The sequence below is a fragment of the Olea europaea genome, chromosome 18 (assembly GCF_002742605.1).
Source record: "Olea europaea var. sylvestris chromosome 18, O_europaea_v1, whole genome shotgun sequence".
Taxonomy (NCBI): Eukaryota; Viridiplantae; Streptophyta; class Magnoliopsida; order Lamiales; family Oleaceae; genus Olea; species Olea europaea.
In genome coordinates, this window is record NC_036254.1 from 6,681,128 (window position 1) to 6,753,216 (window position 72,089).

Consider the following 72,089-nt stretch of genomic DNA (forward strand, 5'->3'; position numbering starts at 1 on the left):
AACAGTTAAACATGGATGGCAGGATTAATCATTAATGGATGAATTTCAGAATTTCATTCACCAAAAACATGAATTCCGTGATACGCTTCAAAGTTCAAGTCTTCAAGAATCAAGATATTGCAACAAATAGACAAAGAACCCAATTTGAATCTCATCCAAAACAAGAAAACGAATTAATAACAGAAGCAGCATGCCAGCTCGTCGCCGGCGGATTTTAGGGAAAATAAATTACTTACCAATAATTCCGAAAATAGACCGGAATGTGCGTGGCTGCGGAATCTCTCCTCGCCCGTAGCAGGTCGGATTTTGGAGAAATTGAGTTTGCAGAGTAGCAGCCGCCAACCGAGAGATTCTGCAGTGTCGTGGTGGAGGAGAATGTATATGATGAAGATGACGTTGAATACGTGAAGTTGGGTTTAAAATAAAAGGGATACAACTAATTATTGGGCTCCCAATATGCTGGGCTGAGGCAGAGGGGCCTCTCTTCAGGTCCGGCTTGCACAAGGGCAGGGCATCCGTGGTCTACGTACATAATATCATTTGGTAGCAATTTTTTACCTTAAAAAATAAATTTTTTAACCTTTATTTTTTTATTACAGCAGTCTTTTTTTTACTTCTTCACTTACCAGTTAAATCCACTTTTCTTTCTAACAATCAAAAAATTAATTTTTATAATAACTACCGAACAGGCCCAAAGAATAATAGTAGTGCCCATATAAATTTTTTCATCTAAGAGGGGTACCGCAAGTTTGAAACTTTGAACAGTTAAAGTAAAAGGCCAAAAAAACAAAAAAATCAAAAAATAAAAATAAAAAGAAGAAAAAAAAAATCAAAGGGCGGAGAGAGAGCCTATATATGCATGGGGCGAATCTAAAGATGTCAATTGGCTCATCGGCTCGAGCCGCCCGTAGTTCGTCCTGAAAAAAGCTCGAGCCGACCCGTGAGCATTTATTAATATAAAATAATAATAATAAAAATAGGGCAGTAAAATGCTGCATTGAAAGGCAGCAAACACTATCTTGAACGGAAGCAAAGATTGCCTTTAAAAAATAATAAATAATAAATAAATAAATAGAGAGAAAGAGAAAAACGAGCTAGTCCAGCTCAGCTCAGAAAGGCCCAAGCCGAAAGCTTGGATCGAGCCTAAAATTTTTGGACGAACTTTTACTTGGCCCGACTTGGGCTCCAAAAAAAGCTCGACAATTTTAATCGAGCCAAACTCGAGCCTCAAGTTTTGACTCGTTAACCAATTCGGCTGGACTTATTGACATCCCTATGAACATCTAATAGAAATTGATTAACATTTATCGAATTGAAGAATTTTACCAACTATCCAACCTCGCAACCGCAGCTGAGGAAAAATCAGAAGTGCCGGTCAGGGAAAAAGAAACACGTTGCACTGCCGCCGCCGCTAACGGGAAGAGGTTTGCACCCTAAAAGGAAACTTGCATAACCTGTTTCTCAAGGGATTCTACATTCAATTTGTAATTAAAATTGAAGTATATTATTTGTTGTTTATTTTTATTTTATTTTTTATCAAAAAATAATAAAATTTATATAATATTTTTTATTGATTATTTATTTAACTAATGTAACTTAAATATTTTTATTATTTCAAAAATATTTTTTATTGCATAGGAAGGATAAATGAAATTGTGGCCACCACATCCTATGGAAGAACTTTTCTTCATTGTACAAAACCCACGCAAGTTTTATTTTAAATGAAAGTATTTAAAAATCCTATGAATTCCTTAAAAGTCTAGTAAAGTTTTAAGATGAAAGTCTATATAAGTTTATAATATACTTCCATTAATTCCATACAAATTAGAACATGAATTTCACAAAAGTACATTACTTAAAAAATTATATTGAAGTTTTTAAAAATCTTAGAACCTGTTTGGGAGTGATTTTGAGAATTGATTTTTTGACCGTTGGGAGAAAAGTGGGGTTCATCTGTGAGAGAAGAAGTCAAATATGACGGTTGGAATAGTGAAATAACGATCAAAAAATCAATTTTTTTAGAAGAAAAATCGCTTCCAAACAGACCCTTAATTAAGCCCCTGTTTGATGGTCAATATTGATAAAATAAAATAAAAATGATATTGTAAACAATACTTTTTTTAAGAATATGTCTTTAAAAAAAAGAAAATTTTTGAATTTATGTGCAAGATATTTTATCGAGTGAAAGTATAGTTTAAAGTGAGTATGATAATTAAAGAATTTTATTTTTTTTAAAAAGACAAACAACGGCTAATTACCCCCAAGACTCATAGCTCCTGTTTGATAGTGCTTTTTCATATCAAAAAATTGAATTTTTTTTTATCGTTATTTCACTATTTCAGCCGTCATTTTTTTACTTCTTCACTCGTAGGTGGCCACCACTTTTCTTCCTAACGATCAAAAAATCAATTCTCACAATTACCACCGAACGAGCCCATAAAGTTTTTATCTCAGTTAAATCAATTTTGTTGAGTTTATAAAACATTCTTCTTACAAATTCATTGAAAGTCATTATGAATATTTATTTTTGGAAAAATCTTATATAATTAATTACTCATATTTTTAAACCATTGCTTGTATGATAAAATGATCCACAACACGTAGTGAAAAAAATTTAATTTTCGTATTAGTAAAATATTTTTAAAAAAATATAAGTCATTTGCATTAGAAAATTAACAACCAAAATTACAATATGACCTTTCTCTAAAATTGGATAGAACCACGAAAAAAAAAAGACTGAAAATAAATTTTTATTTACAAATTGATAGTTTTTTCCATAGAAAAATAGGAGAAAATGATGGGAAAAAAAAGAAAAAAGGAATAAAAATATTAAGAAGAGAATGATAGTAATAATAGGTTGAAGAGAGAGAAATATATTTCTTTATTTTGTTATGGCTCTAGGCTTGTTGAAAGAAAGCAGAAAGAAAAATATTACTCATAAAAAGACATTTTTATGTGAAAATCTTTCAAAATCTCGGGGATGAAAAAGAAAATTTAATGATATTTTTTGTTTACTTTTTACTTAAAAATCAGTACATGAAGGATTTTGAAAAGGTCACTAAAATCATTAACATTTTCAATAACACGTGAAGTTTTAAGACTTCTGAAAAAGTGTTGATTTAGTCCCCATTCGAGTCTCATATCGTAAAAATGATTTTTTTTTTCAAATTCATTTTTAATTATGCATTCTCCTCATAAAATAATTTTACACATATACCAACAATTTTTCTCTACTTTTTAGTCCAAAAGAAATAAAATACTAAATACTATTATAAATATATTTCTCCAACAAACTGGACTCAAACAAATTCTTAATATTTAATGACTTTATAGAACTTTTAATCTATAAAAAATTACATTGAATCCTCCAAAACTTATATGAAGTTATAAAAAGTTTCGTTCGAATACACTTAAACAATTTAAGTCTCTATAATCTTTAGAAATCTAGAATGACTGCATCACCTTAAAGGTCTCATATAGAGACATCTTTTTTACATCCCTTGTACATTTTCAATACAAAAAGTGATATTAGTGCACCGTGGCAAACAACTAGAATTTAAAATATAAAGAAATTGTAGGTCCAGAATCGAGTTTAAACCAAAATACTCAATGCATAAAATCAAAATTTCTCAAACACAGAACAAGAAAATAAGGAACACGAGATTTTTCGGCCAAAGGCCCCAGAGATTCAGCCACCGCTTCAAACGCTTAGTCCCCCATTGATCATCCGTAAAGGATTAAACTCGAATTCACTATACCAGCCAAAATAGGCAAAAATCAACTTACAGAACATAGAGTTTTCAAACCACGAATACAACACAATCTTCCCACAGAGCAAACTCACAAAAGAGTTTCTCTACAATTTTCTCTCAAAACAATGCAAAGTATTTTTAGAAAAGATACAAGATCAAACAAAGTAGATGAAAGGCATGCAGCCAAGAAACCCTCAAAATGATACCAACCGTAACCCTAAAGTCTCAAGACCCGTATTTATATGAGAGTGAAAGATCCAAAGGTATAAGTCCTGCCACTTGTCATCAATCCAACGAGACCACCTTTTAAATTGAAGACGCGTTTGTTGAAAACACGGTTTTAACAATTCTAGATTCTTCCATTTGTGGGTCATCAAGCTGGACCATTTATTTGGGCTTAAAATAAACCAGCTTTGAGATAATTAGGTTGGACTCACAAAATTCAACAACCCAACACTTACAATCTCCACCTTTGTTGTATTTTGTGTCTGCACTTACGTAGATTCCAACTTAATCTCTTACATCATTTGCTCTTATTACTTGTTTACAAAAGCAGAAAAAATAGCAAGTTTTGAGATTCAACAATCTTAAACAATCTAAGAACTTACTAAGTAGCATTACCTTTGTTCCAACATCAGCAGGATTTACCTTGGTAGGTATTTTTACCAATTTAATATCATCCCTATCAATTATATCTCTAATGAAATGAAACTTAACATCAATGTGCTTTGATCTATGAATAAAAATTGGGTTTTTACTTAAGAAAATGGCACTTCGATTGTCAAAACATAACTCCACCTGATTTTCTACAAGACCTAATTCATTTAACAAAACTTTCAGCCATAGTCTCTCTTTTCTAGTTTCAGTAGTAGCAATGTATTCTGCCTCAGTATAGGATAAAGCAACTAACTTCTGAAGTTGAGATTTCCAGCTAATGCGCGCATTGTTTATGACGTAAAAATATGCAGAAGTAGATTTCCTACTATCCAGATATGCAGTAAAGTCAGAATCAACATAGCCTTTAAGTTTAAAACCATCTTTACTTATTTTAAACATGAGTCCTAAATTACATGTACCTTTCAAGTATTTAATCAGGTTTTTCATACATTCCCGATGAGACTGACTTGGATTACTCATGAATCTACTTAATGCACTTACTGCATAAGCTATATCAGGTCTTGAACACACCATTACATACATTACAAACCCAACAACATTAGCATATGACACATTCAACATCCCTTTAAGTTCCTCTTCTGTTTTAGGTGATTGATCAACATATAATTTCATGCAAGAGGACAAAGGTAAGCTGACAAATTTAGCATTTTCAAGAAAAAATCTTTTTACCGCTTTTCCAATGTAAGATTTCTGAGTTAAGAACAATTTTCCATTAATTCTGTATCTTATTATTTCCATTCTCAAAATCTTCCTAGTAGGGCCTAAATCCTTCATTTTAAATTCTAATTTCAACCTTTCTTTTATGGAATTAAGTATAATAGAATTATGACCAGCCACCAGCATATCATCAACATACAAAAGAAGGTAAAAGAATTCAGAATCACTATTCTTTTAAAAGTAAAAATAAGGATCAAAATCTGATTTCTTAAACTCTAGGCCTTGTATAAAAGAATCAAACCTCTTATACCATTGTTTAGGAGCCTGTTTTAGTTCATATAGTGATTTGTTTAGCAAACACACCAAGTTTTCTTTATTCTTTACTTCAAAACCTTTAGACTGTGTCATGTATATGGTTTCATCTAGGGATCCATACAAGAATGCAATCTTCACATCAAGTTGTTCCAATTCTAGATCAAACCGAGTCACAATGGCAAGCAGAATTCTAATGGACGTATATTTCACTACAAGTGAGAAAATTTCAGTGTAGTCTACCCTTTCTCTTTGTGTGAAATCTTTTGCTACAAACTTTGCCTTATATCTTTTATTGGTTATTTTTTAATCTCCCTCTTTAATCTTATACATCCGTTTACAATCAATTACCTTACAATCTTTAGGTTTCTCAACCAAATTTCAAGTTTCATTTTTGTACAGAGAGTTCATTTCATCTTCCATAGCCTCAATCCATTTGGAAGATTTCTTACAAGAAACAGCTTTCTTATAAGAGGTGGGTTCAAGATCAGAGGGTTCAAACTCAGTTTGAGCATACACATAGTCCGCGTATTGGTATTTGGAAGGATGTCTTGTTTCCCTCCTTTTCCTGTCCATAGCAAGCTGGTAATTTTGCAACTCACGGGCAGGACTTAATTCCTGATTACCATTCAGAACTTCAACATCTGGACTGTCGTGAAGTTTTGTTTGAGGCTGCTCCACCTCAAACTGAGCACGCTCAACTGTATTTTCCCTATTTAGTTCAATTTTAGTGATAATAAAGTCATCTTCTCTTATCTTTTCATTGGTCTTGTCACAAAGGCATGGAAAATAATCCTCATTTAAGATCACAGACCTACTTCTTATCACCTTATAGCCTCTAATATCCTTTCACCAAAGTCTATAGCCTTTAACTCCTTCTCTTTATCCTAAGAAGACATACTTTTGTAACTTATGATCCAATTTTGAGTCATTATAATGTGCATATGTAGCACACCCAAAAGTCATGAGATTGCAGTAATCATGCATAGAACCAAATCACATCTGTTCAAGGATTTTGTTGTTAATGAACTAGAAAGACATCTATTTATTAAGTAACATGCTATTTTTACTACTTCTCCCCAAAATAATATAGGCATTCCAAAACTAATCAGCATGCATCTTGTCCTCTCAAGAATAGTTTTATTTAATCTCTCAGCAACTCCATTTTTTTGAGGTGTGTAGGTGACAGTTTTATGCCTCATTATACCTTGTTCACTGTAGTACTGATTAAATTCTATACTACAAAATTCCAGCCCATTGTTAGTTCTAAGGATTTTAATCTTCTTGCCAGTTTGATTTTCAATTAATACACATCATTGCTTAAAGATTGCAAACGTATCAGATTTAGATTTCAGCAAGAAAATCTATGCCTTCCTGTAATAATCATCTATAGTAAGTAGGTAATATCTAAAATCAGACACAGTAGACACTGGTGCAAGTCCCCACAGATCATTGTGTATGTATTCCAAGACATTTTGGGACTTGTGAATACATCCCTAAAAGGCAACCTTACTTACTTCCCCAAGATACAATGTTCACAAAAAGTTAATTTCTAAAAATTGTCTTTTCCAAATGTTCCTTGATGCAAGAGGGATTTTAAACCCTTTTCACCAAGATGGTCAAGCTTCTTGTGCCAAAGTTCTGACTTATCAGAACGTGCAACAAGATTCACAAAGTTATTATTGAGGATAGTTCAATGTTTATAACAAAGATTCCATTGGTTTTTGGTATACTAATAATGAGCTTTTGGTTTCTGATTATATTTGTAAACTCCTTCTTGATTTCAACATGATATTTCTCGTCATCTAGAATACCTAGTGAAATCAGATTTCTACTTAGTGTTGGTATATATCTAGTATGTTTCAGCATTAAGTAATGACCAGTCTTCAATTTCAAAAGAATATTACCTATGCCTCTAATGTGACAAGATTCATTATTTTCAAGTTTTAAAAAACCTCCCTCAAGGTCAGAGAAGTCAAAAAACCAACTTTTATTAGGGCTCATGCGAAAGGAACAACCTGAACCCAGAATCCAATTCTGATTAGTCATTTCAGTTGAAGATACATAAACAACTACAATATTGGTCCCTGCTTTCTTACAAGAGGCAGCCATAGATGAGGAACCAATCTCAAAATTGGGATTATTTTTCTGGTCATTGGCTTTCTTGAAGCTGTCTTTAATAAAATGACCTGACTTTCCACAATAGTACATTTTTTATTCTTTGCCTTTACTTCATTAAACTTCTTATCTTTTCCTTTATTGTTCTTGTTCCATTTCTTTTTAACAAGATTTCTATCCATGTAATGATTAGATTGGCTGAAATTGCTCACACCTTTAATTTGAGGTTTTTAATTTGCTGAGGCATTTTCAACATGAAATACCTCATTGTATTTCAGGTTTCAATTCTAGCTCTTTACTTAGAAGTGAGCTATGAATTATTTCAACAGTTAAATCACTCCTGCCATAGTCCAAGGCATTTCTTATGTCCTTATATTTGTCTCCTAGAGCATTAAACAGACCAATCTTTTGCTCACTAGAGATCTTTCCATCACAATTTATGAGATCTTGAGTGATCCTATTAAATCTATCCATGCTTTCTTCTGTATGAAGATTAGGATCAAACTTAAAGCTAAAGAATTGCCCCCACAGAAAACATTGATTTGGTAATGTCGTAGTGAGGTACTATTTTTCTAAAGTTGTCCACAGTTTTGCAGTAGTTTCTAGTTTCTCCTACTTATCTAATCAGAGAATCAGGTAAACGAAGAAACATAGTACTCCAGGCTAACTAATCTTGTTCAATTTTCCTATTATTCTGGCCAAGATTCATCAATGGCCTAAGTACATTTTAACTATAACAATAAGGCTTTAATTTTCTGGTGCTAGAGACTAAAGTCTCCTTTGCCATCCCAACTCTGAATATCTACTTTAGAATTCATGGCATACGACAGTATGGTAGTTGTGCACAAGTGTGATGTGTACTTATGTCATACAGATCAATACAAGATATGATAATCACAAAATAAGGAAGTCAAACACCAAAGATTCTAGATAATAAGTAATACAGTAAAATATTATGGGCAGTTATATTTACACTCAATAAGTAGAAAAGAAAAGAAATCTCAGTATGTATACCTTCGTAGGATTATATACATGCAATGAGGCATTCTCCCTAAATGGAACACAAACTTATAAATAGTATCATAGGTTTATATCATTTAGCAGTTTAATTACAAAATGTAAATTCCAGATTATAGGCATACACACGATATCAATAACAAGAAATAAAACGACGAAATAATTCATGATTTCTTAAACCAGTAATCCCTAGATTCCCTCAGATTTTAGGGTTCTCTAAGGGACCCCTAGACAAAGGCAAGAATAGGGTAGTTCAGAAACCGGATTTCAAAAGACAAAAGCGCCTATTTATTTCCAAGATCTGATACCACTGTAGGTCCAGAATCGAGTTTAAACAAAAATACTCAACGCATTAAATCAATATTTCTCAAACACAGAACAAGAAAATAAGGAACACGAGAGATTTTTCTGCCAAAGGCCCCGAAGGGTCAACGACCGCTTCTAATACTTAGTCCCTCGTTGAACATCCGTAAAGGATTAAGCTCGATTTACTATACCGACCAAAATAGGTAAAAATCGAGTTACAAAATACAGAGTTCTCAAACCACGAATGCAACACAATCTTCCCACAAAGCAAACTCACACAAGAGTTTCTCTACAATTTTCTCTGGAATACAAAAAAATACAAGATCAAACAGAGAAGACTAAAGGCATGCAATCAAGAAAACCCTCAAAATGATATCGATCGTAACCTTAAAGTCTCAAGACCCATATTTATATGAGAGTGAAATATCCAACGATACCAATCCTGCCACTTGTCATCAATCCAAGGAGACCGCCTTTTGAACTGAATACGCGTTTGTTGAAACACGGTTTTAACAATTCCGGATTCTTCCATTTGCGGGTCATCAAACTGGACCATTTATTTGGGCTTAAAATAAACCAGCTTTGAGATAATCGGGCTGGACTCACAAAATTCAGCAACCCAACACTTGCAGATACACACTACATAGAATCATGGGGCGGAACCATGTACTGTCCAGTGCAGGCAAATGCCCGCACTGGACTTTTGGCCCAGGCCCATGGTCAATCCAATTTTTTTTTTTTTTTGGAAGTATGTTTTTCATTTATTTATAGTCTAGTCCATACACTAATTTATCCCAACTCCAAGTGCACAGCGACATTTTCTGACTCTTTCCCTTTAGCAAGAAATTAAAAAATTTCTTTAAATCTCCCTTCGTTTTGAAATATTTTCAAAGTTCATTTATTTCCTAAAACCCACATTTTCTTGGGTCCTTAAATTTGTAGCAAATTTTTTTTTTTATCTTGTGATTTTTTTTGTTTAATATTAACGATTTTGATTATGTGAATGTTGAATATTGGTCATATTTGTGATGGATTCTTGAAATTTTGATTTTTGTCAATTAGTGATGATTTTATGGTGTTCTACCAATTTGTAAAAATTAGTAGTTCTTTTCTTATCAATTAGTACTTAATTGTCACTTGTGGTTTATTTTAGTGTGAAATATCAATGTAAAGATTCTTTAAAAGAAATATTTCATAGAAAATGTTGATGCGGAGATATCGAATAAAATGAATTTTGATATTGCACAACTTACTTCAGATCCTAGAATAAGGAAGAAGATAATTATCTTATTAGTGTTGTCACTAAGTTATTTTTAGTATTGACGTAATATCATATAATCCATAACCGAAAAGTTTCACCTTGATTAAATTTTGCCCGCACTGACAAAATTCCTAGCTCCGCCCCTGCGTAGAATGTAAACATATAAACATAAAACAAAAATATATAAGAACGACGATATTTAAAGTAGATAAAAACACAAACTTAAATACTGGCGAGTATATGAGACAAAATTGAATTGGTTCAAATATAAAAAATACACACTACGTAAACATAAACAAAAACGTATGAGAACAACGATATTTAAAAGTAGAAAAAATATAAATTTAAATACTGACAAGGATATGAGACAAAATTGAATTAATTTCTCTATCTGTGAATGGCGTGCATGTTGTTTTTCTTTCATTTGAACCATCTGAGAGCGATTTTGGTAGAATTGTATGGGACTTTCGGAGCATTCTAAAAGCCTCAAGAAGGTTATGGTAATTTTTTAATTATTATTTACCGTCACTATGTAAAAGTTCAATATAGTTATTGAACTTTAACTAGCTTCAATTAGATCATTGAACTTCTATTTAATTTCAGTTCGATCGATGAATTTCAATTCCAGTTTCAAATTTGACCACAATATTATTATTTGTTGTATATTTGCTCAATTGCCAGTCATATTGTAATGTATATTTCACTCAATTGCATTATTACTTGCCAGCTTACCATTACACAACATCATAAAAGTTTTTAGATAACAAATACACATTTTAACTTTTGATCTAAAGACACTGTCATGACTTTTATTTCACTATTTTTGTTTCGTGATGTTGAAGATCAATTATGTTATGGCTATTAATTAAACTCCTGTTTGGTTTAGATTAAAAAAAAAATGTAACTCAAAGTTAACAATTAATTTTAATTATACATTTCGTGAGATTCATAATTTTTATCAACTTTTTAACTACACATTTCATCAACGTTTATCTAGATGTACTAATCTCCTGCTTGAGCTCTATTCTAATGAGAATTTGGGCAAACATGTATTTGGAAATAGTGATCTTTTAGAGAATGTGTAGTTTAAAAATAAGAAAAAGTTTTGGATTTACGTTTAATGTTATTTTATGAAAAAATGTGTGGCTGAAAATATATTTTGTGAAGCTAAATCGAAGTTTCATAAAAAAAAAATTTGAGTTAAATTAAAATTAAATGACTAAATTGATCATCAATAAAAGTTCAGTGACCGCATATGGAAATTTATCCAACATCTTCCGAGTGGAGAGGCGCAATCAGCGCTGGGGGATTCACTTAAACATGCAAGACAGTGTGATCCCAATCATAATCACATTTTATCATTACCTTATTTTTTGAAGAAAAAAAAAACACAAATATTTTTAATTGTAAAAAAAATATTTTCTAATTTGGTCATTCTTGGAACTATATCGAAATAATAGAAATAAATATTTACATCTCGACTTGATTCAAACACATAGTTAGCAATATGAAACTTCAATACTTATATATTCTACGGTCCGTGATTCTTTGCACAAAGGGTGATATTCGATTTCACTGAAAATATTTAAAACAACATATGGTTTGATTTTTTAGTCTCGTGGTCATCTATTTGAAGAAAAAGAAGTTTGAATCATAACTTAGATGAGAAATGCATTCATCTTGAACACTAAGCCCTTATTTGGCCCTTATTTCTTAGAAATGAAAATGGGTAGAATAATTTTTTTTTAAAATGAGTGGTTATAAAAATGAAAATTTTCGATTTTCGTGTAATATTATTTTATGGGAGATTGTATAATTAAAAATAGGAGACAGAAAAATGAAATGAAATGTAATGAAATTCAGACGGAGTTTAACAAGTAACAGAATATCCATTCATAAATATTTTTTTGCGAATTTTATATATTTGAAAGACGTGGGGACGGTGTGTTGTTCACATTGCCAAATGGTTATTTACGACAACTATATCCGCGTAAATGGTATTTAATGGAAGCCCGATATTAAGGGTACAACTACAGTAGCCCACTGTACCATCGCTTTCAGTTATTAATTGGACTAAGTACTCTTGTGTGTAGTATAATTAATCTCCAAAGAGCAGGTCAAACTAAATAATTACGTCAGAGACGTGTGGGGCTAGAGATTAAAAAAATAATAATAATAAAAAATAAAATTGTATTGTCAAATTGAAAACAATAGATATCGCCTTTTATTACTAATGCCATAGATTCTAATTGTATCAAGCTGTTTTTACTCGTTAAAGTAACTAAGTAAGGATCGAGCAATCGACAACGACCGAGCAGAGAATTATTAAAGAGTGGCATTCTCTTTGATTGCACAAAAGATATTCATTTAAATATCTTTTTTTTTTCTTAGGTGGCATATTTTTTATTAGTAACAAAAATAAAACATTATAGAAAAATTTAACCCGTTTGAAGACAGTAATATAATGAAATGAAATGTTAACCGAACTAGTAACTACTCTTGACGTTCCTTTCAACTCATTGTCATCATTCTTAACCGAAATATTTCTCGGGCTCTTGGTCACTTTCGAACCTTCTACTTAATGAAGACAGTATGGTAGTTTGTGACTGTATCCAAAATTTGGGAAATCTAAAATTTCTTCAAAGTCGTCATGAGCGAACAAATGCGTACCTGGCATATTCTTTTGACTTCAAGTAGAAAGGTATGAATCTATCCAAGAACGACCATGTTTCATCAAATTCATAAAACTATCTTACACATGTCATCATTCTTATTAAATTATTAATCCTTGCTCGATCGACTCGATATAACTCATGGATCAACCGCTCCCTTGATCAAGCAATCTCAAAGTTCCACACAATCCAATCCATATTCTTTCACTTTATATTTTCTCTTGCTAAGAGTGTCAATATTTAATAAGTTGCTCGAGTCTTTCCTATACATCTTCTCCTAATGTGGAGATCCCAACAAAATGCCACACACTGTTCTAAATACCCGATTTACGTGTGAGAGTAATGAAAGTAAAATCAAAATGTAATATAAAGTACTAAAGTTAATAGGCAAAGAAAGAAGAAGGAATACAAGGTTAGAATACAAAAGCGCGTTTCTTGTTTTAATAATATTGTGAAAGCTATCAACTTCTAAACAATGAACAAACGTGATACCACCAATTTCCCCCAAACCCTACTCCTCCCTTGCCCTACTGTACTATAAAGTGCCGTGCCACCACCGAATAAAGACACACGACAAGGCCCAAAACTCTAAATCCACCGATTTCTTTATCAAAAATTCCCCATTTCCAAGGCATACTGAAAATCTAGTTTTGTGAGTTGGTTTGTTCCAATGGACACGATCAAGTCGTTCAAGGGCTATGGAAAAGTCGATCCACAGGAAGAACTTGCATTCAGAAGGAAAACCCGTAAGCGTCTGATTATTCTCGGCATTTCATTAATTGTTTTGGTTGTTTTGATTATTGGAGTAGTAGTTGGAACTCTTGTTCATAGCAAGAACAAAAATGATTCCAATGAAGTGCCTTCAACTCCAACTTCATCGGCAGCTGCAATCAAAGCTGTTTGCAGTGTGACCCAGTATAAAGAATCGTGTTTAACGAGCTTGTCATCAATGGATTCGTCAAATTCCACTGACCCGGAAAATATTTTTCAGTTTTCTTTAAAATTAGTTATGGATTCTCTTGGGAAATTGTCTACGTTCCCAGAGGAATGGATGAACAGAACCAATGATCCCCGGGTTAAAGAGGCGCTGAAAGTCTGTAATGTCGTGTTGGATGAAGCTGTGGATTATCTTAACGATTCTATTTCCTCCATGAATGTGGATAATGGAGAGAAGTTGATTTCATTACCCAAGATCGCCGATCTAAAAACATGGCTAAGCACGATTATCACAGATCAAGAAACGTGCCTAGATGCTCTCGATGAAGTGAATGCGACTATAGTTGAAGATGTGAAGCTTCTGATGAAGAATTCAACTGAATACGCTAGCAATAGTTTGGCCATTGTGTCGAAACTGCTCGGAATTCTTCGAGATTTTGGTTTTCCGATTCATAGAAAGCTTTTGGGTAGTATGGATCCTGGGTTTCCCAGTTGGGTTCCGGCCGGTGACCGGAGGCTCCTCCAGGAGGCGATGCCGAGGCCAGATGTGACTGTGGCAAAAAACGGCGGCGATGTGAAGACTATTAAAGAGGCGGTGGCAAAGATTCCAAAGAAGAGCAAAACAAGATTTGTTATATATATTAAGGCTGGCGAGTATGTAGAGAATGTGATTTTGGATAAATCTCTGTGGAATGTTATGATCTACGGCGATGGAAAGACGGCCACCATTATTTCCGGCAGCTTGAATTTCGTCGATGGTACCCCAACTTTCTCCACAGCCACATTTGGTAAATTTTCTTTCACACTTCTTTTAATCTACTTTTTTGTTATTGATTTTCTTATTTTTTTGTCCATAAAAAAAAGAAGAAAAAGTAAAAGGAAAAAGAAAATTGGCCTTTTAAGTTAAAATTTTAGGTGTTAACCCATTTGGTGAGAATTAAAATTAAACTTTTAATAGATTTTCATAGAAATTATATGGTCGAAAAATTGTAGGTCCAATTAAATATGTGTTTAAAATTAATTATTGAAATTTAGACTTAATATAGTACTAGGGCAAACAAAGGTTTTAAGTTCGAGTCTCGTAGTCGCTTATTTATTAAAGTTTTAATAAAAAAAATCATGCCTACACATGATAAAACGTGTTGAAGATAAGATTTAAATGATGTACACGTGACTTTGTCTAAAATTTATTCTTTTATATCAAACTTGGAAAATTTTAATTGGGGTTATAACATAAAATGTGAAAATTCCGGGGCCCTAAGTAGATGGTGATGGCCTTAAGAAACAGAATTTAGGAAACACTTCACCTAAAAAAACCACATGGCTTTGATCTGATGCTGCCATGTGACATGATGCGTTAATCTCTCCAACTACACACTGGTTGTTTGCCCCAAAATCCAGACCCCACCATGTGCAATTTAGGCTTGCATAATTATTTCTTCCGGCTCCAACAGATAATTATGTAGTAGTGCTTACTTGAGATCACTTAGCCATTTTTATGTAATTTCATTTTTCTTTCATTTATATGTATCTTTCTGATAGTCCTTAATTTATTTGTCCAAGTAACAAGTCGGTCTCTGATCTTTGAAAATGAGTTTTGCTTCTCAACTTTTCATAATAGTTTCAAATCGTCACGTGGTCTTCATGGAAACATTCTTTTTTCAATTTTTTCGAACTTAAATCCAAGATGGGAAACTAACCCTAGTTTTATAAAGTTGGACATGTAACGGTTTAGTGAAATTTTTGAAGATTTTTCTAAAGAATTGAATGTGCAACTATAAAAAAATATTGATAAGTTGGACTCTATAAAGATTGTACTGGGCAGTACGCGGCCTGCTGTGCCACTACCTTGATTGGAAGATTGGTCCCAACGTGAATAATTTAGTTTAATGTTTTTAATTTTCTTTGTTCCTTTGACACATTCTCATTCTTTTGATATTAGTAATGTAATTAAAAAAACATTTTGATGAACTTGTCAAAGCTAAACAAGGTAACTTGGGGCAATCATCTTTTAGATACAAGTATAACACTTAATTTTATTTTATTTTTCTGATTTCTAGTTGCTGGAAATTTGATGAATGTTATATTTTATCATTACCAGCTGTTGCGGGCAAAGGATTCATCGCAAGAGATATCGGGTTCAAAAACACGGCCGGAGCAATAAAGCATCAGGCAGTTGCCCTAAGGTCCGGTTCTGATATGTCCGTGTTCTACCAATGCTCATTCGACGGTTTCCAAGACACCCTCTACGCACACTCAAACCGCCAATTTTACCGCGAGTGTGATATCACCGGTACCATCGACTTCATCTTCGGCAACTCGGCTGTGGTGCTACAAAAATGCAACATTATGCCCAGACAGCCATTGCCTAATCAGTTTGTGACCATAACTGCCCAGGGCAAGAAGGACCCTAATCAAAACAGTGGCATGTCTATTCAAAGATGTACCATGAGCCCATTGGACAACCTTACGGCCCCGACGTATTTGGGCCGGCCCTGGAAGGATTTCTCTACGACAGTTATTATGGAGACTGAAATTGGTGGGTTCTTGAGACCACAAGGCTGGATTTCATGGGTCAGTAATGTGGATCCTCCGAGTAGCATTTTCTATGCCGAGTATCGGAATACTGGGCCGGGATCGAGTGTAGCCAATAGGGTTAAATGGGCTGGATTTAAGCCCACTCTTACGCTGACGGAGGCCTCAAAATATACTGTACAGTCCCTCATTGATGGTGCTTCCTGGTTGCCTAATGCAAATGTGGTATTTGAGTCAACCTAATGAAAAGGAAACTGATCGATGCACCTTGTAACACTTTTACTTAGTTTACGGTTTGTGTTATGTAACATTAATTTGTCTACACAGTTATGGTTTTGATATAAAAATTTTAATAATTATATGTAATTCAATATTTATAGATTATCTTTATGAGACGAGTCATAATATTGTAATTTATTTTGTTTTATTATTTTTTTCATTATAAAATGAACCGATTAGAGTGACAAAAATGATTCTCGTAGTTGATTTGAAATTGTAGACAACATATTTCTTCAATTGAAAAGAGAGGAATGATTGGCCATCAGAAATTCTGTTAAAACTCAGGAAGAAAGAATAGTTAAAGAATCTTAGGGGACACTGGCGTCGTGCGGATAATAGAACATTCGATGGTCAAAATAGTGATTGTTCAGTCTAGGAAGAATATGAGCTTTTTTTGTAGGGATTTTGAGAATTAATTTTTTTACCGTTAGAGATAAATTGGGTTCTACCCGTGAGAAAAAAAATTAAAAAATGACGACTGAAATAATAAAATAATGATCAAAAAATTGATCTTAATTGACTTAAAATCGTCACCAAACAATCACTATATGTATACTAAGGGAAAAAAATATGTTGAAAGAGATTGGACATACTTGTCCTTTGTGGAATGGTGCTATTTATAGGCAAAAGGTTGAAATTGTTTGTCTGATGGTAATAGTTGACCTAACATAAGAGACATCGTTTTTAATGCCTGCAGTGAAATTTTTTCTGTCAGAATTTTGGCAGATGTGGAATTTTTTTGTTAGTTTTGGGGTGAACTTTTTGTTGGAAGGAAAAAAGAAGAAGTCTTCGAAGGATTTCCAATTGGGAATGGCACTTTAATTGGAGAATGGTAAAATTTTCAAGAGCGTCGACTCTAATTTTTGTTTTGATTCGAGGCATATTTTAGAGTAGAAGAATGTATTTCTAAGCTTTTTCTTCCTTTAACGTTTTAATCCTGTGATTTTCAACCTTTTTATGTTACGTTAACAGCTCTTTTCTAGATTATTTGTAGGGATTTTTATTCATTTTTGTAAGAGGAAACACTCATCATTTTGCTCAAATCATAATTAAGTCCAAGTTTTAATATTTTGGTTGAGTTTTGTGTTTTCATGACACTAATTATACTATTTGTTATGGACATACACGGGTTTGCATGCAAGATATACTTATTTGATTGCGTCAAACTGCACGCAAAAGATGGCATATATGTCCAAGAACAAGTCGAGTATTTTATTTTCGTCGTTTCAAATGATGTTTCTAAGTGTTCCTCAATTCAAGTGCTAGGGTCAGGCGTGTCTTGCTAGATGGTGCTTTGGGGGTCGATGTGTTTTATGCTTTCGTAGGTCATTGACGTGCTTGATGCAAATAATAGTGGACACGCTGCCATATAATGAGGCTCTTTTAGAGCTGGCTTGGTACCTTTGTGGGCAAGTAATGGGGTTCTCTGGGGCTGATGTGGAGCCATCTTGGACAACAATTATAGCGACGCGTAACATTAGCCCTCTGAAGTTCAAGTTTCATATTCATTTCAAACGAAGTAGTTTGATGCTTTTGCTGCTGCTAATGCTGAAATTTCAAATTTTTACTTACCTCATGGATTTTCCTAGTTGGCATTATGATGTGCTTGTCGATAACGAGACATTTGTGCTAAAAAAAAAATTCCTAATATTTTGGCAAGAAATCCGATCCCAAATATTCTGGGCCTAATATAGAGGATTTTTAGTCCAATGAATTCTGATCTCGAATACTTTTTCAATCCACTACGTTTATTAAAATGGGGTGCTCTTCCAATCCTGAGATAGGTTTTTCTCGTATAGTTACAAGGAGTATGTCGATTAAGGGTTCTTATCTCATCTCCCCTACATGTTTCATTTTATTGGGATATATTTTCAATCCCTTAATGATTTGGCTAGTGCAGGACTAAAGAAGATAAGACCATGACGGACTTTGAGCTTATCCTTCTTGTCGAAACTTTATATAAATATCCTATGCGAGTTAATGGAGAGGCATAGACAGGAACTCAACTCCTCTATTTGGGTCTTCAAATATAAAAGAACTCATTAAGAGCTCCTCTATTGGGGTCTTCAAATATAAAAAGAACTGATAATTCTTAATGAGCTAATGGAGAGAAATCTAGATAGGATTTCAACTTCTTCATTGGGTCTCTAGAGAACATCTCCATGGAGATAAAGCCTTTCGAATTGTAAACTAGCTCTACGACATGTCCTTAGATTTTGATTTGATGGTGATGGCCTTATATCGATGCTCATTGGTTGGGCAGTTATCGAGAATCACTATGGAGATGCAGCCATCCCTTCTCATTGTCATCGGATGATCATGAATCAAAGTGTCAAGGCCTTATAGCGGTGGTCTTAGCACACTCATTACTGATGTAAGTTCGCTTTACGAATTTGTTTTTATCAAGATAACCATAGGCTTTTGCTGACATTCAATTGAAAAATATCAAGAGCTTGTTTTTGAAGTGAGCGTGTACATAAAGGTGCCCTATCGACTTCATCTTATGAAAGTCTTGTGATCTTAGGCCTCAAGGACTTACAAACGCATTGAATAAACAAGGATTTACAATTAACCTTTATTTGGCCTTCACTCATGGGATGATTTCAAGCCGCAATTTGTAGTATAACATTTGTCTATGGCTCTTTGAAGCTAAACCCTAGTATTTAAGAATAATAGACGAGGACCTGAACCATCTGTGGACCACATAAGCAACACCAGTGGTCGAAGTCATGCATCGAGGTTCTATAGACGCCTCGAACTGCCGAGGACTTGTAGCCAACCCCTATCTTTGATCATTTGAGAACCATTAGGTGGAGTTCAGAGGACTTTCGTATTGTCAAGGTCTCCTCTACTTTCTTCAAGATACTAGACCCTCCCTAGACTTGACGTAGGGACTTGTATGAATAATGAGTGTACGGTAGCTATTATGATCTAAACAGATAAATCTAGATTGATATGACAGGAATTTCAGAATAATAAATCAATTTGTAATGAATGTTTGAGTTAATTGAATTTGAAACCCATAAATTGAGCCACAATACATCAATTTGAACTCGAGATATGCGTGAGCTGTATCAGTTAAAAAACAAAAATTTGGAAAGTTTAAAGTCAGTAGTTTTGATTAAATATATCCAACTTAAAGTAAATCAAATATAATTATATAAATTACAGTAAAATATGGATTTGTTATTTATTCATATTTAGTTACGAATTTTTCCCTTTAATTAATTGGAATCAAATCAATGTCAAAGTTGTCCATTTCTGACGTGGTCAGTATTGCCTGGCCCAGCAAAAAGAAAAGGCCAAGCCCTCTAAACCTACATAATGATTTTGTAAAAATGTCATGTAAGCTGCAGTTTAAACTTTAAAGAAACCAGTTCAAAAGTTTAAACAAATTGACTTCAGAAATCATCTAGTTATAATATATTTAAGAATTACTTTATAAACAGTTTATCTAGACTATATTTACACTATTCTATAGTATCCTTATTAAATTTTATTCATATTAATTAATAATACATTTCATGCATTCATTGAATCATTTATCAAACTATTCAATTCCATCAGATAAGAAACGTTGTATTTTTCTAGATTCATTAATTAATTGCATATTATTTACTTGATATATTGATGAATTCAATGAGTCACGTGTAATGGAGTAACATGCATGAATGTGGTTTATTGAGGTTTTGTTGAAGGTTCTTATCTGTAAATTGTAATCTACTTCATCACTTTCAATATGAAAGAGAAATAATTATTCCCTCCGTCCCAATTATATAGATTGTGTTTCCTTTTTCTCTTGTCCCAAATATATAGGCTTGTTTCCTAATTTAGAATATTTTGTTTTGTTCTTTTATCAGTATACATTTATTCAATTTTCTTCACTTAATATGCCAACTTCTTAAAATAATCCAAATACACACATTTATCACTTCTTGGAAATATGGAACAACTCTCATTTCTTCTTCTTCAAATTTAATTAGTCAAATTCTTTACTAATTTCAACAATAATTTACTATGACATACTGAAAATTAAATAGGGGTAAATTAGGAAAGATTTTGGTAAAAATTAATTTTTCAATTACATTAAAGAAGATTTCTTAATCCATGTGAAAAACGAAACAAACATATATAATTGGAACAGATGGAGTTGTTGACGTCCAAAAAATCAGCTCGGGCATATTTTAATCTAAGAAGGAAAGCTTATGAATATTCAATAGTCACTTCGAAGATGAAGGGCTAAATGATCACCAGGTCAACTCATGGAGGTCAGCTCTACCAATGAGCTCCACCGAGGCAGGTCGGCTCATCCCGAGGTAAGCTCTACCTATGAGCTCCACCGAGGCAAGTCAACTCATCTCGAGGTCAGCTCTATCGAGGCAGGTTAGCTCATCTTGATGTTAGCTCTACACATGAGTTCTACTAAGTTAGGTCGACATCGAGGTCAGCTCTATGCATGAGCTCCATCATGGCAGCTCAGCTCGACCCATAGTCATGTAAAAATACCATCATTGCAATTCTGGACACGTGTCCCTTAAATGATGTCATTACCACCAGGACAACCATTCCCAAATTGACAAATGGAACCTAAGACATCAACACCTCATTTTCAGCCAAAAAGAAATCAGCAATGATTACTAGGTGTCAGGTAATCATGACCTAGGTCATGATTACTTGTTCAACCGACCTCTATAGCCAATCAGCATCCTTGAATTTAGGATATGACACACACTTCTAGGTCGGTACTGTAACTGATGTGACGTAGGAGAGCCAAGTTGCTTGATTAGAGGCCTATAAATAGAGGCCAATGATATTCCTCAAGGAGAGAGACTTCTAACATCTCTCATTTGCTTCAATCAATGCAAGCATTCTCATTCTCTTACTATCCATACAGCTAAAATTACCCACCAGCTCGACCTCATCATGAGCCGTTCATACCGACCTCAAAGAGCCAATCAATAGTCAATGAAAGCATTGTAGATATCTTATTTTTGGAGGCCGATTGGTTGTTTTGGGAACCTATAAACATGACTAAATAGTTGCCCAATGGGAGGAGGGAATGACATACAATACAGATTCTACAAGCTTTCCATTCAATACAAATTTCTCTATTTTTCTACTATTTCATCATTTACACCTCTATCAAATCACCTACTAAGTTGGCTCAAAATTAGTCTTACAAATTTTGACGTCAACAATTTGGCGCTAGAAGGAGGGCCCGTATTGTGAGTACATCCCATATCTCTCAAAATTTCATATAAATCAGAACTACCTCATCTAAACTGAGTCATGAACCATGGATCAGCTAAGAAAGCCATTCATTTACCTATCACAATGATACAAATTCTATCGAAAACAAAATTCCAGATGTAGAACAATTTCACCCAGGTTGGACATGATGTTTTTCATATGCGAAAGAAATTGGAACCTCTTGTTCGAATTAGTTCACCTCGAGCTCAATGAATCCCCATCCAGGTCGGACCAAGTCCGGACCTACCTCGTTATACCGAAGTGGAATCTCCCATATGAGGAAGAAATGGGTAACCTCTTGCACGAAGGAGTCTACATCAAGTAGAATGAAACTTTAGAAGAACTGGAACATTATTAATGGGCTAGATACACAATGATCACTTCCTCCAAAAAGGTGAACAACCTAGCCCCATTGAAAACACGCTTACTAAAGAAATGGATGATGAGCATAACCTAAGCCACCTAAGGAAACGAACAGCTGTCGATCCATGACAGCTCTCCATGTTAGGAAACGAAGAACAGAGGTGGTTCAAAGAGCTAACACAAGGGTCAGCTCCTAGCTCAACTTGGCCTATCAAAGCTCTCCATGTTAGGAGATGAAGAACAGAGCTGGTTCGAAGAGTTTCCACAAAGGTCGACCAAGCTGACTCGGCCTCTAATCAAGCAACTTGGCCCTCCCACGTCACATCAGCTACAGTACTAACCTAGAAGTGTGTGCCATATCCTAAATTCAAGGATGCTGATTGGCTGTAGAAGTCGGTTGAACAAGTAATCATGACCTGGGTCATGATTACCTGACACCTAGTAATCATTGCTGATTTCTTTTTGGCTGAAAATGAGGTGTTGATGTCTTAGGTTCCATTTGTCAATTTGGGAATGGTTGTCCTGGTGGTAATGACATCATTTAAGGGACACGTGTCCAGAATTGCAATGATGGTATTTTTACATGACTATGGGTCGAGCTGAGCTGCCATGATGGAGCTCATGCATAGAGCTGACCTCGATGTCGACCTAACTTAGTAGAGCTCATGTGTAGAGCTAACATCAAGATGAGCTGACTTGTCTCGATAGAGCTGACCACGGGATGAGCCGACCTGCCTCGGTAGAGCTCATAGGTAGTTGACCTCGGGATGAGCCGACCTACCTTGGTGGAGCTTATGGGTAGAGCTAACCTCCATGAGTCGACCTAGTGACCGTTTAGCCCATTATCTTCGAAGTGACTATTGAATATTCATAAACTTTCCTTTTTAGATTAAAATATGCCCAAGCTAATTTTTTGGATGTCAACAAGATTATTTTGGTCATTTTAAGTTAAAAATTGATAAAAATGACGTTCAACGCAAATAAATGTTGAAATGAGGACAAAAATGTCCAAAAATGAAAGGTGGAGATGTTTTCTACAATGAACTTGAAAGGTAGGAACGTTTTGTACAAATTACCCAATTTTTGAATTTTGAAATTGAAAGTGCTTTCTCTCTCCTCTTAAAAGATATAGATCTAGATTGACCTAACAAACCTAAATTACAGGATTTGATTGATAAATTTTTACTAGAATATTTATCAATATATCTTACTATAAATAAATAATAATCTAATTAATACCTGATTTTTTAATAAAATTTTAAATAATTCGATTTTTGATAAAAAAAAAATGTTAAATCCATGTTTCTGTGTAATTTCCATCTGTAAGTCAATCTGTACAAGTAGTATATTCAAGTTAAAAATGTCATTGCCAAGAAATGTTAGGGACTACTTACACCAAATTTACAAAGTTTTCCCTATTGTATACTATTTTCAGTTATACATTCAACTTTATCAGTCCATTCATTTATTCGTCTATATTAATAAATGTTGCCTTGAATATCGTACTGGTATTTTGGACCTTGACAGTTATATATACCTGTGGGCTTTGGACATCGAAAGTAGCTCTTCACTTGTCGAACCGGCATATTTGGAAATTGTGGGTAAAAGTCTCTATGCTCAGATCTACGAGCCAAAGACTTTATTGCATAATTTGAATTCTAACCTAGAGTCTGTTTAAAAGTGATTTTGAGAATTAATTTTTTGACCGTTAGAAGAAAAGTGGGGCCCACATGTGAGAGAAGAAATCAAATATGATGGCTGAAATGGTGAAATAACGGTCCAAAAATCAAATTTTTGAGCCAAAAATCACTCCCAAACAGGTTACTAGTATTTATCGTCTATGAATTTTGATTGAGCATAACAAAATTATGGATAATACTGCATGTACATAATTTTTTTACTTAATCTTTTATCTACTATTCACAATAGGAAATAAGGACAACATTTGAGGATTTTTATATTCACGTGGATTTTCAATAGATTCCATTCAATACAAATGGAATTGTACTAAAATTACTTTCTTTCAAAAGTAAGTCATAGGTCAGGTAACCATACTTGTATTGACCACATATAAAATGCGAAATAATGTCTAGATTTTAAATTTAGAGACAATTACATCAACGCTCGATGAGAAAAATGATTATCATAGAGATATCACTTTCATTTTCTAAAATTATATAAACGAGTTTTATTATCCATGGTAGATTTTTCTCTTTCATTCAAAAGTAAATTTATAACACATATTTTATCATTTATTTTTTAGTTTTGCCATAAGTACAAAAAAAGTTTGATAGAATTTTTACAAAATGACACTTGACAGTTTTTCATTGGTTTTCGACACAATAAACATGGGAAATGAACGATACAAATGCTGCCAACACAACATGCATAATTTTTTATAATAATTTTATATACATATAGAATTATTCTTATTTTGTAATATAATTAAAAATAACTTTATACTTTCCATTCTTTAAAATATTTAATTAAATGTGAGCACTCTAGTTAGAAGAAATAAATATGTTTACCATAATTCACTCTAGCCAGTTTTCCTTACAAGTATATACCTTCCATTTAAATAAGTAAATTAAACTCACTATTCACTCTTTGCCAAAAATTAAAAATTGCAGAAATCTGGTCTTGCTCGAAGGTGAGCATCAATTCAGCACACAGGACTAATTCCAGGTGTTGGTGTGGGCAACAAGCAAGTCAACAAAATCGCCCACAGTAACGTGCTTTTAAAACCGCGTCTCGCCAAAGCGGTTCAGATTCGCAATGCGGAGATTTTTAGCCGACTTATCAAGAAAGCTGACCCCTGAAAGAAGAAAAAATTTGGTTACTTGCGTGTTGCAGCATCGCACTTGTTCACTTTTTTCCTCATTTCAGTCCCAATCCTCTGTCGTTATTCCTATTCGTTTTTTGAACACTGCTAGTGTTGATCCTTCAATGGCTTCTGATTATTCGGGCTCTCCTGTTACGCTTGATACAATCAATATCAAGGTTTTTAAATCTACCCTTGTTTTATTTTTTTTTTGGGGGGTTTTGTTTTTTTGGGGGGAAAAAAGGGGGGGGGGGGGTGTCAATGCTTCCTTTTCAGTGCTGCTTTTATTTTGTTTTATACTCGATCATTTCTGTGCTTTTATTTTTTCATAGCACTATCTTTCCTTTTTTTTTTCTTGGTTATATGGCTGAAGGAGTGACTTCTAGATTTTCAGCATTCAAAAGTTCTTCCAGAAAATTGTCGGAAATAAATATTACTTTTTTTTTTTTTTTTCCTTCAGGTTTTGAACTGCGAGTATGCTGTCCGTGGAGAAATTGTGACCCTTGCTCAGGTTTGATTATGCTAATGCATCTTTTGTTCATGGACTAGAGCTTTGTTTAGGATTCATTTCTGGGTGACATTGTGTAACATGTTTACTTCTGACAGAAATTAGAACAAGAGTTGAAGGAGAACCCAGGTTCTCGTAGTTTTGATGAGGTACTCGTCATTATACTTAATTACTAGTTAATATCATATCTTGGAAATGCATATTTTCCTTCTGCTCGAACAAGTCTTCTTTTTATGTATGTGCTTAGCTGTTTCGTACTTAGAAAGTTCAGTACGACGAAGAGACTGGAAATGTACTTATGAGCTCTAAATTTTGAAATAATACTGCTTAATAAACTCCTTCGGCGCTTATTAGCTCTTTGAGTGCTTGTGAACTTTTGAAGAGTGTTTGAGCTTGCTTATAAATTCAAGAATGTAGAAACTGTGAGTACTTATAAGCACTTTTCAGAAATGGTGGGGTGCCTTTGTTTTAAAGTGCTGATAAGAACTTGTGAATCATCAAATAGGCTTAAGAAGCTTATAACTTTTAAGAGGGCTTGTACATGTCTTGTGGTTGGATTCACCATTTTAAGAGCATTTTCAAAGGAGCTTCGAATTGTCCAATAATTGGTGTGGGTTCGTCCTCCCCTCCCTTCCCTATTAGTGTTTTCCATATGCGAAAAGAAGGAAATAACCTATGCCCATGTCAGAAATTATTTTTGTTGCTATCTGCTTGGCGATTTCATGAATAGAACATATTTGCATTGGTATATTATGACATTGTAAGTCTATAATCTACACATTAACATAGAGTATAGTTTAACCATGATGGAGAAAGAATAATAGAAAGAGAAAAGATAATATCCTCTGGAGTCTCAATATGGAGTATGGGTGAATTTTTATTCAGCTAAATTCATTGTGGTATATAAACAAAGAGCCCCCGACCCAGGCTATCTTGTTTTGGTCTTTAGTTTGCATATATGGGATTTTACACCCTTTTGGTGCATTTTTAACATCATTTTGGACTAGCTGAAATATAGTTTTGCTGCTTTTCTTATTCTCTCGGTACTACTGCCAGATACTGTACTGCAACATTGGAAATCCTCAATCCCTGGGTCAGCAGCCAATCACCTTTTTTAGAGAGGTGTGTTTGATGATCTTTATCTTCTCTCCAGAAATTACTAATACTATTTTCTCATTCTCTCTGCATATCTAACTTTTTCTGTTCTTAATTTAGGTCCTTGCATTATGTGATCATCCTACCATTTTGGACAGAGCTGAAACACAGGGTTTGTTTAGGTACAAATTAAACTATGACCTAAAAATTCGCATTATGAAATTGTGGATTTGCATTGCAACCCCAATGGATGTTCTAGTTTAGCGTGTGTAAAATCAATGAACTGTTCCCTGTTTCGTAGCTAGTAGTTGATAAAATCACCCAGCTTATAACCGTTTAGTTAGTATTCAGTTGTTTCAAAAGAAAGCATAGAATTTCTACAGGGGCCACATTGTCATCCACGGTGTCTTTGTTGGACGCAAGCATATTTCTGAATATGGGACACATGTTAGACATGTTTGCAAAAGTATATTTATTACTTTCTAATTTCAACCCGCTGGAGGCATCTTAGAGACATGATAGAGTGACACCACTGGAACTTTTAGGATCCAAACTCAATTTTTAAAATTGGATTATAATAAGTTGTTTTTAGTTTCAAAGGAAGGCAAGGTGGAAAAAGGTATCAAAGAAACCAGGAAAAATAAGTAACGAGAGGGAAAATCCAGGACTTTTGTACCGACTACCCATCCCCTTCCTTTTCCCGATTAACCCTATTTAATGTGGCCACTTCACTCTTTTGTTGAACGCCATCAATTATTCTGCCTTTTCTTTTTTCTTGTTCAATAAAAGAATTCAAGATCCATTAACCTACTCATATCTTGTATTTTTAAAACTATCATTGCAACCATGTTTAATTCTTTGTTTAGTTTTCTCAATTTTGTTAATTAAAGAAGGATATATAGAATAATTTATAGAGATTTTATACTACCTGTTTGCCATGCTGTGTCAGCATATTCATAGTGTCCATGATCCTTTCCAATGCTTCTTGGGATTCCAAGAATATACAAAAGTTGCTTGCGAGCTTTTCTGAAGAATTAAGAGTCCTTCATCTTCAAATTTATTTTTATTTTGAAGTTTCAGCACGTAATTATAATGATAGGTCATCAGGAGTTACAAATATTAAATCCCAATTGAAAATATGTCAGTGTATTTGGGAGGTTATGAGTATGGGCTACCATTCAAATATTGTTCTTGAACCAAAAATAGAGAAGCTAATACATTTTGATGAGCAAGACAGGATAACCAGGGTTGAAGGAAGGCTTGCATTCTCAATTTTTGTTCCCTTGTTTAAGTGCCATTTCAAATCTCTATCTGTAATGTTGCCTTCTATATAAATGATATTACCAATAATTTAACTATCAACCATCTTGACAGGAAAGAGGGAGCAGCATTAAATTAGGATTACTATGAACTTCTCTTTTTGAGTGCTTATGTTCAATGTAATTTTTTTGTCCATCATTGATTTTCTTGCTCTCATTGGCTTTCTCAATTGGACAGTAAAAAATATAGATCAAACTATCCTCGATTTGCTGACTTATAAATTTCTTTGCTATGTATTGCAAAAATGTTTAAATATTTGGTTAGTGACATCCATATTCTCTGTCTTCTTAAATTTTGTAGTGCCGATTCCATAGAAAGAGCATTTCAGATCCTCGATCAAATTCCTGGAAGAGCAACTGGTGCATATAGTCATAGTCAGGTAATAATTCCGTCACTCGAAATCTTTGTAACAGGAAGAAAATGGGACACTGACACAGATGTATCATTTAGATTTTGTTTTATTTGATGACCAGGGTATCAAAGGATTACGTGATACAATTGCTTCTGGTATTGAAGCTCGCGATGGATATCCAGCTGATCCAAATGATATTTTCTTGACAGATGGTGCAAGCCCAGCTGTAAATATGTTATTCTGTTTCTAGTCATGCACACAAAGAAATTCGGTAGGAAACTACTGGGAAAGAATTGTAATTGCTGAATGATCCACCCATCCTTTTTTCAGGTTCATATGATGATGCAGTTATTGATAAGATCGGAGAAGGATGGCATTCTCTGCCCTATTCCTCAGTACCCTCTTTACTCTGCTTCGATCACCCTCCACGGAGGCACTCTTGTATGCATCGTGTACTGTAGAACTAAATTGAGAAGTTTATTTTTCTAATATTGTGTTTTGGTTCATTTTCATCTTGCCAATATGCTTTGAACTTTTCTGACCATAAATAGAACTGAAGCCTTGTCAGTTCTGAAGAAATTAAGCTAATCATGTTTAGCGCTTTCAGTTATGTTATGTCCATTTTTCCCTGTCGGAAGATGCTGATATTGGACTCTTGTTCGGATTTGCAGGTTCCTTATTATCTTGACGAAGCAACAGGATGGGGGCTTGAGATATCTGAGCTTAAGAATCAGTTGGAAGCTGCCAAATCTAAGGGTATAAGCATTAGGGCCTTGGTTGTAATAAACCCTGGCAATCCCACAGGGCAGGTATGCAATTAGAAGATATAACAAGGCTGATTGAGGAAGATAACTTTCCATTTCCTTCATGACTAATGGCACCATTGAAATCTGATTGTCTGGGTGCGGCTAGGACCATGTTTGTTGATTTGAATGTTTTGCTACATATTTCTACAGGTTCTGTCTGAGAGCAACCAAAAGGAAATTGTGGAATTCTGCAAGAAAGAAAAGCTTGTTCTTTTGGCAGATGAGGTAAATATATTTCTTTAGAGTCTCATTCAGTTCTTCTAGTAACTCTAGATAATCGAGAAATTATTTTGGTGCGTTTTGTGCTTTTGAATCGTGAAACTGGCTGTACATCTATGACCACACTGCCTCCGCACTGCCTTTATGTTGCTAACCTTACATAAATGATGATCTCTGATGGTGTTGGTTGGCTTGCACAGGTGTACCAGGAAAACATTTATGTGCCTGACAAGCAGTTCCATTCATTTAAGAAAGTCTCCAGGACTATGGGGTATGGCGAGAAAGATATCTCCCTAGTATCTTTCCAGTCTGTATCTAAAGGTACGCTGATCACATCATTGCATAGAGTATGTTTGATAAGTCTAAAAATAAGTAAAAAGTTATTATTGTGACTTTGTTTCTTTACATGGATAAATTACTTATCTCACTTGAAGTTGAAGAGTTTCTTAATTTGAAAGCAACTCAATTGCTATCTTACTTGAAGTTAAAGAGTTTCTTAATTTGAAAGCAACACTTACCTTGTTCAAATAACTTGCTCGTAATTTTAATCAATTAAAAACCTATATGTATTAAAAATTACTTGTTAAAGTAAAGTTTTCAAGCTTAGCAAAATGTGGTAATTACCATTAAGGAACCAGTTCAAATTTAATGAGCTTCTGTTCTTCATTGGTCCAGGGTATCATGGAGAGTGCGGAAAGAGAGGAGGTTACATGGAAGTCACTGGTTTTAGTCCCGACATAAGGGAGCAAATATACAAAGTAGCATCTGTAAATCTTTGCTCTAATATATCCGGTCAGATTCTAGCAAGCCTTGTCATGAGCCCCCCTAAGGTTGGTTAATATTTTTTTAGGCTAACGGTATTTCTCCACCATACAAATGATCAGAAAAAAATCCAGTGGGTTCTTGGAAAATGATTTAGCATTGGCCTTGTGCCAGTTAGATGATAAATGAATGCAGAGATGATTGATAAATCGGATGTGAAGTAAAGTTGCAACTAGGTTGGGGAGTAAAGTCGGATGATTGATAAGTTGGATGTGGGTGGTTGTAATTTGAAAATGTTTGGCTGCCATTGTCCACATAATTTGTATCAGAGGAAATTGAGAGCTTTCTTATTTCCTTGGTGATTTTTAGACAGAATGTCACCTAACTTAGAATTGCATTAAGCCCTTGTTTGATGGCCATTATTTAGAAAAAATGGAGTTTTGAATAGTGATTTTTTTGGAGAATGTGTGATTAAAAAGTAAGGATTTTTTTTTGATTTACATGCCAAATATTTTATTGTGTAAATGTGTGGTTGAAAATAAGCATGAGAATTAAAGAGTTTTATTTTATAGGGAGACAATTAATGCAATAAATATTCTTATTTAATGTTAACAGGTGGGTGACGAATCCTACGAGTCTTATTTTGCCGAGAAAGATGCAATCCTGTCATCCCTAGCAAAGCGAGCAAAGGTTAGTCTTATCAAACTTCCTTTTCATTTTGTTGAAGAAACGGATAACATGGTTGTATGGTAAATACATGTAAACTGCAAATAACTGTCAATTTTGAACCTTGATAAATTAACGTGGCAGCATTTTGTGAATATGTACGTAATAAGCAAAATTTAACAATTGGACATCAATCGCATTTACCATTTTATTATATTTGATACTACTACTGTTTTGGATGACTATAATCTATATTTTTTTCTTTGTTTCTTTTTTGCTTTAAATGCTTAATTCTTTTTCCATTCTTTTGATCTTCAGACGCTAGAAGCTGCATTGAATAGTTTAGAAGGAGTGACATGCAACAGAGCTGAAGGAGCAATGTATCTGTTTCCTCGTATTGAACTGCCGAAGAAAGCGATCGAAGCAGCAAAATCTGCAAACAAGGCCCCAGATGCATTTTACGCTGCTCGTCTTCTTGATGCCACTGGAATAGTAGTTGTACCTGGTTCTGGGTTTCGACAGGTAAATTTTACTGATGAAATGTGTCTAATATAATTCCATGTTTAAATTGTTGTTAATGGTCAGATTTTATTTTTATCTATACATAGAAGATCTGAAAGATCATTTGGGTTAAATATCATGAAAGATGAGCCCCGAGCCTGAACAATAAAGGCTTTGAGGACCTTTGGAGACAATAGGAGAAATATCGTCATTCATGATACTGAACTAGATCGTGCTTGAGGACATTTATTCTGATTCACTGGACTAAATCACATGGTGTAGCCTCCCTTTTCCCCAACCCAAAATCCTTCACCCACCTCTTCACATAAAACTAACACTATCTCTGTAGTTGACATTGCTGTAAGATTATACCGTATGTTTTAAATCTGTTCTCCAAAATCTTCGAGGTACATTTTATATAGTTCACATCTAGTTGGGTAGCAATACCATAAATATATGGTAGTACTATCCGTTTGTTTAAGTGCACTATAGTATTCGTTTAAGTGCATTAGGGTTGATTTATGTTATTATAATTTGGTGGTGCTCAAATACTTGATGATAAAGAGCGTCATGACCCTTTTTAACTAAAGAGTCCTAGTTTGGCAATTTTAATTAGAATTTTTTTAACTTTATCCTAAAATGGTTTGTTTTGCGCAATTCAAGTTTCGTTGAAAACCACATGACAAAAGTTAATAAGCACTGTAAAGATATCATCATGTAGTTTCCAATGAACATTGATTCGCACAAAATGAACCATCTTAGGATAAAGTTAATAAGCTAAAGAACCAACTCAACTAAAATTATTAAACTAGGACTTAGTTAAAATTTTAAAATAGTCGCGATGCTAATTATCATCAAGTCCTTGAACATTACCAATTAATGATGACACAAATCAATCATTGCTACTAATACCCTAAATATATATATGGTTATTACTGCCCAACTTACATCGTACACCCAACTTACACATGTATGATGTAAAATAGTACCTCGGAAATTTTTAATACTTCAATTTAACTTGTCAAGAACTTACCTATGCTTCTCATTTCCAGTTGTCCCTAATAATTTTTGTTTGTTTTATGTTGTTTATGTGGTAGGTGCCTGGTACATGGCATTTTAGGTGCACAATATTACCTCAAGAGGACAGAATACCGGCAATTGTGACTCGTCTGACTGAATTCCACAAAGGATTCATGGATGAATTTCGTGACTGAAGAACAATGTACTATGGCATTCTCGCCAGATCCTCCAATCTGAAATTTTCAATGACTTTGTTACCTTGATTTCCCTTTCAACGCTACCAAAGAAGAAACTGTGTTTCAGTAATGATTTTGTTGTGAATTAAATACTAAGATGTTTGAGTTCCTTGAGTTAAATGCAAAGGACCATTCCCTTTAATCATCATTTATCATAGATGTTGAGTTCCTTGACTTATCAACGATATACTATTAACTTCAGGCCTGTCCAGCTTAGTTTTTGCTTTCGCTTTCACTTCCGCTTTTTATAAAAGTGCTTTTGGAGGAAGTTATCTCAATTTTCATTTGGAAAATAATTTTTAAAAGACTTACTTTCTATTTCGAAAGTGTTTTTAGAGAAAATAATTTTTGTTTTGAAACTAATTTTTAAAAGAGTTACTTCCTATTTCGGAAGTGTTTTTAGAGGAAAACAAGTTGGATTAGCTTTTGTTGAACCAAAAATATGCGCCAATAGAATTCTAACCACGTCCCCGCTTGGACTCACCTTTCCCATGGAAATAAATGAAATTCACACACACATATATGGAAAATGGAAATGAGCCTCGCGAATTAATGAGTTGGACCAGGTTCCAAACCCAATGGGTGGGTCCAATATGAGATAATTTTATAGGTATAACAATAGTTTTTCAAATCTGAGTCGTACATTTATGTGCAGGTAGGATTTCGAAATATAAGTTGCCAAATAAACGAGATCTTACAGATTGCTTAAAAAATATGAGTAACTCCAATAAGCAAGGACTTACGATCTGCCTCGAAAATATAAGTCAATCCAATACATGAGGACTTATGAACTGCCTTGTAAATATCCATGCGAGTTTGAATAAGTGAGGACTTGTAGATTGCCTAGAAAGATGTCGCATATAATTTGTCAAAATTTTGATAGCATCTCCTCTGTAATATGGATTAAACTAACCTGTAATACAATATAAAGCCCTCGTTTGGCCCCATTAATTTCAATTTTATTACATTTCATTTTTCTCTCATCTATTTTCAACCACACAATCTTTCATAAAATACATTACACGTAAATCGAAAACTTTTCCTTCTTTTTCACCTACTCATTTTTTTAAAAAATATTATTCCATACATTTTCATTTCTCCAAAATGGGGGTCAAACGGGGCCAATATCTCCACCGCGCACATATAAAATAAATTTTGGATCCATTTGCCCTTTCAAATAAGGTGAAATGATGATCATATCAAACTTGTTAGTGTGAAATAACATGATGTATATAAAATGATAATGTGGGATTTGTAAAACAGTAATGAAAATAGTGTCATGAGTCATGAGGCATGCTAGCAATGATGTGACATGCGTACTTGACAACAATAATATAATACATATACTAGCAGCAATAATGTGATGATATAAAAATACTGATATCACAATCCCCAAGTCAAATATTTATGTGGGTCAAACTTGAAATATAAGCCATTGTGATGAAGCTAATGTAGAGATGAGGCTGAATATATAAGTAACTGTGATAAGCTGATGCAAAGGCGATGCTCTGGATTTTATTAGCGAAGGCCATGCACTGAATATATATATGTGTCCTTATATGAGTGACGCATCCATGGGCTTCCTCCATGGTGTTTGGTCCAGCCATGAAAGGGATTAAATTCTAAGATAACAAGGCGTGGCTCCTCGTGGGAGGCATCACACTTATCCTTGTCGGAGCTCCTTTCTATTTTATTTTTATTTTTTTACCTCCTTGTAAGGGGTTTACTCTTCTATGCAAGGGTTTCCTCCGTGGTATTTGATATAAGCTCTTTGAAGATAAGTAGATGTAACATGGTTGAAACAAAGGCAAAACTCTAAAAGATAGGTAGCTTTAATGTAGAGGCATGATGAACTTTCTAAAGATAAATACAACTATAATGCAATAACTCATATGGCAAGGCATCTCACAAAGTAAGGAATAAATATCAAGCTAATGGCTTATCTCAAACTATTGAAGACTTATAAGCAAGCCTCGGATGGACGAGGTCTTATAGCTAAGCTCAATGATAGTGAAGGGCCAGGGATAATCATCTTGAGAAGCCAGGAATAAGCATTTGGTGATGCGGAGAATAAACATCCCGCGAGCTCTCGAACTACCGAAGTTTTATTAGCGGCCTCGGATAGACGAGGTCTTATAGCTAAACTTGACGATAAGAGGTGAGGAATAGACATATAGCAAAGCTAGGAATAAGCATTTGGCGAGGGGGGGGAGAATAATTCTCAAAATCTTGGAGTCTTATAAGTGGCCTCGGATATACGAGGTCTTACAACTTAGCCTGACGATAGTAAGAGGCGAGGGATAAACATCTCGCAAAATCAGGAATAAGCATCTGGCGAGACGAGGAATAAACATTTCGCAAATTCTCGAACTATCAGAGTCTTATAAGCAGCTTTGTATAGACAATGTTTTACAGCTAAGCTCGACGATAGTGAGAGGTGAGGAATAAACATCTCGCAAAGTTAGGAATAAGTATCTAGGGAGACGGAGAATAGACATCCCTCGAATAGCTTTCAAACTATTGGAGTCTTATAAGCGGCCTTAGATAGACAAGGTCTTAAAGTTAAGCTGGACGATAGTGAGAGACGATGAATGAACATCTCGTAAATAAGGTTAGAAAATGCTCCTTTTGCAAGGGCAAGCATGTCTGATGATTAGCCTCTTCCTTTATTCAAGGAACGAGGACTCCCATATTGCTTTTTCCTTTATTCAAGGAGCTAGGACTCTAAGATACAGCATCTTCCTTTAGTTAAGGAACGAGGACTTCAAGATGTTGCCTCTCTTCCTTTATTCAAGAAACAAGAACTCCAAGTTGTTGTCTTTGATAAGAAGAAATCCACGAGCTTGGGCTCGCCTTCAAAGATGAGGGGTCTTACAACCTAGTCTCGGACATGCATGGTCTTAAAACTTGCCTCGGATAGCAGAAAACCGTATAAAATGATCAATATAGTCTTCGAATAATGAAAATCCAAACTAGGCATTTGATATAGCCCAAGCAGCCTTTTTCTTCATCTCGAATTTTCCAGCGAAAATGTTTGAACTTGTCCAACAAGAAACAACCCACTTATCTCCTCTTTTGACCACAACGCTTCATCAAAAAGGTTGTGTACGTTGCAAATTATTTCTTCTCTTAACCAAGCTTCAACAACTTTCAAACCATTCAGAATATCATAACAATCACAATAGTTGTAGAAAGGTCATAAACAAATGGGCAAAAGTTGGTTGATGATTTGTCTCTTATCACTTTTTCAAGTAATAGAAGATGGCATAATTGGGTTTTTCACATTTATACAACCATGTTGATTTTTGAATATAATTATGTTGCATAACACAATCTAACATCGCCAATTTGCAATTCAGTGCTCACTGGACTTGATAGAAATGAATGGTTTCCTCCAACCATTAAACCATGTAGTCAAGCCTTGAGCAAATATGGTTGAGTGGCATGCAATAGAACTGCAATCTGATTTTATTTTATATTGGTCCCCATAAGTTGGCTTCTATCACTAATTATTATTGCAAAAATACATTGCAAAGATCCAAAAGAAAGTCCAGAAATAATTCAGAACAATACCAGTTATGGAGCAATGCATTTCCAATAGGTGCAGCAACCAACTTCACGCATCTCTAATAAGAAAGTTTTTGTATTGTGGCCAAATGAATGAGGACAATATTTGTCCATAGACTTAACCACACAAGATGGAAAGTTGTGAGGCCCAAAATAAAATACGATTGGCCCAGAAAATTGTGCTGTCCAACGATTTGTCAATTAGAAAAAACATGAGGTCTAAAGAAATAAATCTCTGAGCCCAATGGAGATAATAGCCATAATCCAAGACCAAAGGTTCAATAAGCCCATATGGTAATCAACCAAGTGACAGGCCTTTGCATCACTCAAAATTTATCTCCACCAATTTATTGAGCGGCCCAGTCTTTATGTTTGGGATAACAATGAGAAAAGCATAATGTTAGGCCCAATGAGTTTCTAATAGGCTCAAACAATGTTTATAAATATTTACATGGGAACAAGTTGTGGCAGCCCAATAACAAAACCCATTGATTAATCCGTGTAAAGTGTAAATTGAGCTCCCAACACTCATTTGAATTAGTCAAAGTCTTTATAATTAAATTGCAAGAAAGGACCATTAATTTAGTACTAGACTAGACTAGACTATCACCTTACCCAGCAATGTAGCCTGCAAAAGCTGAAATGGACAGCCCATCATATGACACGCCACCATCAATCCGTACCCATCAAAATTTAATTTAGGGCTGGACAAATCTCCCGAATCAAACCGATCGAACCGAACCCGAACCAAACTGAATCGAACCCGACGGTTCTTGTCAAATTAAATACCCGAACGGGTATCTGAATTGAGAACCGACGGGTACGGTTCGGTTCTCGGTTTTAGACCAAGAACCGAATCTTTCTAATTTTTTTTTATTTTGAGTAAATCAAATTATTTTAATTTTAATTTTTTCTAAACAAATTAACAAATTAACCATTTCTAAATCCAATTTTTTGGCCTAATAATTTGTTTCATTTCTAATTTTTGGCTCAATTATCCATTTTATTATTTCATTTCTTAGCCCAACAAGATCAAATCCGCTAAATAATCCTAAACACTTATACTAAAGTATATAACGTTGTCTAGACTCTCGCACTCACTATCGCAGCCTCGCTAACATTCCAAAACCTATACAATCGTCGGCCGACACTGTGACCTCCGATCGAAGCTATGACCTCCGCCGACCGAAACTTTGACCATAGCGATCATTTGAACAAGGTAATCTACTAGTCTCTGACATTCCAAAACCATTAAATGTATCATTAGTTGTATTTATATAATGTTGTTATAAATATTAAAAAATTTAATTATAGTACAGAACCGAACGGAACGAAACCGAACCCGAACGGTTCTATAATTATATTTGGACCAGACGGTTCCATTTACTAGATACCCGAAAAATTCACCCCTAATTTAATCAATATTGCTTCTTGTACATTCCATGAATTATATGGAGTTTGACTTTCTTTACAAATTCAAAATGTATTTGACGAGAAAGTGTGTTGAATTCAAAAACTATCGAATCATGTACCGTAATGTAGAATAATGTCAAAAATAATGTACAAATAGCATGATCGTGAACTGGACAAAAAAATGGACCAAGCACTGTAGTGCCCTGTGGTGCCGATGGTCGCCGGAGGTAGAGAAAATTTGGTTGAGCTATTTTGTCAACCACGTGTTGTGCTCCTTGTTTCATTCATTGAGAGGATTACTCTAGCTGGGGGCTGAATTTTGACCGAAGCTTTTCATCAAGCAATTGGTGGGCAAATACAAACTAGAAGAAATCTTTACACTCTCGACCTCTTCCATCCGAGCTCCATATTCTTGAGCAAAATTATCTCACATTAAGTAGATATAAGTCAGCAACATCCTACTTGTAACACTTATAACCCAATTTGTGGACTCATTGGACTTCACTGGGTTATTTGTTGAGCAAATTATTGTTGCTGTTGCTGGGCTTGTTGATTCATTTGACGAGAAATTCTGGAGTTTGATGATGAACCCAGTGTGGAGGAAAAACAACATGTTGAGGAGATGTTTCTTGTTGTCAAAAACTCTGGAAAAATGGTAGTTTTTGTTTCTCAAAATCTAGTATGTAGAGGAGGAAGGCTTGTGTTTGGCTTCTTATATTTCCAGTAGCAATCTCTTGAGAGGAAGATACTTGATAGCATGTTCTTCTTGTTGATATATTCTAAACTTCCAGCAACCATTTTCTGATCACCTTTTCACACTAAACAAAAATTCTTTTCAAATCAGTTGGCCGTGACCATTTAACGGCATGTACATCATTGAAAAATTCCTTTCTTCTCCGCTTTGCCAATTTTCCATAGCAAATTGCTCGAAAAAATTATCTTTTCCGGTGAGTTTTTGTACGTGGTAAAAACATGTTTGGTGGAACGTTTCCATAGACGGTGCCAATCACCCCAAAAAATGCACCAACAAATTCCGACCACGTTGGACTCAGCTTCTCAACTCGGGGTATTTTAAAATTGACTTAGTCAAATTACCTAAATTTCACATTGATTTCTCAACAAAGAGATATTATGAAAATAGATTATTCAATGTTAAAAGACAAAAATATCTTTAAATACATTATACAATTACAAAAGTTGATTTTTTAAAAAGATATCAATACCCTTTTACTTAACAAATAAAAATCAAATACTTTCAACTCTTCTTATCGGTTTACTTCAACACAGATAAGTAAAATATTCTCATCCTTTATCTGCTTCAACCGCAGAAACTAAAAAATTTATCGAAATCGGAAGACGAAAAATTTGTGGATATCAATCTCGTCGGTTCAGTAAGTTTATATACGCAAATTTAATCTTGGTTTCGTTAAATTATTATACGTTTAAATCGATAAATTGTATTTCGACATGTAATGGAAACGTAGATAAAAAAATTTAATAGATTTGTAATTTTTTAAGCATTTGATCAGAAAAAATTCATCTGCATATATTGCCGAACGGGTGTTGAGTGTTAACAGCCCGATGCGTACCGGTGATTCGACTGTTTGTTTAACTGTTTTCTTTTTTTTCCTTTTTCGGATTATTTTTATTGCTTTTGATATTTTTCTTGAAATTAAAAATTATATTTCGACATGCAGATATGGTTGTAGTCCCAATTTGTTACTTTGGTGATTTCGAATTGGACGAAAGAGATCAATGAGTATGGAAATGAACAATTCCTAAACGTGGTGGTATCGCAATTTTTATATCATCAGGTATATCGTATGCAGAACTCTTTAATGATTTACAAAACAAGTTGAATGTTGATCATTCTCAGTACAACATGGAATTTAAATTTAAATTAAGCGAGCATGCATCAGTTCCGATTCCACCTATAATGATTTCTTCTATTGATGAAGTGAATTATCTGAATGAATTGAACAATAAGCACACGACTCCTCTTTGCGTGACTTTAGTAAGGAAGGATGTCGTCGAAGATGAACAAGTAGATTCAGGAGGTGGGGATCACAATGCTAATGATTTTTGAGATACGGCGGAGATGGCTCGTGAAGATGATGTGGTTATTCCAGAGACAGTTGCACACAGAATCCCCTCTGCAGCTCATGACAACGAGAATGGAAATTAAATACTTTTACAAACGAGGGGTTGATTGCTTTATCTTGCCAGAGACATGAGTGGGGTGGGACCTCGGGGCTAGATTGAGTGGACCGTCCTCTAATTCCTCATGTGTGATTCCCGATAATGAGAATTTGTATGTCAAGGAACTGTTTGAACCTAAGAAATATTTACAAGAAGTCGTGCACTTAATTGCGAGCGACGAAGATGGACACGAATGAGTGCTTCGTAATTCGCAAATATACACGGGAACATACTTGTAAAGTGGGAGTTTGTCACAATAATCACAGGCAAGCCCGAGCTTGATTTATTGGTTGATAGATAATGCACAAGTATCAGGATCCACGGACAATTTACAGACCATCGAACATCATTAACGATGTTCGTCGAGAGTACGGAGTATTCATGAGCTACCAGAAGACTTGAAAGGCCAAAGAATGCGCATTGGAGGATTTAATGGGCTCGACAGAGGAAAGCTATACTAAATTGGCCAGGTATTGCCATAACATGGAGAAAACTAATCCTGGCTCGACATTTTTTATTGAGACGGAGACCGAGAACTGCTTCAAATTCTTCTTTATGACTCTTGGACAATGCATTCGGGGATTTCAAAATGTTATGCGACCCCTAATTCTAGTTGACAGTACAACTCTGAAATCTAAATACCAAGGCAAGTTGATTATTGCTACATGTCAAGATGCTAACATCCAAATTTACCCTCTTGCATTCGGCATAGTTGATAACGAGAATGATCTGTCGATGCGTTGGTTCTTTACAAAGATCGGGGAAGTCGAGGACCTTGCATTTGTAATCGATTGGGGACCGTCTATAATAAATGCTATTGCTGAAGTTTTTCCCGATACACATCATGTGTATTGCATGTACTATATACAAGGCAACTTGAAGACCAGGTATCGAGGCAAAGACATCATTTCACTGTTTAGGAAAGCAGCCGAAGCTTACAGTATTGAAGATTGTAATAGGTACATAGTTGAAATATGAAGCAAATCATTTTCGCCATGGGACTATCTAACGAAAATAGGGATTGAACATTGGGCTCGCTCATATTTTCCAGGACGTCATACAACTTGATGACATCAAACAACGCAGAGTCTCTCAATGCATTATTCAAGAGGGATCGAGAGTTATCCATTCTCGCACTGATTGAGAATATCCGTACAAAGTTGCAGCAGTGGTTTCACGATCGACGTGCGGAATCACATAATTGCACAAGCGTGCTAGCTTCGGCGCAAAAGGTAAAGCTCTTCAAGGCTGCAGAGGCGGCGAGAAAGTTAAATGTCGAACAACTAGATGAGTCACGCTTCTCTGTGGAATATGCACGTCATACGGCATACATGGTAGATATGACTGATGGAATGCATTTGTAAACAATTTCAATTAGAGAGTTTTCCATGTGAGCATGCAGTTGCGGTAGCTATGTATCGAGAATTTGCAGCGAGAACATTGTGCTCTCCTTATTATACTGCTGAAAACTGGAAAGCTGCATATGTTGAAATCATATTTCAGCTTCCAAACAAAGTCAAGTGGGAAGTTCCCGATCATATTCGTCCGTTCAATATATTGTCGCCACCTCTCATTGAACTACGTGGTCTTGGACGTCCAACTACTTCTAAATTATCATCTACTAGAGAGTTTTCCCGACCGCATAGGTATAGCAGGTGCAAATCAGTAGAACATACTCGCCAATTTTGTACAAGTCAGGTTCCCCTAAATGACAGTTAGAGTATTGTGTATTGTTGTCGATTTGAAATAAACAATATTTACATCCGCATAATCAATATTCAGATTTCAGCTGGTATTTACATTGAAATAAACAGTATTTACATCGGCATAATTAATATTCTGATTTCAGCTCGCATTTACATTGAAATAAATAGTATTTATGATGTGATCCAAGAGCCAAGTCAGAAGAAGGCAAGTGTGAGACGAGACCCGTTGATAATCGAAGGTGGACCGATGACGCGATCGAGAGCAAAACAAGTGAAACAAGCGATGAGATTGCTCTTTCAAGAAACTATTGATGGAACCATGTTCGGGACTTAAAATGGGACAAGATTCGTGTTCGGGTCGGAGGTCGAAACTAAGCAGAGAGTGGGCCGTATAACCATGCGGCAGCACGATTCGACCGCACGACATGAGGCCGAGAATTCAATGGCCGAAATTTTATTACCGTGCGGCCACACGAGTTATAACCATGTGACAGCATGGTTGATTTCTGGGCGCGATTTTCCTTTTTTCCGCGTTTTTCCTTATTTTACTAGAATTTCATTCTTAATCAAACTCCTACCATATTGGACGAATATTTTAGGGATTTTGTTAGATTATTAGAATTATATTTCCTTTTGACTTCTATTCTAGGGTTTAGTATAAATAGAAATTTTCATTCAATTGTAAAAAAACCTTTGACATTATTGATATTTAATTAAAGTGAGGTGTATTGTCTTCTCTTCATCGTTCTTCATTGAACAATTTCGAACTTATCAAGTAATAACTTGTGGCGTTCAAACAACCGGAATTAATTCTTGGATTGCGTGATCAAGGGGTCTTTCAAGCGTCGTTCTTGTTGTGTTTTTTGGTTCGACTTTCTTTTGGGTTAATCCTAAACTCTTGGATTAATTTGGCTTTCTTGGATTCGTCAATCTCGTTATGGGTTTCGTAGTCAACGTTGCTACGAGGTTCGCATCAGTTGGTATCAGAGCCAGGTTCCAAATTAATTGAAGGTTATATCTTTTCGTTACTTGTTAAGTCCTTTCTTGTTTTCTTAATTTTTCCCAATTTCTATTGACGTTCCTCGTGTCGTTTGAGTCATTCTTGTGTTGTTAAATTATCGTCAATTTCAATTCATTGAGTTGTTGGTAGTTTAATCGTATTTCTTTACAAAAGGTCCAAAAATAAATAAATAAATAAATAATTATTGTTCATCGTACGGTTACTGTTCATCCGTACAGTACACCAAAAAAAATTGATATTATTATTTCTTGTTTTTTTTTACTACCAACACAAAAACAACTCTCAAATTGTGAGATTTTGGCTATTCCATTGTGTCAATTCTTCACTTTACTATTGAGTCTATTCACATATTCTTGTCAAAAAACAATCATCTATTCCACCTAATTCAATTCCTTAAGTTTCGTAGTTCTGGGTTATTATTCGGTTTGTTGAATTCCGGTAAAACACTTGATTTAGTACACTTGGTTCTTTGAAGTTCTTGGATGGAGACTTTGAGTCGTAAAAGGTCGAGTGGTGAGTTTAATAGAGGGAAAAAGCCATAGTGAGTGTTTTCCGAGTGAAATCTTTGTGAGGCATAAAAAATTTTATGATATGATGTCGGAAAATAGAAGGTTCTAATTCAAGCCGAAATGGTAATGACAAAAATGCATCGGAGGACATGATAAGGAGGTTTGAAAGGGTCCTTGGTGATGTTAAGGAGAAGGTAGATAGGCAAGGGGAATGGATGGTGCAAATAGGTACCACAATTGCTAATCTTAGTTGGAGACAAGTGGAGATGTCTAATGCTAGGGGGTCGGGTAGGCATGAATCTAGGAGAGGAAGGCGGGATGAGTATCGTAGTGATGAGGATGATTTTGATGAAAATGACATTGATATGGGTCGAGCGAGGCATAGGGACGATAGGATGGAAAGACGGGGTAAGAATAACTTGAGAGATGAAGTAGATGGAAATTTGGGGAGTATTAAAATGACTATTCCGCAATTTAAGGCGAGAAGCGATCTGAAAGCATATTTAGATTGGGAAAGGAAGGTTGAGATGATTTTTGAGTGCTATAATTATTCGGAGGAGAAAAAGGTAAAATTGACGGTGCTTGAATTTGTGGATTACGCGATATCTTGGTGGGATCAAGTACTTACATCACGGCATAGGGGTCGGAAAAGGCCAATTAGCACTTGGGATGAGTTGAAGATGTTGATGAGGAGGAGGTTTGTTCTGAGTCACTATTATAGGGAAATCCATCAAAAATTGCAAGGTTTGTACCAAGGATCAAAAAGCGTAGAGATGAAGATTCTTATGATTCGGGCTAATGTGGAGGAAGACCGGGAAGCTACCATGACACGGTTCTTGAATGGGTTAAATCGGGATATTGTAAACATTGTAGAGTTACAACACTATATGGAAATCGAGGACATATTACATGTGGCAATGAAGGTCGAGAGGCAATTGAAGAGGAAGGGGATGTCTAGGCAACCGTTGGGTACTTCAAATTCTAACTCAACATTAAAATCGAAGTGGGATGACAACAACAAAAAGGGGGCTGCATCTAGAGGTAAAAGTGATTGGCAAAAGGGTAAGGATGAAAACGCTAGGAAACCAGTATCAAAATCGGAGGCACAACAGTTGCGCAATCGGGACATCAAATGCTTTAGGTGTTTGGGAACAGGGCATATTGCTTCTCAATGCCCAAACAAACGGGCGATGGTGTTGAATGATAATGGAGAAATAGTGAGCGATAGTGATGGCGAGTTTGATGACATGCCAGCGTTGGAAGATGTTAGTGAAGAAGAAAAAGTTGAAGGGCCAATTGGGGATCTACTAGTCACGAGACAAGCTCTTACTACTCACGTTAAAGCAGATGACTTGGAGTTGCAAAGGGAGAACATTTTCCACACTCGATGACATGTCAATAATACGGTATGTAGTGTTATAATTGATGGTGGTAGTTGCACTAATGTAGTTAGCGTATCTCTTGTAGAAAAGTTGGATTTAATATTGTTGAAACACCCGAGACCTTATAAATTGCAATGGTTGAATGAGAGTGGCGAGGTGAGGGTGAATCGAAGAGTGTTAATTAATTTGTCAATTGTGAGTTATAAGAATGAGTTAGTGTGTGATGTGGTGCCAATGCAAGTGGGACATATTTTATTGGGGCGACCATGACAATACGATAGGAAGGCTATGCATGATGGGTACAAAAATCGATGTAGTTTCATTAAGGATGAAAAGACCATTACTTTTGTGCCATTAACACCGGCGCAAGTCTATGAAGACCAATTAAAATTGAGAAGTGAGGAAGAGAGGAGAGCAAAGGAGTTGGAAAAAATGAGAGCAAATAGTAAGTTGGAGAAAAAGAGAGAAAATGTTGAGATATCCATTAGAAAGAAAAATAGAGAGCAATTACAAAAGAGAAAGGAAAGAGAGTGCTCCGAGAGAAGAGAGAAAACACGAGTGAATTTCTTTGTAAAAGAGAGTGATTTGAGGAGGGCGGTAGTTGAGAGAAGAGAGATGATCTTGTTCGTTTATAAGGAATCACTCCTCAATTTTGAGGAAATTAACCCATCCCTCCCTAGTTTGGCTAAGTCTTTGTAGCAGGAATTCCACGATATATTTTCGGAGGATGCACCAAGTGGATTGCCGCCTATTCGAGGCATTGAACATCAAATTGACTTAATACTCGGAGCTGTCATTCCAAATCGACCGGCTTATCGAAGTAATTCCGAGGAGACTAAGGAGCTTTAAAGGCAAGTGGAGGAGTTAATGAACAAATGATACGTGAGGGAAAGCATGAGTCCTTGTGCGGTACCGGTTTTGCTTGTACCAAAAAAAGATGGAACATGGCGAATGTGCGTGGATTGTAGGACTATCAACAACATAACGATAAAATATCGTCACCCTATACCTAGGTTAGATGACATACTTGATGAATTACATGGTGCTTGCATATTTTCTAAAATTGATTTAAAAAGTGGGTATCATCAAATTCGTATGCGAGAGGGTGATGAATGGAAAACGGCTTTTAAAACTAAATATGGTTTATATGAATGGTTGGTTATGTAGTTTGGACTCACAAATGCATCTAGCACTTTTATACGTTTAATGAATCATGTTTTACGTGCTTTTATAGGGAAATTTGTTGTGGTTTATTTTGATGACATCTTAATCTACAGCAAAAACCTAGGAGAGCATTTGGAACATTTAAAATGTGTGCTAATTGTTTTAAGGAAAGAACAACTCTATGCTAATCTTAAAAAATGCACATTTTGTATGGATAGAGTTATATTTCGTGGTTTTGTGGTTAGTACTAATGGGGTAGAAGTAAACGATGAAAAGATAAAAGCTATTAGAGATTGGTCGACACCTAAAAGCATAACAAAAGTTAGGAGTTTTCATGGATTGGCTAGTTTTTATAGGCGATTTGTGAAGGATTTTAGCACTATCACTGCACCACTCACGGAAGTAGTTAAAAAGAGTGTAGGTTTTCATTGGGGTGATGAACAGGAACTTGCATTTAATACTATTAAAGGTAGATTGTGTGAAGCACCTGTTTTGGCATTACCTAACTTTGATAAAACATTCGAGATTGAGTGCGATGCATCAGGAATAGGGATTGGAGCAGTTTTAATGCAGGATCGGAGGCCTATTGCATACTTAAGTGAGAAATTGAGTGAAGCTACTTTAAATTATCCTACATATGACAAAGAACTTTATGCACTTGTTCGAGCTTTGAAGATTTGGCAACATTATCTATGGCCAAAGGTGTTCGTAATACACACCGATCATGAGTCACTAAAGCACTTGCGGGGACAAGGTAAACTGAACAAGAGACATGCACGGTGGATGGATTTCATTGAGACCTTTTCATACGTCATTCGGTATAAATAAGGTAAGGAAAATTTGGTGGCGGATGCGTTGTCTCAAAGGTACGTATTGCTAACTACTCCTGATTCTAAGCTAATTGGGTTTGAACATATTAAGGAATTGTATGAAAAAGATGTTAAATTTTCGGATATTTATTTTTCATGCATAAAAGGGGCGGTTGATAGGTTCTTTAGGCATGAGGGGTATTTATTTCGGGAAAATAGGTTATGTGTTCCTAATTATTTTATTCAGGAGTTGTTAGTAAGGAAGGCACATAGTGGTGGATTGATGGGAGACTTTGGGCTTCAAAAGACTTTAGATGTATTGAAGGAGCATTTTTATTAGCCTAAAATGAAAAGTGATATTGAGCGAATTTGTAGTCGATGCATAGGTTGTAAAAATGCTAAATCTAAGGTTTTACCACAAGGTTTGTATACACCTTTACCTACACCTAGTGAGCCTTGAGTTGATATCTCGATGGACTTTGTTTTGGGTTTACCTAGGACGAAGAGAGGTCGGGATTCTATTTTTGTGGTTGTAGATAGGTTTAGCAAAATTGCACATTTTATACCATGTAACAAAAGTAACGATGCCACGAACATTGCTGACTTATTCTTTAAAGAGATTGTGCGTTTACATGGGATTCCTAGGAGCATAGTGTCGGATCGGGATGTCAAATTTTTGAGTCACTTTTGGAGAGTTTTGTGGGGTAAGTTAGGCATTAAGTTACTATTTTCCACAACTTGTTACCCACAAACGGATGGACAGACCGAGGTAGTGAATAGGACTATAACACAATTGTTACATACAGTAATCAGTAAAAATTTAAAGAGTTGGGAGGAGTGTCTACCATTTGTTGAATTTGCATACAATCGAGCTGTTCACTCTACTACGTCATATTCTCCATTTGAAATTATATATAGTTTTAATCCACTAACTCCTTTGGATTTAATTCCTTTACCTGTGAATGAACGTGATATTTTAGATGGCAAAAAGAAGGCGGAATTGATTAAGTCACTCCATGAAAAGGTAAAACCGCAAATTGAAAACAAAGGTAAGTTGGTTGCGTCGTAGGCGAACAAAGGTAGGAAGCACGTGACATTCAAGCTAGGAGATTGGGTTTGGGTGCACTTTAGAAAGGAGCGATTTTCGGAGCAAAGGAAGTCTAAGTTGCAACCGAGGGGCGATGGTCCATTCCAAGTGGTTGAAAAGATAAACGACAATGCTTACAAGTTGGACCTTCCAGGTGAGTACAATGTTTCGGCTACTTTTAATGTATTTGATCTCTCTCTGTTTGATGCAGGTTCAGATTCGAGGATGAATCCTTTTGAAGAGGGAGGGGATGATGTGATCCAAGAGCCGAGCCAGAAGAAGGCAAGTATGAGACGAGACCCGTTGATAATCGAAGGTGGATCGATGACGCGATCGAGAGCAAAACAATTGAAACAAGCGATGTGATTGCTCGTTTAAGAAACTATTAATGGAACCATGTTCGGGACTCAAAATGAGACAAGTTTCGTGTTCGGGTCGAAGGTTGAAACTAAGTGGATCAATGTGTTACAAGCCGTCGAAGAAGATAGTGGGCCGTATAACCATGCGGCAGCATGGTGCAACCGCACGACATGAGGCCGAGAATTCAATGGCCGAAATTTTATTACCATGTGGCTGCACGAGTCATAACCATGCGACAGCATGGTTGATTTCTAGGCGCGATTTTCCTTTTTTCCGTGTTTTTCCTTATATTACTAGAATTTCATTTTTAATCAAACTCCTACCATATTGGACGAATATTTTAGGGATTTTGTTAGATTATTAGAATTATATTTCCTTTTGACTTCTATTCTAGGGTTTAGTATAAATAGAAATTTTCATTCAATTGTAAAAAGACCTTTGACATTATTGATATTGAATTAAAGTGAGGCGTATTGTCTTCTCTTCATCGTTCTTCATTGAACAATTTCGAGCTTATCAAGTGATAACTTGTGGCGTTCAAACAACCGGATTTAATTCTTGGATTGCGTGATCAAGGGGTCTTTCAAGTGTCGTTCTTGTTGGATTTTTTTGTTCGACTTTCTTTTGGGTTAATCCTAAACTCTTGGATTACTTTGGCTTTATTGGGTTCGTCAATCTCGTTGTGGGTTTCGTAGTCAACGTTGCTACGGGATTCGTATCAATTTACATTGAAATAAACAGTATTTACATGAATAATTAACAATTGCGAAAAATAGTTACAAATAATCACAAAAAATAATTACAAATTTTACATTGGCAACAAATATTTACAAATAATTTATAGATCACAATTAAATTCGTATAAATCACACGCTAATTTATTTCGTCAATTTTATATCCATGACTAGTTGATTCTATTAACCTTATGCGCTATACTAAAAAATTCTATGTATTTGATTGCAAAAATCCCACAGTCACCCCTGCAAATGAACAAATATATGTTACTTTGGTTCAAATTACGTACGAACTGATTACTAAATTTAGAAAAAAAAAAAGATTACGAAGACTTACGATATAGACTATCTCGCTGTCGTCGTGTTCCTCACGATGGCTAGTTTGTCTTTCACAATCAAACCCGCATGTCTAGTCATCAGAGGAACGATCACAGTCACCGGCTCTAAGTTCTGCTCGAGCTACCCTTGTGTCAGACATGAATGATCGGGGTCGTACACATATATCGTCGAATCAGGAAACACGATCTCCAATGCAATGCTGTGTTGATTCACGATAACTAGAATGTACAAATGCATACAACCCTCCCATGGCTTTCTCTCAACACTCGGTGACAGCCTGATGACCCATTCGAGCATATGCAAGAAGCACGTACTCGTTACCTAGAAGATGGAGCGACTGATACTCAATGGTAATGGCACGGAAGAATTCGGTGTTTAGTATTATTCGACCAGGCTTGTGGAATGATTGTGGATATCTCTCAACTCGATCGCGCAACAAATCCATGGCCATGTCGATATACTACATCAAGGAAAACAAAGAAATAAATACTTATTTCATTTAACAAATTAAACATAATGTCTACAAAAAGTAATAATAACACTTCACTTACATCGTCGGTGAGCCAAGTCCCCTGAGTGGTGATATCATGGAACCACTTGTATGCGTCCCATATCATCCTTCCAGCTATCACGTGCGTGGCTCTGGAAATAAAATAGAAAAAACGTTAAACGAAGCATATAAGAGTTCTGGTAGTCTACTAAATCATACAATACTTATCCATACAACATTCTTCGCCACTCTGCCTTGAATGTTTTCCACTTGGCATTGTTGACCTCCCGGAATAGATTGGGGTACGTCCCGTCGACGAACCTCCTCCTCTTCGCCTTAACCGTGAAGGGAGAGACGACGTACTGTGAGGCACTCTCGGCCTCTTGCCGACCACTGTCTCCAGCATGTCAACAACACGCTTTTTTCCTTTATACACTGCCACCTTCTCCACCCCAGGGCTCTCGGAACAGATTGGGGTACGTTCCGTCGACGAACCTCCTCCTTTTCACCTTAGCCATGAAGGGAGAGACGACGTATTGTGAGGCACTCTCGGCCTCTTGCCGACCACTGTCTCCAGCATGTCAACAACACGCTTTTTTTCCTTGTACACTGCCACCTCCTCCACCCCAGGGCTCGCCACCTCCTTCATCCGTTCATCTGCCACCGTCTCCATCCCCGACGGGGCCATTCCCTCATCTACCATCGTTTTCATCCCCGACGGGGCCGTCTCCTCCACTGCCACCGTCTTCGTCCCCGACGGGGCCACCGTCTCCTTCCCCGATGGGCCTTCCTCCTCTGCCACCACTTCCATCCCATTGCGCTCCACGGATAAAATAAATGATTTTCGTGCATCATCATCATGCATGTACGACTGCCTGATACCCCCATCTCTATCACCCTCTCGATCACCCCCCGATCATCCTCTTTGTCAACCCACCGCCTATTGGTTATATCACCTCTAAGTGTTGCAATCTCATTCGACAAATCTTCGACCCTTCCTACCAACTGTTGTCCCAGATCGTCAACCCTCTCTATCATCTCTTGATGCAGCCCGTCGACCTGCTCCGCTATAAATCCCCTCAGACGGGCATATAGATCATCAAAATAGTACCCCTGTCTATGTGCGGGAGATCCGCGAGAAAGGTCTCTGGATGGGGGAGGTGAAGGAGATGCCCTTGGCTGCGGAGGTGGTGATGCCCTCGACGGAGGTGATAATCGATCAACTGGATCATGCTCTGTTCGCTAAAATACTACACCGCGAGTGCACAGCTCGCGTTCAAGTAATAAAGTGGACCTTTTGAGTTCGGGTTGTCGATCCATCGAGGAATGTATATTTTCGATTACACAACTCTAATTAATTTAATTCTAACAATAAAAATAAACACACACAATTAAAGATATGACTTTAAATGAGGAAATTGACTAAAAACCTACAAAATATGAAAAGGTAAAAATCTTGAAAGTTTCGGAAGCAAGCGTGGTTAGGATTTATTGTTTCGCTTAACCGTCGCCTAATTAATTTCTCCACAAGTCAATTAACAAATTACTCATTCACGATGTTAGACCCGATCTTCCAATTTTAGTCAATTACCTTTCTCGAGCGAAATTAACCCTAATTGATTGGTTTAACCTACTATATCTCTATGTCGATTAAAACTAAATAGTCGCATTAAATTTTCGTGAAAATAACTCACCTAGGGCTAGAGGTAAATCTCTATCCCTGTACAAACCTAGGGTTTCTACCATTTGGTCAAAAATGCACAATATTCTCTCGAACGATGTACAAATCACTTAACATAATTATTCATTGACCACATAAATGAAAATGCAATAAATACAATAGTAGAAACACATGGACATAAGCAACTTAATCTTAAAGCGCAAATATTAAAATTAATTAAAAGCTAGGTTAAACTCATACCATAAATCCCAACACAAATATTTAGCCCATGTTAAATATATGATAAAAAGGAGAATGTTTTATACAATAAAATGCAAGTTTGACAAAATAATGGAGAAAATACAAGGTATAGATAAAACCCCTTTTTGAGCTTGCTCTTGATTTCTCCAAAACCTGGCCAAATCCTTAACTGAATTCCCTTATTTTCTAGATTGTGCCTCCAAAATACTAAGGAAAGGAAAAGAAAAGAAAGAAGAAGAGAAAGAAAATGAAAGAGGGAGAAGACCTAGCCCCCCAAAACCAGGAATCCCCAAAATTGACCAACAAAACCGTATTTAAATGGCCAAAAATGGTCTAAGGTGAAATTGCGGAAGAAGTCCCGAAATTTATGCGAAATAGGCAAAATTCACCCAGCCGGAAAGCGGCGCGCACGCACGGGCATTTGATGGCGCGCGCGGGCTTTCTTCATTTCTTTTTCCAACTTAGTCCTCCATAATTGCACACAAGGCTTATCAACTTTGATCATGTACAATATAGTCCTCAAAATTTGATTTTAATATCAAATTTGCCCTCCAAAAGTGCAACCTTAGGTCCCCAATTTTTGGCACTAGTGCACTTTGGTCCCCAACTTCACATTTTTGTGCGCTTTTGGTCATTTTCACTCCCTTTTGCCTTGTTCTCTTCCCTTGGGTGATTTTTGGCCTACAAAAGCAAATATTACGTAATTTTGAGTAGAATTCCATTCATTTAATCAATAAATAACATATTTAGATATTAATTAAGTGCGTATAAACACATTTATCATGCTCCTACACAAGCAATAACATTACAAATTATTAACTTCATCCATAATTGCTAACTCATAAAAAACTGTAATCAATAGATTTTATTCAATTCGCTTACCCAATCTCAGTCGTCTTGGGTGTGCGAAACGCCTAATTCACAAACAAGACTCTGAGCCTCCTCCTCCTCCATCGACGACGTCAGCTTAATTATGACTTCAAGCTGACATATTGACATTTGAACTAGTTAACGATCATATAATCAGATGTTAAATTACGCACAACATAAATTACAAATGCATAATACTCACCTGAAGGTCATCGAGGATAACCGATATTTGTTTCCCACTGGGACATCCCTCCAATCGAGATGATCTGCAATGGTGCATCTGAGGGTAGCGTGTCTCCCCTCGTCTCGCAAAGCGAGCACCCGATAGGGGGATGGTATCATACGCCCAGATTTGCAACAAATACAATTATTATATGCAAATTCAATAGGAAGATAATTTTAACATTCATTATGTTAACCATTTACCTGCACTGCCAGAGGCAATCCATAGGTGTCGTACTTATGCATGGCTCCCTTCGGCTTCGAGTGCGATCTGGTGAAGATGTGTACGGTGTCCTCGAAACATCTTCGGCCCCACGGATAGTCGTTAAAACGATCGATGTCGTTAACGATCTCCAAATGGAAGAGGTCGATCACAGTGTTCTTGTGGTGACATTGCACCATGCTCTCAAGGATGTAGACCAGACCTAACTTCAGTCTGTCTAACATCTTATCACACCTCCTAATTGCGTCGAACAGCTGTGTAAGAAGCACAGTTCCATGTCCCTTGAAGTAAGCGTCATGAAGCTTATTTCTTCTATAAGTCCCATCACTAGCTACTTCATCGCCCGTAATCTTTAATCCCGCGATCAGAACAAACTCGAACATCGAAAAACTGGCGACTTTACCCTCGACTGGGAAGTAGAAGGCATCGCCGTCGATTGGACTCAGCAATCGACATAGGAGTGCATCAATAATCTGACCCAAGTACTGCAGATCTCTCATCGGGTACAAGGGCTACAAGAAGGACTGGCACAGCATATCAAGATGCTGATCATCGAGCAGCTCTAACACAGCAGTGAGACTATTAAAGCAACTATTCCACGTAGCTTTGCCTGGTATCTGTCTCAACTCTGCGTCAAGGTGATAATCCATCCTATAAAATTTCAAAATGTTATAACATTGTACAAGTGATAATAGAATAAAGCATAATAACAGAAAATTTAGCGAATGAAATTGTAACTACAATACGCAAGACGCGGATTCATAATAATTAAAATCATCAATAATGTAAATTTTTGTATCCTATTATCAATAATGTCAATTTTTCCCAATTACAATATTTTTTAATCAATTGAAGTTCAAAAAATATTTAAATTCGATGAACGAAAAGAATATTATTTATCAAAAACTAATAATAAAAATAAATATTAAATTTCAAATTAAATTTCCAACATTTATTTCAAATTACAATTAAAAAATTAATTAAATTTGATGAACGAAAAGAATATTATTTATCAAAAACTAATAATAAAAATAAATATTAAATTTCAAATTAAATTTCCAACATTTATTTCAAATTACAATTAAAAAATTAATTAAATTTGATGAACGAAAAGAATATTATCCAAAACTATTAATAAAATTAAAACTAAAAAACTTATTTGAATTCGACGACTAAATAAATTATTTTTTTTTATCAAAAACTAATAATAAAAATAAATATTAAATTTCATATTAAAATTTCCAACAATTATTTCAAATTACAATTAAAAAATTAATTGAATTTGATAAACGAAAAGAATATCATCCAAAACTATTAATAAAATTAAAAGTAAAAAATTTATTTAAATTCGACGATTAAATAAATTATTATTTATCAAAAACTAATAATAAAAGTAAATATTAAATTTCAAATTAAATTTCCAACAATTATTTCAAATTACAATTAAAAAAATTAATTAAATTTGATGAACGAAAAGAATATCATCCAAAACTATTAATAAAATTAAAACTAAAAAGTCTATTTAAATTCGACGACTAAATAAATTATTATTTATCAAAAACTAATAATAAAAATAAAAATTAAATTTTAAATTAAATTTCCAAAAATTATTTCAAATTACAATTAAAAAATGAATTCAATATGATGAACGAAAAGAATATCATCCAAAACTATTAATAAAATTAAAACTAAAAAAATATTTAAATTCGAGGACTAAATAAATTATTATTTATAAAAAACTAGTAATAAAAATTAAATATTAAATTTAAGTTCACAATTAAAATAATTATTTCAATTCGATGAACGAAAAAATTATTATTTATAAAAAATGAGGAAATAAAAATATTAAAACAAAAATTAAATGTAAAATTTTTATTTAAATTCGACGGCTAAATAATTTATTATTTATTAAAAACTAATAATAAAAATTGTTTTAAATTAAATTATTAAGTACATGTAAAAAAAATTGGGTTGAAAAAAAAATGAGTGGGCCGACAGTCGGTATAGGCTGATTGTTATAACAGTCAGCCTATACCGACTAACAGTTGGGTTGACAGTCGGTCTTCTACAAAAAATGTCGATTGCAACAGCAGCCGGCAATAGGCCCTGTTCTCGCCGAAAAATCTCCATTTGATGAGAAAAGCTTCCAAATTTTCAAAACCAACCACTAAAACACTATCTAAACCCTATATTACATATATAAACAACAATATATTGTAAAAAACTCTCACAAATGAATCATTCGCACATTTTATCAATATCTAAATATTAATCCAAGCAATTATTCAATATAATAACGGTTACCTCAACAAGAAGTAGTTCGTCAACGATGGACTAGCAAGTTCTCCGACCAACTGAAAATCGACCGTTTTTCTTCACTTTTGTGCGACTGTTGAGCAAATGGAAAGAGGATTGCTGAGGGGTATTTTGGGATTTTGAGCTTTAAATTTAATTTTCGTTTTTTTTAATTAAAAAGACAGTCAAATGTCACTTTAGAAATACACTTGAGTTATTCGATCATTTCCAACAATTTCCTCTCTCAACTCACATATATATAGAAAATGAAAATGGACCCGTGAACTAATGGATCAGACCAAGTTTCAAGTCCATTGAGAGGCCCAATATGAAATAGTTTTACAGGTATAACTAAAAGCTCTTCTAATTAATAGAACCACTTTTATAAAATTAGTCAAACGTATTCAAAAACAGCTTTTGAATTTCAAAAGCTTCTTTCGACTTTTCAAAAGTAATGTCAGCTGGACACCTGACATTTCATGATAGCTTGCAATATTATTTACTTTCCCCATAATAATTAAGGGAAGAATAAAGCCCATGTCTTAGGTTGGGGACAGGGTTGAAAACAAGGGCACCATACTGGGGATAGGGTTGAAGACAGGGGCGCCATGTTACAGGGGCGTCACATGGCGCCCTTCTATTCCTGGTTGACGCCCCTCCAATAGGGGGCACCATGTGGCGCTCCTGTCCCTGACCCTGTCCCTAAGCAGGGACAGGGAGCGGGGTTGTTAAGGGAAAGACGCATGTGATGTATTTCCTTTCATTTCGGTGTACTAAATTTGTTGCACACAATCACATAAATATGTAGGATAAGAGGACATTTGGGTTGGAACTATTTTCAGTTCTCCTCATTTATTTTTTAAACGACTAATTTTATTCTGATGAAAGATAAATAAATTTAAAATCTAGAATATGCAGCTTCTTTTTGTAAGCTTTTGGAAATTTGACGATCCATAGTCCCAAAATTTAAAAAAAAAAAAAATCGAGTCCCAATTAAAACTTTAAAATAAAAATAAAAATATCTAATTATACTATAAATGGATAACTTGTAAAATGCACAAACAGAAATGTGTATATATCTATAATCTAATAATCAGATAACATAAAGGAGCAACTATTTTTATTCATGAATTTTATATATCTATCTCACTCAATTTCTATTAAATTTTTTAAGAACTATCATTTACATCCATATCACATTTCAATATTATTCTTATTAAATTCATTCATATAGCGTGCTTTTGAGCCACATTATTTTGAAAGAATGTATTTTGAAATAAAAAATTTATAAAAAAATATGTGGTTAAAAAATTAGGAAAAATTTTGAATTTGCACATAAAATTAATTTTTGAAAAATGTGTTGTTGAAATAATGTCAAATCATTGTTTAATAATGATTTTTTTGAAAAAAAAAGTGGCTCAAACAGGGTCTTAAATCTATATAAAAATGTAGTTTAGTTATTAAAATTTGTGATTTGAATATATTTAGCCATACAGTAATTGTGGATGAAAATTGTGACTTTCTAATATAATTCTGTATCCCTACTATATAAAAAAGGCAATGAGGAGTTATCATAGATGCAACAGTGATCCAATCCCCTTCCAATTTTTCTTCCTTTTTTTATTTTTATTTTTTTCCTTTTTATTTATTTATTTATTTATTTTTCATTATTCCACACCTCTTCAAATCCATCTTTTCCGTTTCTTCTTGTCCAAACAAATTTTCTCAGTCTTCTCCCCTTTCTTCTCAAGCCTTTATGTTCTCTTCCTTAGATTTCATCGATGATTGAAGCGGATAACGAAGGAGTTTTGAAGATGATTTGCAATAGCCTTTTATCACCAGCATCATAAACATGTAGAAAATTTGAAAAAGCTAGTCCGAAATTACAGATTGAAAAAAAAAAATCTAACCAAAAAAATTAAGTATAACAAAATGACGACAAGATAGCTACTAGGGGATCTCTATAACCAACAACTTCTCTATCATCATAAAAGAGCTTCAAGGCCCCCAGGGCACATCACTAAGTGGTAAAAGGGGAGGGCGGAGAAATCCAGCTTTGCTTGAGGCTGCTGCGTCAAGGGTTCGAATCCTGAAATATGGATTTGGCTCTTGGGCAAGTGCAAGTGTACAAGCAGCCTTCCACCCTGTACCCTTCGAGGCATAACCTGCAATTTATCTCCCTCACGATGCTTCAGGGTAGGGGCGGTGGAGGACCCTTAAAGTTGGGATTTAACCTTTTTTTTAAAAGAGCTTCAAGACTTCACCAGACACATCTGATCTAACTGGAAGTTCTGTGCCAAACTGATCCAAAAATCCTACTTCTTCACAAATGCAATAGGCTTAACCAAGTTAACAAGCTCTTGAAGATTGAAATTTTGGTTGTATCAAACTGGTGGATGATCTGAAGCCAAAGTTATCTTCAGATTTTGGTCCACCCCATTTTAGAACTGAATCCAAGAGCAAATTAATCAAAGAGATGAGAAAGAATTGCGTAAAAGAAGATCTGCTCTGATATCATGTTAAAATCTTGAATTAGAAACCATGAATTGACATCCATAAATGAGAAGAACATAGACAATGGAATAGGAATAAATTCTGTAAAAACTAGGGATGATAATTTGAACCGTTAAAATCGAAAACCGCGGTTAACTGAATCGAATGGGGCGAAAAAATCGGACCGATGGAGCAATGGGGTGGATATGATATTTAATTTTAATGAAATGGTTCGTGGCGGTGCGGGTATGGTATTTATGCCGTCGAACCGATTGCCCGTTTAAAAAAATTCTTTTATTAGGGATGGTAAGGTTTAGTGAGGAGGAAGTTGACGAAGATGTACATTTTTTTATTTAAATCTTAGTTAAAATCATTCTAGATTAGGTAGTATTGTTGTATTCTCTACTTACATTTCTTATTTATTATATAGGAATCAATTTTGAGTACTGACCTACACTAGTAAGAGTTTTGGGGAAGAATGAAGATTGAATATGAGTTAAAATTGAAGCTTTTCAATTATTGAGCATGAATCAAGTAACTACCATGCACAAGAATCAAGAATGAAGGAAAAAATAGTATTGTATGTTAAATTTGTATTTTGCACTTGGAATTTAGGATAATGTTTACATTTTCGTTTGGAATATTGTGTTTTTGTTTTCATTGACTCTCTTTTCATAAATTATTTTATATTAATTTGACGGATGGATCTATAAAAAATAATTTATTTTCGTGGTTATTAACTGAACGGAATTGAGTCGAATCGAGATACGAACTAAACCGAACGGAATCGATTTACGTGGTTATGGTGTGGTTATATATTGCAAAAAATTAGACGGTTCAGTGATGGTTTTGGCAGAACCGAAACCGAACCGTTGCCATCCCTAGTAAAAACATCTCTAGTATAAAGCTAGAGATAATAGAAGAAAGTCAATATGCTAAAATTATATTGATGATTGGAGGATATCCAATCGATTAGAAGGTATACAAAGTACTCTATTTATAGACTAAATTACTAATCAAATAACAAATTAACTAAACTAACTAATAACTACTCAACAGCTTCAAACAAATTGATTTGTTGATATAGAACCTGGTGTAGGTTGGCTGAGCTAGAAGATTTTGAATTCTCTAACATGAGCACCCCAAAATCTACCCAATGGAGCTATGGGCTACGAATGAGGTTCGTGCTAGCTTGGAAGAATTGAAACGACGTCTTAAAGCTTGAAACCCAAGCATATCATCACTTATGTACTCTCTGTAAGGTTAATTGCTTTTTATCTTTATCTCAAAGATAATTTTAGGATTTCTGTAGATATATAATTGTATTTCCACATCCAATGTGATGTCCTTTCATGGGCTTGTTTCTTAGCAATTTCGAATTTTATGAAAAAGAAGCTATTAAGGTAGACCCTAACCGATCTATTTCCATTTCGACACATTCCTCTGCATGACCTTTGAAGGAGGGAAAGACATTCTTCTACATACCTTTGGTGGAGGAAAAAACAACTTGCACCGAAGGTTTTCGGATTTGGTTCCTAAAAATGGGACAGTAGAAAAAACAATAAATTCGAAGATGGTTGCATTCACTATTCTAAAAGGGCGCCGAATGGCTTGGTGCCTTATTTAGCAGTCAATGATTGTCGTTAATCGCTAATGCGTGCCTAGGCGCGCATAATTATCTTCTTTTTTTTTTTTTTTAATTTTTACAATTCTTCTAAATTAAAACTTAAATATTGATTTCTTCACTTGATCGGTTCTAAATTCGAAATAGTTGCTTGAAGCCTCGAACAAAGGAAATCTCCTAAAATTTCTATTTATTTCCTATTTAATATTTATAATTGGAACTTATCTTTTTATTGAAAACTTTGGAAAAATATATAAATTTCCGACAAATTTGTTTAGATGTTTGGTAGGTATTATTTTTAATTATTAAACGATTTTTTGATTGATTAAAAATTAAAATAAGAAAACGCTCTTTTTATGATTTTTTATGCCTATTCTTTGTCTAAACTCACCTAACCCATAGCTGGACCTCCACACATCGCCACATATTATGCATTTTAGAATACTGGTTGCATCTTGGAACTCTATAAATATAGAAGATACAACCATGATCTCGAGGTATGTATGAGGCCCATGTATCAATTTTCTAGCTGGATAACTTTGCATTTGAGCAAGAGGCATTACCTGTTAAGTAAATAATTGCATTTACTATAAACCAATTGAGTGAGAATAAATAAATTGTTTGGTATTCCCGTTTGGTCTATATGTGTAGGAAAACAAGTCGCTAGTGGATGAAACTAATTGTATAAGTTTTATTCAAATGCAATAGCCGACTATTGAAATTAATAAGCACAAGGCATACGATTTCAATTTATAAAAAAATTCCGTTTTAGAATTTTTCAACGGCTGGAAAAAAATGTTTAGCAACATAAAATCAGAAATATAAGTTAACTGCAGGCTAAAACTGTAAACGATGAATCTGGAAGCTGTACACTATGGAACTACAAACTGCATGAATTAAATAGTAATGCGAAAATAATCTGCAGAAATAAATTAATACTGATGCGAAAATAATCTGCAGAAATAAATGAAAACTGAAACTGCAAGGATAAACTGAATCTGCAAAGAAATTACACGAACTGCAACGAAACAAATCCGCAAAAAGAAAACACAAACTGCAGTAGATTTCAAATCGAGGCATGTGCGTACACAGTTTCCTTAAGACAGTTTCGCCCCCTCACCGTAGGTGCTGGAGGTTCAGTTCGAACGATTGTCTCCCAGGATACAACGGTAATAAGCAGAGTTCGAGCATCGCGGTCCTACTCCGGCAAACTGCACGTGACTGGAAGGGAATAGAAACTACACTGTATGGAAACTGGAACTGGGAAAAACGACACTGCGTGGAAAATTGGGAAGAATTTTTCGTATGCAGAGAGAAATTTTCGTTTGTGTATTGAACTGTTGGAGTGAGCGTCCCTTATATAGACTGAGTCCTGTCCACTGGAGTCACTGGAGTTACGACATTAACCACTGGAGTTTCAGCTTTTCAGTTCTAGCAATAAACATTGAGAGTTTCTGCAGTTTAGAAACTCAAAAGTCATTGGAGAAAGCCAAAAAAAAATTGGCAAAACGTGGGTTCTCCGATGGAGCCATTTTTGCCTTATTCACTCCGACATTCGTGTGTGCCTGCACTCAAGTTTAAGATCCGAAGGCAATTTCGGTTCGTGATTTGCACCCCCTACGTGCGCATGTGTAGAGAGCCTCTATACTACACATGATTACACATCTCCAAAATATAGCCATATATAAAGTGGTTTAAGTTTCCTTGATTTTCCTACGTGGGATAAATGCATTTTTTCCCACAAAACCAACTTCCAATTACCAACTTTGAGCTCCAATTTCTCATTCACCCGAACTTCATTTTTGGCAAATAAATACACGAAATCGATGTTCTCGTGGAGGAGAACATATATCAACTTTGATATTCCACATTGGACCAACGGGTCCCATCGAAAATTGTGCCAAAAATGAGCCGCTCAATTTTTTCCAACAATATGGACGGTGCAAGTAGTTTTAATTTAGAGGTTATAGGGTAATAGGTACTGTCTATAGCTAAAACTAAAACTTTTTCTTCCTTTTTCTGTCTCTTTTTCCATTTTTTTGGTCGTTGAGGTGCTGCTTTGCTATTCGTAAATAATTTTGGAAATGAAAGGGTAACATTTCAAATTTCTACTTTCAGGTGTAAATTATTTGAATAAAAAATCTATAGAAACCAAAGCAATCCAAAAAGGTGCTGACATAATTCTTTTGTTTTGGGTAATATATTTCTCACAATCTGGATATTTATATTCAATTACCTCTTTTGTTTTGTTTTTTTTGTTTTGTTTTATCAATTACAGCTATTATGTATAAGTTTCGTATCACTATTGGCTTAAAATTTTTTGGAATGTTTGTTAGGGAAGATTGAATAGACTTCTTGTTCATTATACTATTCAATCTTGTCAAATATTGTGTACGAAACACACCCTTTAAGTTAGAGCTAAAGTAAAGTGATTAAAATGTCTTTTTCCTTTGCATGATTGAATCCATTCATGCACAAAACAATATATCGTTTTCTATGCCATAGAATTAGTTCGCTACACCGCAATTTTATCTTGTATTGTGATGCTCTATATAGGAGGTTCTTAATTTTCCTTGTCTCGTGCTATGCCTCAATTCTTCTTTTAAACTTGATCTTGTAACCCTTAATTGTTCATTATTTTCAGTGCTCCAATAGGTCAAGGGTATGGTCTTACTAAAACCTTTGCTAGTGGAACGTTTTGTGAATATGATGATACGTCCGTTGGTCGAGTTGGTCCTCCCCTACCTTGCTCGTTTATCAAGGTAAAATGTAAACATTTGTATTTCACTTCGAAGTATCACACATGTGTTTGCAGTATGTGTATTTCTTCTTCATGAATGAAAGACATAATTTCTATTTTGGAGTCTTGGATTGCTTAGATTAATTCTTTATTTTAAAACATCTTGGAAAAAAATGTTTTACGTATAATTTTATCTCTAAATTTCAATTGGTAGATTAGCCAAAGGGTGAATAGTTAATTAGTGATTCTCCAATGCCGTATAGAGAAAAAGTTATTGGTGAACAAAATATTACTCTTGGACATTTCAAAAATGACGAGAAATCAAAGGAAGTGCACAATGTAAGTAACTTTCAAATTTTGTGCTTTTTTTTTTTGGCATCTCTCACTGACAAAGAGCATTGTTTGGCTATGCTTGAAAAGTTTACTTATCATTAGATAAGTAACTTTTTATTGATTAAAATTGGAAATAAGTAGAAGCTACTTGTTGTGTTCGTAAAACAAATGTTACTTTCAAAACTTAAGTAACTTTTTTTTAACTTTATTGTAAGAAAAATGTGATTTGTCCAAATATGTTTGAAAATTGAAAGTAACATTTGTTTATTTTAAGCTAGCCAAACGTGCTTTTTACTCTAGCTTAGATGTATTTACTTTGTTAATCTGTTGATGCTTGGGTTGATGAGAAAGCAATGAGGTGGTTCCATACGGGTGATGTAGGGCAATTTCATGCTGACGAATGCCTTGAGGTTATTGATCGTAAAGAGGTTATTGATAGTGAAAAGGTCTTTGTCAAACTACAACATGGATATGTTTATCTAGGGAAGTTACAGATTTTATTTACCCTTGCAAGTAGCGTGTTTCTATCGACATTGTAGTTCACCCAACTTGTACCGTTATTTCACTTTGTTGCCATCGTTAAACTTTAATTTTTGTTAAATTTAGGCTTTCCATCTTATTGAATTAATGAATATGCTGATATGGTATAAAAAATTAAGTTTCTCCATGATTTTTGTTCTTCAACTTGGTATAACCGCTTCTTGTTGGACAAGTTTTGCTTTCCTTTCTCTTTCTTTCTTTCTTCTTTTTTTGTTTTATTTTTTTATAAGAAAATCTTATTTTAAATTACTTGTCCAAAAATATGCATTTTTGCCTGTGCTTACGGACTTCTCATGCCATGTTTACTTTAATTTTGTAAGAAAGTGCCAAACTAAAATAAAAATTGAGTTGAGACACAACTTGAAACAAAAATTTGGTGCCTGAATGAAACAACGTCTTAAGATAGGTGGCTAACAATATGCATTTTTTGTTCATTGGCTTCTATCTACTATATATGTTTAGAAGAGAATGGCAAATCTTGTTTGCTAAGTATTTGATGCCAGTAGATGAATGGATTTGTTTTTGTGCACCAATTTTCTATCCTTAGCACCTTATATGATCTGACTTCTCCATCTCCAATTGGGTACTTATCGAAAAGCTTATGTACTTTCTGGATTTAATCAGATTGGTTGTATTATAGGATCCTGAAGTCACCATTGGCTGAATTGTTTTTAAGTTCTTTGCATCTGTCCGACTTGAGATATGTCCAACTGGGAAGATAAAGTTGATGAGCCTAAAATCTGCTCAATCTATTAATCTATTTCTTCCCATTTTATTCCATTATTCAATTCAAAGTGTTTGAAGAAACTTAGCATTGAACACATCTATTTTAGTTTTAAATTGAAGGAGTTGAAGATGTTGGGCTTAAATTTTGCGTGAGAGTTCAAAAGAGTAAGGCGTGTAGCTCCATGACAAGAACATATGTTCCTGTAATGTTAATTCTATCTTTAACCACTCTGTAGCTTCCCTTAGAACTTTATGTTCTTCATGGAATTTAGTTTCCTCTGGAAATTTGTTCTTCTTCTTAAACATTGATTTTGAATATAAATGACTTCTCCAAGTTTTTTGCTCCATCATACTTGAATCCATATTTTTAACTTCCGTATTGATGGATGATCTTGTCTATACCTATTCTTTATTTTATATCGGCTTATTGAAAAATCCTTGTGCCTAATATAGATTTCTTTGCAGCCTCAATTTACTTTTAGGAATTATGCTGCTGCATCCATTTATTTTTCTAAATTATGTTGTTAATACTAGGTATACTTTATTCTTCTAAATAATTTCTTGTTACAGGTGTCAAGACCTTATAAGCAAGCTGGTATGCCCACATACGTAGTTTTCTTTATATTGCAGTGGCCCTTGCTTCCCTTAAAAATATTTTCTATTATTGGTCTTGAGTCTATACTCTGGCTTTCCAAATTGTGCTAAAATAATGGATGTTGCTTGAAGGTTTTATTTATGATATATGGTTGGAACTTTTAGATGAACCTCACATGCATTGTGCTGGAACCATTAAATGATTAAGCATTTAGTTGTCTGATTCATTCACTTCCAAAGAATTAGATTTGTCCATTTGTTAACATTTAATTTATTTCATTCTTCAGTAGCATTTGTCGAGTTCCTAAGAATTAGGAGTTGATAGTTTTTTTGGATGATGGTACAAAATATAGGTGGGTACTTTACTTTTGGATTTGTTTTTTTCCAATTAAAAAGAACTAATTGGATACATTTTTTTGGTGGGTTAGGTTGGTACTTTACTTCGATTTCCTCCCTTAACCCTTTGTTCTAATAACTGATTAAATGCAATTTCCAAAATTTATTTATATTCAAATCCCGATGTTTATAAACAACCAAGAGAAGAAGCAGAAATGACAGTGCAAGAATTATCCATTTTGGAAATGCTGCATTGTATCCTTTTACAACTTCTTTGCAATCCATTTTCATTTTTCGATGAATGCTTTATTATTTAATGAATGAAATATTTCCTACTTCTGTAAACTTGCAATCTTCATGTATGTTAAAATTTTCTATTATCATGTACTGTCATGATCTACATACAGAGATGATGTGTTCAATTTTATTTTTTTGGTGAGTTTCTTTGTGTAGTATTAATATCAGCCTTTGAAATTGTCACCTTGTTGGATAGAGCATTAGTGATGTAAATCAAATCTACAAACATGTGATGATAAAAACTCAAACAGATTGAACTCAAGAAAACTAACGTTTTTCTTATTTCATGAACAATCAAAAACCTAGGAGGCATTTTCAGAGCCTTAAATATGAAAAGAACAAACAACCTATTGGGCGAGCAGTCCCTTGATGGGTTGGGCTATGAGGCGAAAATAACAAATACTGAAAATAATAAATTAAGAAAATTTAAATACTGTTTTGACCCAGTAAAAGAATTCAAATAGCCAAAATTCATCATATGTCACGAAAAAGTAGTAAGTTCATCCAAAATCGTCACGAGCTTTTCGAAATGGGGTTATGAGTCCAAAACGGACATCGTATGTGAAAGTTATGTCAATTTCTTCGAATGCCGACCATCCAAACGATCTATGTACTCAAGCACCAGTTCCTCCACACGAGCCTCATCATTTTCCCCAGGATCAACGGGATTCTCCCTCGAATTAGAACTGTTAGCATTGTCCTCTATGTTGTTTCCATGGTATGGCAAAAGACGTTTCACATTGAACACATTAGTAGCCCGAATATGAGAAGGAAGATGAAGGCGATAGGTGTTGGGATTAATCTTCTCTATAATTTCCACTAGATTAATGGTGCGAGGTGCTAATTTTGAATGCTCATGGGATGGCACTCGATCCTTAGTCAGCACCGTCCAAACATAATCCCCAACGTCAAACTCAACAGAATGTCGATGCCGGTCCGCTGCCTCTTTATACTTACGGTTGGACTTCAGCAGATTAGCTCGTGTTTCCTCATGAACCTGCTGTAAACTACGAACAAAGTCAACAGCCGTCCCATGCAACCAAGTCTTAGATGGCAGAGTCAATAAATCAACAGGGTTGCGGGACAGAATACTATACACAACTTGAAATAGACTGAAACCGGTTCTCCTATTTTGTGCATGAGTATACGCAAACTCTATTTGTCTAAGCCGCTGATCCCACGAGCGAAGATTATCCCTAACTAGGCAACGCCACAAATCACCCAAAGAACAGTTAACCACCTCAGTTTACCCATCTGTCTGAGGGTGGCAAGCTCTACTGAAATTGAGTAACGTGTTAACTGACTTCCATAAGCTCCGTCAAAAGTGAAAAATAAACCGTGTGTCTCTGTCGGATACAATAGAAGTGGGCAACCCATGAAGACGGTAAACCTCTCTAAAAAATAGCTGCGAAATCTTGACAGCGTCAGTGGTGCGCTTACAATGAATGAAGTCTGCCATTTTCGAAAAACGATCCACCACCACAAAAATGGAGTCATTACCATGTTGTGTGCGCGGTCAACCCAGGAAAAAATCCATGCTAATATAAGTCCATGGAGCTGAAGGTACTGGAAAGGGTCGATAAAGACCAGCGTTCGTGGCCTTTCCTTTTGTCACGTGGCACACCTTGCACCGCGAAACAAATTTATCCACTTCAGGACGCATAGGAGGCCAGAAAAATGAAGCACTAATCAGAGTTGAAGTGCAATCTCGCCCAACATGACCCTCGTCGTGAAACTCCTCAATCAATTTCAGACGAAGACTGCAATTTGGTATACACAGCTGAACATCTCGAAACACATAACCATCATCTAATAGAAATGGGGAATGGGGTCCCTGTATTAAACAGTGAAAAATGGGGCAAAAAATAAAGATCAGCATAAAGAGAGACAAAAGTGTCAAACCCGGTAACTGCCACCTATAGATGTGCTAATAACCCATGCCGTCGACTGAGCGCATCTGCCACACGATTAGAAGAACTAGCCCAATGTTTAATGACAAAGTTGAACTGTTGTAAGAAGGCAACCCACGTGCATGATGAGCAGACACAGATTCCTGACTGGACAAATACTTGAGGGCTTCATGATCACTATATAAGATAAATTTTCGCTGAAATAGATAATGTCGCCAATGGTGAATTACCTGAACAACAGCATAAAGTTCCTTATCATAAATGCTATACCTCCCAAGAGCTCATGCTAACTTCTGACTGAAATAAGCTACTGGTTTTCCCTCCTGACCGATGACAGCTTCGATGCCCAATTTAGAGGCATCACAATGTAATGCAAAAGGCTTCATGAAATCAGGCAATGCAAGTATCGGGCTGAAGTCAAGCGTTCCTTAATGGTCATAAACTCCTTGTTAGCTTCGGGTGTCCACTGAAACTTACTCTCCTTCATGCAATCAGTAATGAGAGACATGATGGTGCTAAAGTGTTGAATAAATCATCGATAAAACAACGCTAAACCATGGAAAATCCGTACATTAGAAACTGATTCTGGCCGCAGCCATGATCGGATCGCATCAACCTTAGCTGAATCCACTGTCATCCCACCAGCTGACACAAGATACCCTAAAAATAAAACACTATCGGTATAGAATACACACTTCTTAGGGGCTGCAAAGAATTCCTCCTTGTGCAACATAGTAAAGACTTTCCTTAGATACACACCATGAGACTCTCGTGACCTACTGTACCCTAATATGTCATCAAAGTATACAACAACACACTTACCAATAAATAGTCAGCGTGTTTGGTTTATCATCCGCATAAACGTGCTCGGTGCATTGGATAGTCCAAAGGGCATAACTAGCCACTCGAACAATCATTCCCGTGTCTTGAACAATGTCTTCTACTCATCACCAGGGTGGACTCTGATCTGATGGTAACCACTTTTCAAGTCCAGTTTGGTAAATACTGTTGCTCCGGCCAACTGATCCAATAAGTTATCTAACTTCGGTATCGAAAAGCGATAACAAATTGTTATTTTGTTGATGGCTCTGCCATCTATACACATCTAATAATTCCCATCTTTCTTTGGCACTAGAAGTGCGGGGACTGCACACTGACCGAGGCTCTCTCTGATGTAACCCTTCTACACCAACTCCTCTACCTATCTCCTCAAATCTTTATGTTCCGCTGGGCTCATTCGATAATGTGGGTGGTCAGGCAGCGATGCGCCAAGTACTAAATCAATCTAATGTTGCATGTCTCGCAAAGGTGGAAGTCTATGTAGAAGGTCATCTAGAAATACATCATGAAATTTAGATACCAAGGCGGCAGCTTTGGGGTGAAGACCCGCCCCACGACTGCCTTAGGAAATGTCGACACTCTCGTCGCCTCAGTTCCACCTAACAACAATACCACACCTTCCGGCAACATTTCACACACAAACAAGGATCGAGAAAGTAGATTACTACTATCCCCAGCTGAAAACATACACTGATTATCTTTGGAGGGTAGATGTAAAATCTTTTTACCCGAAAAGGTGAACGTCTTCATGACCTATATCCCTATCAAACTGTCAGGGACGACCCAACAACAGGTGACATGCGTCCATAGGCACCACATCACACCAAACACTATCATGATACACACTGCCAATAGAGAAAGATACCAATACAAGTCTAGTAACACAAATTTCATTACCTCGTCTTAACAATGCTAGGTGAGGTTCGCTCCTTAACTGCAGCTTCTGTATGGCGGCTTTAGATATCACATTTTCACAACTGGTCAAGTCAATGATGAAGCTATATACCTTTCCTCCAATGGTACATGTGGAAAGAAAAATGTTGTTTCACTACAGGTCCTCAAACGACCCTTTAGGCGTAAGGCACGCCCGCCGCACCACCAAAAGAGGCCTCGTGTCGCATGTATGCAGAACTTTGATTTCTTCTTCTTCATTCACCACATGAACAACATCGGCTTGTGTTGCCTCTCTGACGAACAAGCTTGGGCATGACTGTCTTTGGGATGGACAGTCCTTCCTTAAATAACCAAAACCACCACAATTAAAACACTGATTACCACGCCCTTGCCTAGCCACCCGGACTAGCGGTTGGAGGAGCTGCTGGTCGGGTGTTCCGATCCTCGCCTCGACCCTCAGATTAGAGGATTCGAACGGACCAGATGTGGGATTTGGGAGGAATGGTTGACCCTCACCTCCAGATGAACCACAAAAAATGCTGACTACAGAACAACGTAGTTGTTGAATTTCAGCTTGAAGTGCACGCTGATGAGCTTCCAAAGTAGACACCAGCGAAAACATATTAAGAACCTCCTGCAAATTCAATCGTAGTCCACCAATATAGGGCACCACCAACTGGTCTTCTGACTTTCCCACATCTTTTTGCACTATAAATTGCTACAACTCTATAAAATAAGTATCTACAGAATGATTGCCTTACTTTAAATTCTGCAAACGTTGATACAAAGTCCTAGCATTATTAAAGGGAAGAAACGTTGCCTTCCACTGTTTCTTCATTTTTTCCCGACTGGATTTTTACATTACCCTGAAGGATCCGATTCTGTTTCAGTTACTGCCACCAAGCAGCAGCGCTACCACGCAAATGAGTCGCCACCAAAGGTACCCTCTTATCGTTGGGCACTTCCTTTTAATCTAAAATATCCTCTATTTCCTCCAGCCAATCGAGAAATTTATCCACCTCTATCCCACCGTGTAACTTCGTCAATCTGCCCACCACGGCCTCCACGACTAGCATGTCCTTTTCCACGAACCATGCTTTGATACAAAATGATGTAAATTGAATTTACAAACACGCGATGATAGAAACTCAAACGGATTTAACTCAAGAAAATAAACATTTTTCTTATTTCATGAACAATCAAAAATCTAGGAAGCATTTTCAGAGCCTTAAATATGAAAAGAACAAATAACCTACTGGGCCAGCAGTCCCTTAATGTGTTGGGCTATAAAGCGAAAATAACAAATACTGAAAATAATAAATTAAGAAACTTTAAAGGCTGGTTTAACCCAGTAAACGAATTCAAATAGCCAAAATCCATCATATATCACAACAAAGCGATGTGTTTATTTAGAATTGTCGTGAACTTCCGAAATGGGGTTATGGGCTCAAAACGGACACCGTATGCTAAAGTTATGCCAATTTCTTCGAACGCCGACCATCCAAGCGTTCTATGTACTCAAGGGCCTCTTCCTCCACACGAGCCTCGTCAATTAGCGAGGCAATAATATGCTCCCAAGACTCTTGAATGATGCAATAAATCTTCAACATTTTTTTTATCTACAATTGCTACACAAATAAAAACACAATAATAAAAAATTCATGTAGCGTACGTGTCAACTATTAGTAATATGATAATATAGAATTAATTGTTCCAATAGTTACTAAACTTAAGTCATGTCTTTGATTGGTCACTGAAATTCAAAATGTCGAGTTTTGGTAACTGAATTAGGTCCAAGTTTTCGATTGCTCACCGAAATTTAAAATGTTAGATTTTGGCCACTGAACTTTGAAAGATGTTTTACGCTACTCATTAGCATAAATGTTGAGTTTTGAAAAATATCGAGTTTACAATGAATAAAATACAGTATTTTTCAAAGTTTAATGGCCAAAACTTGACATTTTAAATTTCAGTGAGCAATTAAAGACATGCACCTAAGTTCAGTAACCAAATAAATTTCAACGACCAATCAAAGACATGAGCTTAAATTCAATGACCATTGGAACAATTAACTCGACAATTTGGTAATTTTTAATATGCTGATGGTTTGACACCCACTACAATTTTTGAGAGGGTTAAATCTATCAATAGCCACTCAATTTTTTATTGAGTGTTTCTATGACCACTCAATTTAATCTTGGTTTATTATGGCCACCAAATTCTACTGTTATCATGGCCATCCAATTTAATTTTAATTCATCATGATCACCTAATTTCATAAATTATTTCACTGTGATCACCCAATTTTATATAATATTTTACTTTGATCACCCAACTACTTTTCATTATTTTCACTCATTTTAAAAGGGATAAAATGTTAACTTTACATTATAGCCTCATTTGGTACACATTAATGTAGAAATGAGAATGAAAAATATAATCGTTACGAGCCTCACACAAGAGAAAGAAAGTCAAACATGGTGGCTTGATGTGATAGATAATGGTCATATTTTTATTTTAATGGGCAAATAATGGGAAACAAACGTGGGCTATATTTAAAATAAATTTTAAAAAATTATTTAAAAAAAATTATAGTATTTTTTTTAAAAATAAGTTTATAATATATTTTAGGGTAATTAACATAAAATGTCATCACCTTTCAATGTTATTGTGCAAAACGTGCATACCTTTCATTTTTTGACATTTTCATCTTTACTTTGACCTTTTATTTTTGAAACCATCATTTTCATCAAATTTCTCGTGTAAAATGATAAATATATCTCCTTATTTAATAAAACAATTAAAAAGAAAAGAAAAGATAAAGAATAAATTGCAATCATACTTTCAAACTTTTAAAAAAAGTGCAAATGAGTCCAAATAAATTATTAAAAGAATAATTAGCACAAAACATTCCTACTTTTCAATATTATTGTACAAAACTTTCCTTCTTTCCATTCTTTGACATTTTCACCATTATTTCCCTAAAAACTGTAAAATGACAAATATATACTCCTCTTTTAATAAACATAAATAAAGAAAAGAAAAAAATAAAGGACAAATTGTAACTATATTACCAAAATTTTCAAAAAAAGTAAAAATAAATAATTAGGAATTATTTATTTGAAATTTATTTGTACTTTTTTTTGAAAATTTTGGGAGTATAGTTGCAATTTATTTTTTTATTTTTTCTTTATTTTTATTTATTTAAAGAGGAGGATATATTTATATTTTACAACTTTAAATTGATAAAATGGATGAAAACAACAATTTTTGCAATGAAATATAAAAATAAGGATGAAAATGTCAAAAAAGAAAGGTAAAAACGTTTTCACAATAATAATGAAAGGTAAACGTTTTGTGCTAATTACCCTTTTCATAATTTGTTTGGAATCATTTGCATTTTTTAAAAAAGTTTGAGGGTATGATTTCAATTTATTCTTTAATTTTTTTTATTGTTTTATTTAATTAGGGGGTATATTTGTCATTTTACGCTAGAAATTTGATAAAAATGATGATTTTCACAACAAAAGGTGAAGGTAAGGATGAAAATGCCAAAAAATGAAAGGTATGAACGTTTAGCACAATAACATAGAAAGGTAATGACGTTTTGCGCTAATTAGCCTTTTATTTTCACAAATAAAAACACAATAATAAAAAATTCATGTAGCGTACGTGTCAACTATTAGTAATATGATAATATAGAATTAATTGTTCCAATAGTTACTAAACTTAAGTCATGTCTTTGATTGGTCACTGAAATTCAAAATGTCGAGTTTTGTTAACTGAATTAGGTCCAAGTTTTCGATTGCTCATCGAAATTTAAAATGTTAGATTTTGGCCACTGAACTTTGAAAGATGTTTTACGTTACTCATTAGCATAAATGTTGAGTTTTGAAAAATATCGAGTTTACAATGAATAAAATACAGTATTTTTCAAAGTTTAATGGCCAAAACTTGACATTTTAAATTTCAGTGAGCAATTAAAGACATGCACCTAAGTTCAGTAACC

At 35.1% G+C, this 72,089-nt stretch overlaps 3 protein-coding genes across 3 annotated transcripts in view; 2 read left to right on the forward strand and 1 right to left on the reverse strand.

Moving 5' to 3' along the window:
• LOC111367314 (pumilio homolog 23) overlaps positions 1–419 on the reverse strand; it is a 10,410-nt gene extending 9,991 nt beyond the window's left edge. The window contains exon 1 of the mRNA XM_022988125.1: positions 237–419. The gene's annotated coding sequence lies outside the window, so the exon portion shown is untranslated. The remainder of the gene's footprint in view (positions 1–236) is intronic.
• Positions 420–13,362: 12,943 nt separating this feature from the next.
• LOC111367315 (pectinesterase 1-like) lies at positions 13,363–16,657 on the forward strand. The gene is made up of 2 exons (XM_022988127.1): positions 13,363–14,497; positions 15,811–16,657. Exons 1-2 carry the CDS (start codon positions 13,444–13,446, stop codon positions 16,485–16,487), a joined length of 1,731 nt encoding a protein of 576 aa, XP_022843895.1. The 5' UTR covers positions 13,363–13,443; the 3' UTR covers positions 16,488–16,657.
• An 8,091-nt stretch (positions 16,658–24,748) lies between these two features.
• LOC111367316 (alanine aminotransferase 2-like) lies at positions 24,749–32,594 on the forward strand. The gene is made up of 15 exons (XM_022988128.1): positions 24,749–25,136; positions 25,418–25,468; positions 25,564–25,614; positions 26,522–26,587; positions 26,681–26,742; positions 28,181–28,259; positions 28,354–28,458; positions 28,563–28,673; positions 28,904–29,041; positions 29,189–29,263; positions 29,458–29,578; positions 29,933–30,087; positions 30,635–30,709; positions 31,004–31,207; positions 32,284–32,594. The coding sequence occupies exons 1-15, from the start codon at positions 24,912–24,914 to the stop codon at positions 32,398–32,400; spliced, it is 1,635 nt and encodes a 544-aa protein (XP_022843896.1). The 5' UTR covers positions 24,749–24,911; the 3' UTR covers positions 32,401–32,594.
• Positions 32,595–72,089: the final 39,495 nt, after the last annotated feature.

What these genes read in the sequence shown, in the direction of transcription:
- LOC111367316 (XM_022988128.1), top strand. Translation starts at nt 24,912, where the DNA reads ATGCGGAGATTTTTAGCCGACTTATCAAGAAAGCTGACCCCTGAAAGA. An exon ending in CAGATGGTGCAAGCCCAGCT is followed by an intron (nt 28,459 to 28,562) that starts GTAAATATGTTA and finishes TCCTTTTTTCAG; the next exon opens with GTTCATATGATGATGCAGTT. An exon ending in CCCTCCACGGAGGCACTCTT is followed by an intron (nt 28,674 to 28,903) that starts GTATGCATCGTG and finishes TCGGATTTGCAG; the next exon opens with GTTCCTTATTATCTTGACGA.
- LOC111367315 (XM_022988127.1), top strand. Translation starts at nt 13,444, where the DNA reads ATGGACACGATCAAGTCGTTCAAGGGCTATGGAAAAGTCGATCCACAG. An exon ending in TTTCTCCACAGCCACATTTG is followed by an intron (nt 14,498 to 15,810) that starts GTAAATTTTCTT and finishes TATCATTACCAG; the next exon opens with CTGTTGCGGGCAAAGGATTC.